The sequence below is a fragment of the Hordeum vulgare genome, chromosome 4H (assembly GCF_904849725.1).
Source record: "Hordeum vulgare subsp. vulgare chromosome 4H, MorexV3_pseudomolecules_assembly, whole genome shotgun sequence".
NCBI lineage: Eukaryota > Viridiplantae > Streptophyta > Magnoliopsida > Poales > Poaceae > Hordeum > Hordeum vulgare.
Window position 1 is genome coordinate 148,666,725 of NC_058521.1, and position 72,089 is coordinate 148,738,813.

Consider the following 72,089-nt stretch of genomic DNA (forward strand, 5'->3'; position numbering starts at 1 on the left):
AGCGAACTAGCAAGGGCGCAACTTGAGTGAGCCCCGGCGGGCCCCCACCCCCAGAGTCTGGGGGCTCGTGCGACTTACAAACTCCTATTCCTCCGCAGGCAGAGGGACCTGGGGCCCAGACTGCAGGGTCGTGTCATGAGGTGCCCGGCCCTCCTGAGGCCCCGGCTCCTCCTCCGGATAACAAGATGACCCAACCTCCTGAAGCCACCAAGGAGCATGACGCAACGGGAGGACGCACCCTCGTCGAGCACACAGTGTACTTTGTCAGCACGGTACCGCAGGACGCGCGCTCGCGCTACCCCATGGAACAGAAACTCCTTCTAGCGCTCCTCATCACCTTGCGCAAGCTGCGTCACTACTTCGAGGGACAACCGATCAAGGTCGTCTCCGCCTACCCCTTAGATAAGATCCTGCACAACCCAAACGAAGCGGGAAGGGTCGCCGAATGGAACATCGAGCTTCAGGCCTTCAACATCGAATTCAGCATGACCAGGGTCATCAAGGGAGCGGCCCTGGCTGACTTCATGGCAGAATGGACGGACACACCGGACCGGGGGATGGAAGGGAGTCAATCCCTTGACCCTAGTGTGGAGGCACCCGAGGGATGGACCATGCACTTCGACGGAGCCTTCACGCAAAAAGGAGCAGGCGATGGTGTCCTGTTCACTTGCCCGATGGGAGACAAGCTTCGCTACGCCGTACAGCTCTGCTTTCAGCATGGGGAGAAGGTCTCCAACAACATAGCGGAGTACGAGGGCCTCATCGCCGGCCTCAAGGCGGCCGCGGCTTTGGGGGTCCAGTGCCTCACCGTGATGGGTGACTCACAACTTCTCGTCAACTTCTCCAACAAAGAGTACACGCCCAAGGACGAGCAGATGGAGGCGTATCTGCAAGAGGTATGTAAGATTGAGAAACGTTTTCAGGTCCTAGAGCTGCAGCACGTCCCGCGAGGCAAAAACAAGGAGGTGGACAGAATCACCAAAAGAGCTTCGCGTCACGAGGTTCAAGAGCCGGGTGTCTTTGAGGAGTGACTCTTCAAGCCTTCCGCCACGTGGAGAGGAGCTCCCCCCAGAACCACCCTCGGGAGCTCCGGACTGCGGCCATGCCTAGGGGGCTCGACTGCTCCTGGCCGTGGAGGCTCAGGATGATGATTGGATGCAGGAACATGGGGCATACCTGCTCCACGACATATTGCCGGAGAGGGAGAAGACGCAGAGCGCGTAGCACTACAAGCCTCAACCTACTGCGTACGAGACGATGCCTTGTACCGCACGCGCCCAAACGACGTCGCGCTACAGTGCATTTCCAGGGAGCAGGGGCGCGAACTACTTGTTGGGGATATTACCTGCGGTGTAACCCGCCCTAACTGGGCCGGGTCACTGAAGCGTCGACTCATCCTTTGGTAATACAAGCCTTGGCCCAGGGAGCCCAGGAGTGAATGGCGGTTCAGGAGCTATGCAGAGGATAGGCCGCCAAGGAGGTTTCCAGTCTTGGAAAGCACGGCGACTTAGAGATATGGAAAACCACGATCTGTAGCATGGCTAGGACTCTTGTAAACCCTAGGGCCTCAAACTTTATATAAAGGCAAGTCCCTTGGGGAGATAAGAGAAGTTAGAAATCATCTAGAGCTAGGTCAGGGGAGTTACGCCCTCCTTGTAATCGAAACCATCATCAATCTACATAAAGCAGGACGTAGGCTTTTACCTCCACGTACATGAGGGGCCGAATCTAGGTAAATCTGAGTCTCGCTTTCGCTCACCCCCTTTGAGTTGCCACCAAGGTGCGATGGCTCCTTCATTATGTCCTTTCACGAGGACATCTGCCGTGACGAAACCACGACAGTTGGCGCCCACCGTGGGGCTAGCGCATGGTGGAGTTTAGTTCTCAAAGGGAGCCCTACCAGGGTCAGAAAGCTATGCGGTCAGCATCATGATGAAGAGCCCCCACACAAGGTACTACATCAATAACCTGTTGTGGGGTCCTGAAGCTGATTCAATTGAATCTGGTTATAAAGTCCCCTTTGGCAAGGTCAACATCTTCATCGACATGATTGGAACACCCATGCCTAAGCTGGACACCTCCACCGACATCGTCGATCCGGCCACGTACGTCCTCCCCATCACACGTCAAGACAAGAGACACCATGTTTTCGTTGGTTTTACGCAGGGAGCCAGCGTACAGGACGAACCGACGGTCCAGGAGAACACCCTCGTCAACTCTGATGACGAATCATCCATAGGCGACACAGATTCAATTCGCCCTCTGTACGAAGGACAACTCGGAGATTTGCCATTGGCGATGTACCCCGAGGTCTTCGAAAGATCTCGTCGACAAATCACCATCTACATGGCGGGGGCGACACAACCTCTGCCAAACCCGGCCGGCAACAACGAGAATGGTGAGTCGTTGAAAACTCCGGCTCAAGCCATGGCGGACTTGACGGCGGAGGTCACCAGACTCATGACAACCGTTGTGACGACAGAGAATCAGGAAACGTTCAACGTCGAGCTGGCGAAGCTGCGGGAGGAGATGGCCAAATCCCAGCAGGACGTGGAAGAGGAAGCCACCAGGATGGCGGCACAGCAGGCCCGGATCACCGCGAAGACGGAACGGCTTAACACCAAAGGTTGGCGGCTCGAGAGACAACAGCGCGCGTTCGATGCTATTCATCAGAGGAGGCATGACGGGCGCCTCTCGGCCTATCTAAATCCAACTCGCCTCTTCGACACCCCACGCACTCCTTGGGTGGGACCAGATCGGCCCTTGCAGGCCGCTCCAGGGGGAGCTCCGGTTCAACCGCCTAACTCACCACCACCTCAATCAACGGATGCCCACGCACCTTGCTTCCAGACACCACGAGGCCACTTCTCAAATCCCGTGGATAACGTGATGGCGGCAACCCGCCACTTGGAGTCCCTCCCGATCTACGGAAACTCCCCAACCAAGGTGGAGGCGAGAAACGCCTTTGAGATGCTGAAGACAACAGTGGTCCAACACGCGCAATACTCACACAGCCTTGACCGGTTACACTCCACACGCCAGGCGAGTCACACCAGGAGTCGCATGAGGACCAACCCGCGGTGACCAGTGGGCAACGACGTTTGCCTGCAACCAACCCGCCCGGGGTGCATGATACTTGATCCCAAGACATTGTGGATGCAGCGCGCGCTACACGCCTGATGGAGACGGCGGCTGCGGCAGGTCAGGGCTATCCGGCTTATACCCAGACACCTCGAGCACCGCTCGATGCTGGAGGCAGGCACGTTGGGGTGCCATGTCTCATGCCCGCTCTACGCAATGAGTGAATTCCGAAGGATTTCAAAGGACCGAGGAAGGTACCCAATTACACACCAGATCTCGAGCCAAGGTCATGGATCGAGAGTTACGAACTTGCGATGGACATGCTCGACGTGAACGAGGCAGTTTGCGCCAAGTATTTCACTATGATGCTTGAAGGAACGGCGCGTACGTGGTTGAAAAACATACCACCTAACTCCATCAACACTTGGGCAGAGTTAAAGGAGCACTTCATCAAAAATTTCCGAGGGACTTGCAAACGCCCGATGACCATTGTCGACTTACAACACTGCGTTCAACAACCGGATGAGTTGGCCCATCATTGGACACGGCGAGCTGCAGAGGTCATTCATTCATCGGACGACATCTCGGTGGCTCAGGCAGTGCTTATTCTGGAGAAGAATTGCCATTACAAGCCTCTGGTACTGAAGGTGGGGCAACTTAAGTGTAAGGTGCAGGACATGGGCGAGTTGATGGACACCCTCACCAGACATGTCGAGTCAGATGACACCTAGGATCCTGGGGAGGACGATGACAAGGTTAGCACCGCCAGGAGGGGCGAGTCGTCAAAAGGTCACTCGCAGTTTCAAGGGTGGGGTAACCACAACCACGGCGGGCAAGGTAAGAGGAGACAACAGGAAGGTCCCACAGACTTTGTCGCCAATACCAATGCCGGCAACGGAAACCAACACCAGAAGAAGCGGGGTTTCATTGGGAAGAAGCCGCGCAACTATCATGAGATGATCAAAGGCCCCTGCCCATAGCACACTACGGCTGAGGGACCGTCAACCCACTACTGGGAGGATTTCTATGTGATGCATGAGTTCCGAGCTGAGGCGCTCAAGAAAGGCCAAGGAGGCGATCAGGGCCAGCGACAGGAGCAGTTCGGCTCGCTCGGGTCACGCCAAAGCCCGTTCGGCGGGTTTCCTAACCCGGGTCCGCAAGGAGGGTCACAACCTAATAGCGGACAGTACCAAGTTCACAACCAACAACGGTATAACTCGTAGGGAGTGTTTCAGCAACAACCCCCGCAAGGAGATCCCCAGCGACAGGATGATGATAGCGGTTTTCAGAATAACACTAAGCAGCTGAACAGTGGGCAATATCACGTGTTCACCACCACCACCTGCAAATGGGGCCAGAAGGTGAAACATAGAACTTCCAACGTGGCTGAGCCGGCGCTTCCTAGGTATCTCCATTGGTCCGAGCAGCCCATCACCTGGAGTAGGGAAGATCACCCGCCCCGAGTTGACAACCCTGGCGACTTGGCTTTGGTCGTGGCTCCCCAAGTCGGAGGATACACCCTTTCCAAAGTCCTTATGGATGGTAGCAGCAGCATAAACATCTTATACTTCGATACCTTTCGAAGGATGAACTTTTCAGAGAAAGACTTTATGCCATCATCCACGGTTTTTCACGGCATCGTTCCGGGTAAGTCAGCGTATCCAATTGGGCGGATTAAACTTAATGTGGCTTTTGGCATAGAGTCCAATTACAGGAGCGAGTCACTCATGTTTGAGGTGGTCAAAATCAAGAGCCCTTACCACACGTTGTTTGGAAGGCCGGCTTACGCTCGATTCATGGTCGCCCATGTTATGTTTATCTTAAGCTCAAGATGCCTGGTCCTAAGGGGCCTATTACGATCAACGGAGACAGGAAGATAGCCCAAGAGTGCGAAGAAGGAGATGCAGATTATGCCGAGACGGCTTGCGCGGCCGAGGAGCTGAAATTTCACCAAGCCAATGTTGACCTGGCGGATATGACGCCGCTCAAGAGGACAACAATTGACTCTGAGCCACCCCTCAAGTTTAAACCAAGGGATGACACCAAGGTGATAGACTTCACGCCAGGCGACTCAACCAAGCAGTTCACTATTGGGACGGGTCTGGATCTCAAATAGGAAAGCACGCTCATCGAATTCATGTGTGAGAATCGAGACATCCTTGCGTGGAAACCCTCTGACTTGCTAGGTGTACTAAGAGAATTCGCTGAGCACCGTCTTAATACTGACCCCAAAGTAAAGCAAGTTCGGCAGTATCTTCGCAGGTTCAATGAGGAACGACGTAAGGCAATTGGAGAGGAAGTTGCCCGGCTTTTGGCCGCCAGATTCATCATCGAGGTTTTTCATCCTGAATGGTTGGCTAACCCGGTCCTGGTGCTAAAAAAGAACTACACTTTCCGCATGTGCATCGACTACACCGACCTCAACAAAGCATGTCCAAAGGATCCCTTTGCCCTTCCCCGCATTGATCAAATCATTGACTCGACGGCAGGTTGCGAGCATTTCTGTTTTTTGGATGCTTACTCAGGATACCACCAAACCAAGATAGCTACGGCAGACCAGGAGAAAACGTCCTTCATAACCCCCTTCGGAGCCTTCTGTTACGTATCTATACTGTTCGGGCTCAAGAGTGCGGGGGCGACTTATCAGCGTTGCATCCAGAATTGTTTGCATAACCAGATCAGACGTAATGTCCATGCTTATGTTGACGACATTGTAGTTAGATCTTAGAAGAAAGAGTCGCTCTTGGAGGATCTCAAGAAGACTTTTGACAATTTACACGTATACCAGATGAGGATTAACCCCACCAAGTGTGTGTTTGGTGTTGCCGGAGGAAAGTTATTGGATTTTCTGGTGTCAGAACGCGGCATTGAAGCTAACCCAGACAAAATTGAAGCGATCACTTCATTAGGAAAACCGGCCAATATCAACCAATTCCAGCGCATGGCGGGTTGTATCGCGGCTCTAAGTCGCTTTATAAGTCCCCTTGGGGAGAAAGCCATCCCTCTTTATGAGTTGCTCTAGAAAATTGATCGTTTTGTTTGGACGGATGAAGCCAACGAAGATTTTGAAGCCTTGAAGCAACAACTAGCTAAGTCGCCGGTATTGGCCGCTCGGATGGACAAGGAGCATATGTTCTTGTACATCGCAGCCAATTCTAAGCCAGTGAGCGTGGCGGTGGTCGTCGAGTGGAAGGAAGAAGGGACAGAATATCCGGTTCAGCGACCAGTATATTTTATCACCGAAGTCCTGACCCTCTCAAAACAACGCTATCCACATTGGTAGAAGCTGGTCTTTGTGGTGTTTATGGCAAGTTGGAAGCTGAAGCACTACTTCCAAGAGCATCCCATCACGGTGGTCAGTTGTGCCCCCCTTGGCGACATTATACAAAATCGAGAAGCAACTGGACAGATTGCTAAGTGGGCCATCTAGTTAGGACCTCATCACGTGCGATATACTCCCCGTCCGACCATTAATTCTCAAGCACTAGTGGATTTCATCAATGACTGGACCGAGTTGCAGATTCCAGAAGATAGGCCCGATCACACATACTCGACCATCTGTTTCGATGGATCTAGGGAGTTGGAAGGCTCGGGGGCTGGGGTGGTGTTAACTTCGCCTCAAGGTGGCAAATTCTGCTATGTCCTCCGCCTCATGTTTCCATGTACCAACAATGCAGCAGAGTATGAAGCTCTGCCCCATGGGTTATGTGATGGGGAACGTCGCATGGGAAACAAAAAATTTCCTACGCGCACGAAGACCTATCATGGTGATGTCCATCTACGAGGGGGATTTCAGATCTATGCATCGTTGAAGATCGCACAGGAGAAGCGTTAATAAACGCGGTGGATGTAGTGGAACGTCCTCACATCCATCGATCCGCCCCGCGAACCGTTCCACGAACCGTCCCGCGATCCGTCCCCGATCCGCTCCGATCTAGTGCCGAACGGACGACACCTCCGCGTTCAGCACACATACAGCTCGACGATGATCTCGGCCTTCTAGATCCAGCAAGAGAGACGGAGAGGTAGATGAGTTCTCCGGCAGCGTGATGGCGCTCCGGAGGTTGGTGGTGATCTAATCTCAGCAGGGCTCCGCCCGAGCTCCGCAGAAATGCGATCTAGAGGAAAAACCGTGGAGGTTTGTGGTCGGGCTGCCGTGGAAAAGTTGTCTCAAATCAGCCCTAATACCTCCGTATATATAGGTGGGAGGGGAGGGGCCTTGCCTTGAGGCTTAAGGAGCCCCAAGGGGGTCGGCCGAATGTGGGAGGAGGAATCCTCCTCCAATCCTAGTCCAACTAGGATTGGAAGGTGGAGTCCTTCTCTTCCTTCCCACTTCCCCTTTTTTTTCTCTTTGATTTTTCCTTATCCTGCACAGGGGCCTTCTTGGGCTTGCCCACCAGCCCACTAAGGGCTGGTGGGGCACCCCTAAGGCCTATGGGCTTCCCCGGGGTGGGCTGCCCCCCCTGGTGAACATCCGGAACCCATTCGTCACTCCCGGTACATTCCCGGTAATTCAGAAAACTTTCCGGTAATCAAATAAGGTCATCCTATATATCAATCTTCATCTCTGGACCATTCCGGAAACCCTCGTGACATCCGTGATCTCATCCGGGACTCCGAACAACATTCTGTAACCAACCATATAACTCAAATACGCATAAAACAATGCCAAACCTTAAGTGTGCAGACCCTGCGGGTTTGAGAACTATCCAGACATGACCCAACGGACTCCTCGGTCAATATCCAATAGCGGGACCTAGATGCCCATATTGGATCCTACATATTCTACGAAGATCCTATCATTTGAACCTCAGTGCCAAGGATTCATATAATCCCGTATGTCATTCCCTTTGTCCTTCTGTATGTTACTTGCCCGAGATTCGATCGTCAGTATCCGCATACCTATTTCAATCTCATTTAGCCGCAAGTCTCTTTACTCATTCCGTAATACAACATCTCGTGACTTACAATAAGTCACATTTCTTGCAAGGCTTGTGTGTGATGTTGTATTACCGAGTGGGCCCCGAGATACCTCTCCATCACACGGAGTGACAAATCCCAGTCTTGATCCATACTAACTCATGGGACACCTTCGGAGATACCTGTAGAGCATCTTTATAGTCACCCACTTACGTTGCGACGTTCGATACACACAAAGCATTCCTCCGGTGTCAGTGAGTTATATGATCTCATGGTCATAGGAATAAATACTTTACACTCACAAAACAGTAGCAACAAAATGACACGATCAACATGCTACGTCTATTAATTTGGGTCTAGTCCATCACATGATTCACCTAATGATGTGATCCAGTTATCAAGCAACAACACCTTGTACATAGTCAGAAGACCCTGACTATCCTTGATCAACTGGCTAGCCAACTAGAGGCTTGCTAGGGATAGTGTTTTGTCTATGTATCCACACATGTATCTAAGTCTTCATTCAATACAATTGTAGCATGGATAATAAACGATTATCTTGATACAGGAATTATAATAACAACTTATTTATCATTGCCTCTAGGGCACAATTCCAACAGTCTCCCACTTGCACTAGAGTCGATAATCTAACCCTCACATCACCATGCGAATTACATTGTAATAAATCTAACACCCATACAGTTCTGGTGTTGATCATGCTTTTCCCGTGGAAGAGGTTTAGTCAGCGGGTCTGCCACATTTAGATCCGTGTGCACTTTGCATATATTTACATCCTCCCCTTCGACGTAGTCGCGGATGAGGTTGAAGCGTCGTTTGATGTGTCTGGTCTTCTTGTGAAACCGTGGTTCCTTTGCTAAGGAAATGGCAGCCGTGTTGTCACAAAACAGGGTTATTGGATTCAGTGCGCTCGGCACCACTCCAAGATCCGTCATGAACTGCTTCATCGAGACACCCTCCTTAGCTGCCTCCGAGGCAGCCATGTACTCCGCTTCACATGTAAAATCAGCTACGACGCTTTGCTTGGAACTGCACCAGCTTACCGCACCCCCATTAAGAATAAATACGTATATGGTTTGCGACTTGGAGTCGTCCGGATGTGTGTAAAATCTTGCATCGACGTAACCTTTTACGCGAGCTCTTTATCACCTCCATACACGAGAAACATCTCCTTAGTCCTTTTCAGGTACTTCAGGATATCCTTGACCGCCGTCCAATGATCCACTCCTGGATTACTCTGGAACCTGCCTGCCATACTTATGGCCAGGCTAACGTCCGGTCTAGTGCACAACATTGCATACATGATAGAACCTATGGCTGAAGCATAGGGGACGGTGCTCATATGATCTCTATCTTTATCAGTTGCTGGGCACTGAGTCTTACTCAATCTCGTACCTTGTAAAACTGGCAAGAACCCCTTCTTGGACTGTTCCATTTTGAACCTCTTCAAAACTTTATCAAGGTATGTACTTTGTGAAAGTCCTATGAGGAGTTTCGATCTATCCCTATAGATCTTAATGCCTAGAATGTAAGCAGCTTCTCCTAGGTCCTTCATAGAGAAACTTTTATTCAAGTAATCCTTTATGCTCTCTAAAAACTCCACGTTGTTTCCAATCAGTAATATGTCATCCACATATAATATTAGAAACGCCACAGAGCTCCCACTCACTTTCTTGTAAATACAAGATTCTCCAACCACTTGTATAAACCCAAATGATTTGATCACCTCATCAAAGCATTTATTCCAACTCCGAGATGCTTCCACCAGTCCATAAATGGATCGCTGGAGCTTGCACACTTTGTTAGCATTTTTAGGATCGACAAAACCTTCGGGTTGCATCATATACAACTCTTCCTTAAGGAAACCGTTAAGGAACACCGTTTTGACATCCATCTGCCAGATTTCATAATCGAAAAATGCAGCTATTGCTAACATGATTCAGACGGACTTAAGCATCGCTACGGGTGAGAATGTCTCATCGTAGTCAATCCCTTGAACTTGTTGAAAACCCTTTGCCACAAGTCGAGCTTTATAAACGGTCACATTACCGTTAGCGTCTGTCTTCTTCTTAAACATCCATTTGTTCTGCATAGCCTTGCGGCCTTCAGGTAATACTTCCAAAGTCCACACTTTGTTTTCATACATGGATCCTATCTCGGACTTCGTGGCCTCCAGCCATTTGTTGGAATCCAGGCCCACCATTGCTTCTTCATAATTCGTAGGCTCATTGTTGTCCAACAACATAATTGATAAGACGGGATTACCGTACCACTCTGGAGTAGTACGCGGTCTCGTCGACCTGCGAGGTTCGACAGGAACTTGATCCGGAGTTTCATGATCGTCATCATTAACTTCGTCCTCGACCGGTGTCGCAATGACAAGGGTTTCCCCTTGCCCTACGCCACCATCCAGAGGGATGAGAGGTTCGACAACCTCATCAAGTTCTACCTTCCTCCCACTCAATTCTCTCGAGAGAAACTCCTTCTCGAGAAAAGCTCCGTTCTTAGCAACAAACACTTTGCCCTCGGATTTGAGATAGAAGGTATACCCAACTGTCTCTTTTGGGTAACCTATGAAGACGCACTTTTCCACTTAGGGTTCCAGCTTTTCAGGCTGGAGCTTTTTGACATAAGCATCACATCCCCAAAATTTAAGAAAGGACAACTTTGGTCTTTTGCCATACTACAGTTCGTATGGTGTCGTCTCAACGGATTTTGATGGTGCCCTATTTAAAGTGAATGCAGTTGTTTCTAATGCATAACCCCAAAAAGATAACGGCAAATCGGTAAGAGACATCATAGATCGCACCATCTATAATAAAGTACGATTACGACGTTCGGACACACCATTACGCTCTGGTGTTCCATGTGGTGTCAACTGTGAAACAATTCCACATTATCTTAAGTGAGCACCAAACTCGAAACTCAGATATTCACCACCACGATCAGACCGTAGGAACTTGATCTTCTTGTTACGATGATTTTCAACTTCACTCTGAAATTGCTTGAACTTTTCAAATGTTTCAGACTTGTGCTTCATCAAGTAGACATAACCATATCTACTCAAATCGTCAGTGAAGGTGAGAAAATAACGATATCCGCCGCGTGCCTCCACACTCATCGGACCACACACATCGGTATGTATAATTTCCAACAAGTCACTAGCACGCTCCATTGTTCCGAAGAACGGAGTTTTTGTCATCTTGCCCATGATGCATGGTTTGCACGTGTCAAGTGAATCAAAGTCAAGTGACTCCAAAAGTCCATCGGTATGTATTTTCTTCATGCGCTTTACACCAATATGACCTAAGCGGCAGTGCCATAAAAACATGGCGCTATCATTGTTAACTCTAACTCTTTTGGTCTCAATGTTTTGTATATGTGTATTATCACTATCAAGATTCAATATGAACAATCCTCTCACATTGCGTGCATGACCATAAAAGATATTACTCACATAAATAGAAAAACCATTATTCTCTTACTAAACGAGTAACCGTCTCGCAATAAACAAGATCCTGATATAATGTTCATGCTTAATGCAGGCACTAAATAACAATTATTTAAGTTCATAACTAATCATGATGGTAACTGAAGTAAACTGTGCCGACGACGATTGCATCAACCTTGGAACCATTTCCCACGCGCATCATCACTTCATCCTTCGCCAGCCTTCGCTTATTCTGCAGTTCCTGTTTCGAGTTGCAAATACGAGCAACAGAACCGGTATCGAATACCCAGGCACTATTACGAGAGCTAGTTAAGTACACATCAATAACATGTATACCAAATATACCTGATTTTGCTTAGGCCGCCTTCTTATCAGCCAGATACTTGGGGCAGTTGCGCTTCCAGTGACCCATACCCTTGCAATAATAGCACTCCGTTTCAGGCTTAGGTCCAGCTTTGGGTTTCTTCGTCGGATTGGCAACAGGCTTGCCGCTCTTCTTTGAACTACCCTTCTTTCCTTTGCCATTTCTCTTGAAACTAGTGGTCTTATTCACCATCAACACTTGATGCTCTTTACGGAGTTCTGACTCTGCGACTTTCAGCATCGCGAACAACTCGCCGGTTGACTTGTTCATCCCTTGCATGTTGTAGTTCAACACAAAGCCCTTATAGCTTGGCGGCAGTGATTGAAGAATTATGTTGGTGATAGCCTCTTGGGGGGGTTCAATCCCCAGCTCACCTAGACGGTTTGAGTACCTAGACATTTTGAGCACATGTTCACTGCGAGACGAATTCTCCTCCATCTTGCAAGCATAGAATTTATCAGAGGTCTCATACCTCTCGATCCGGGCGTTCTTTTGAAAGATAAACTTCAACTCCTGGAACATCTCATATGCTCCATGACGCTCAAAGCAACGTTCAAGTCCCGGCTCTAAGCCATACAAGACTGCACGTTGAACTACTGAGTAGTCCTCCTTACGTGTTAACCAAGCGTTCTTAACATCTTGGTCAGCCATAGCGGGTGGTTCATCTCCTAGAGCAGCATTAAGGACATAATCCTTCTTCCCAGCTTGCAGGAGCAACTTAAGATTACGAGCCCAGTCTACAAAGTTGCTTCCATCATCTTTCAACTTAGCTTTCTCTAGGAACATATTAAAATTCAGGGTGACTGTCGCGTGAGCCATGATCTACAACACAACTATATTCAAAGTGGACTTAGACTATGTTCAAGATAATTAGAGTTTAACTTAATCAAATTGCTTGCTAAACTCCCACTCAAAAAGTACATCTCTCTAGTCATTTGAGTGGTTCATGATCCAATTCCACTAGCTCAAGTCCGATCATCACGTGAGTTGAGGATAGTTTCAGTGGTAAGCATCCCTATGCTAATCATATCAACTATATGATTCATGATCGACCTTTCGGTCTCATGTCTTCCGAGGCCATGTCTGCACATGCATGGCTCGTCAAGCTTAACCCGAGTGTTTCACGTGTGCAACTGTTTTGCACCCGTTGTATGTGAACGTTGAGTCTATCACACCCGATCATCACGTGGTGTCTCGAAACGATGAACTGTAGCAACGGTGCACGGTCGGGGAGAACACAATTTCGTCTTGAAATTTTAGTGAGAGATCACCTCATAATGCTACCGCGGTTCTAAGAAAAATAAGGTGCATAAAAGGATTAACATCACATGCAATTTATAAGTGACATCATATGGCCATCATCACGTGCTTCTTGATCTCCATCACCAAAGCACCGACACAATCTTCTTGTCATCAGCGCCACACCATGATCTCCATCAACGAGTCGCCATCGGGGTTGTCGTGCTACTCATGCTATTACTACCAAAGCTACATCCTAGCAATATAGTAAACGCATCTGCAAGCACAAACATTAGTTTAAAGACAACCCTATGGCTCGTGCGGTTGCCGTACCATCGGCGTGCAAGTCGATATTAACTATTACAACATGATCATCTCATACATCCAATATATCACATCACATCGTCGGCCATATTGCATCACAAGCATACCCTGCAAAAACAAGTTAGACGTCCTCTAATTGTTGTTGCATGTTTTATGTGGTGACCATGGGTATCTAGTAGGACAGCATCTTACTTACGCAAACACCACAACGGAGATATTTGAATTGCTATTTAACCTCATCCAAGGAACTCCCCGGTCAAATCCGATTCAACTAAAGTTGGAGAAACCGACACTCGCGAGCCATCTTTGAGCAACGGAGTTGCTCGTAGCGATGAAACCAGTCTCTCGTAAGCGTAAGAGTAATGTTGGTCCGAGCCGCTTCGATTAAACAATACCGCGGAATCAAGAAAATACTAAGGAGGGCAGCAAATCGCACATCACCGCCCACCAAATTTTTGTGTTCTACTCGAGATGACATCTATGCATGAACCTAGCTCATGATGGCACTGATGGGGAAAGTCACATGGGAAACAAAAATTTCCTACGCGCACGAAGACCTATCATGGTGATGTCCATCTATGAGGGGGATTTCAGATCTACGTACCCTTGTAGATCGCACAGCAGAAGCGTTAATAAACGCGGTTGATGTAGTGGAACATCCTCACGTCCCTCGATCTGCCCCGCGAACCGTCCCACGAACCGTCCCGCGATCCGTCCCACGATCCGTTCCGACCTAGTGCCGAACGGACGGCACCTCCGCGTTCAGCACACGTACAGCTCGACGATGATCTCGGCCTTCTTGATCCAGCAAGAGAGGCGGAGATGTAGATGAGTTCTCTGGCAGCATGACGGTGCTCCGGAGGTTGGTGGTGATCTAATCTCAGTAGGGCTCCGCCCGAGCTCCATAGAAACGCGATCTAGAGGAAAAACCGTGGAGGTATGTGGTCAGGCTGCCGTGGAAAAGTTGTCTCAAATCAGCCCTAATACCTCCGTATATATAGGTGGGAGGGGAGGGGCCTTGCCTTGAGGCTCAAGGAGCCCCCAGGGGGTCGGCCGAAGGGGGTGGAGGAGGAATCCTCCTCCAATCCTAGTCCAACTAGGATTGGAAGGTGGAGTCCTTCTCTTCCCTTTTTTTTCTCTTTGATTTTTCCTTATCCTGTGCAGGGGCCTTCTTGGGCTTGCCCATCAGCCCACTAAGGGCTGGTGCAGCACCCCTAAGGCCTATGGGCTTCCCCGGGGTGGGCTGCCCCCCCCCCCCCCCGGTGAACATCCGGAACCCATTCGTCACTCCCGGTACATTCCCGGTAATTTCGAAAACTTTCAGTAATCAAATGAGGTCATCCTATATATCAATCTTCGTCTCCGGACCATTTCGGAAACCCTCGTGACGTCCGTGATCTCATCCGGGACTCCTAACAACATTCGGTAACCAACCATATAACTCAAATACGCATAAAACAACGCCGAACCTTAAGGGTGTGTTTGGTTGCTGTCACCGGGTGGAACGGCACGGGGCAGACCCGTGCTAGAGGCGCGTCCCTGCGTTTGGTTTATAGGTGGAACCAGAACCAGGTCGTTCCCACGAAGCGAATATTCCTCCAATATGCGGAATGCGCTGAGACCTCCAAATCGGAGGAACCATGCGGAATCGCTCCTCCCCACTCGACCTCCGCCTCCCTCCTGCTCGACCCCACTCGACCTCCTCCTCCCTCCTGCGCACGTGCGCCGCCCCCTTCTACTGCGCCGCCAACCCTTTCCCTCACTCCCCTCCGTCCTTCTGCAACGCCGCCGGCCCCCTTCTGCTATGTCGTCGGCCCTTTCCCTCCCTCCCCTTCCTCCCTCTGCAGCGTCGCGGCCCCTCTTCTGCAGCGCGGGCGACCCCCTCCATATGTTGCGCCGCCGGACACAAGCGATGCGCCGCCGACCGCACCACATCAAGCGCTGCCGGCCCCCTTTTCTGCACCGCCGGCCGGCTCTCCTCTCCTCCTTCCCTCATTCGATCTGTGAAGAAGGGTCGATCCATCTCCTCCTCTTTCGATCTGCGTAGATCGAGGCTTGGGGAGTCCATTTCCAGCTACAAGAGCTTGATACGGCCACGGGGATTGCACGAGCTGCGAGCTCCCGATCCATGGCGGGGTGGTGCTGCACCTGCTGGTCACGAAAGGGATACAGAGAGCTGAGAGAGAGGGAGGAGAGAAAGGGAGGAGGAATGGAACCCAACCAAACACTAGAACGGAACCATCCCGTTCCACTTTTATTCTCGTACCAAACATAGGAACGGAACCGACCCGTTCATCTGGAATGGAACCATTCCATTCCATGACAGTTGGTTCTCCAACCAAACACACCCTAAGTGTGCAGACCCTGCGGGTTCGAGAATTATGCAGACATGACCCAAGGGACTCCTTGGTCAATATCCAATAGCGGGACCTGGATGCCCATATTGGATCCCACATATCCTAGGAATATCTTATCGTTTGAACCTCAGTGCCAAGGATTCATATAATCCCGTATGTCATTCCCTTTGTCCTTCGGTATGTTACTTGCCCGAGATTCGATCATCAGTATCCGCATACCTCTTTCAATCTCGTTTACCGGCAAGTCTCTTTACTCGTTCCGTAATACAAGATCCTGTGACTTACAATAAGTCACATTGCTTGCAAGGCTTGTGTGTGATGTTGTATTACCGAGTGGGCCCCGAGATACCTCTCCGTCACACGGAGTGACAAATCCCAGTCTTGATCCATACTAACTCAACGGACACCTTCGGAGATACCTGTAGAGCATCTTTATAGTCACCCAGTTACGTTTGATACACACAAAGCATTCCTCCGGTGTTAGTGAGTTATATGATCTCATGGTCATAGGAATAAATACTTGACACACAGAAAACAGTAGCAACAAAAAGACACGATCAACATGCTACGTCTATTAGTTTGGGTCTAGTCCATCACATGATTCACCTAATGATGTGATCCAGTTATCAAGCAACAACACCTTGTACATAGTCAGAAGACCCTGACTATCCTTGATCAACTGGCTAGCCAACTACAGGCTTGCTAGGGACAGTGTTCTGTCTATGCATCCACACATGTATCTAAGTCTTCATTCAATACAATTATAGCATGGATAATAAACGATTATCTTGATACAAGAATTATAATAACAACTTATTTATTATTGCCTCTAGGGCACAATTTGTCGGGACCCCGATCCTGAGTCATAAGAACCCAACCTGTAACACATCACGTCACTTTGCGGCCTCACGCACGGTAAACTCCACGGCTGCCACCTTACCTTGGCCGGGACCGTTTGCGTCTTTTGGCTCACATATATGAATATGTTGCTAGCGTTCAAACAACAAAGAACCCGGGTCGACATGACTAGTTATAAACCCAAGCGGTACATCCGTACAGGGACAGACATACATAACCTAGCAAAGCAGGTGTCGGTCAACAGCGTGTGTAGACGAGTCGTAGCAAGCTACAAGGACTCCATTACACTGCGTGACATTTCCCCAAGGGGACAGACACAGCAGCAAATAAGGATACACGCAGGTCAATCAATGTGTCTAGAGCATTAGCAAGCTACCAAGGCTCGATAGAATCACAAAGAGGCATTTCCCTGTAAAGAGTACTACTAAAGGCACACAACTAGGTGTCGAATCCCACACATATAATGCATTTCATAACATACACACAATATGCACGATATGTGTAGATACAACATGGCATCACAACATAACTCTATGACTCAAGCTTTTATTAAGGACTCATAAGAATCAACATAGTGTGTGATTACAAACAAGGGTCCCGTGACCCGACACTCAAGTCATACAAACAACAAGCGGAAGCAAATCATGTCTGGGTACAGACATCTACTAAAAATGGCTGGAAGAGCCTGAAAAGCTACTACGACCCTACCAAAGGAGCCAGACCTCTGTCCGGGATTGCCAAGCTATTCCGGTCAACATCGAACACATCGCGTAGAATCTTTTAATGAGTCTAAGTCTTCTCTACAAAAACATAAATAAAGCAACCGTGAGTACAAAGGTACTCAGCAAGTCTTACATCAGAACTATCTACATATGCATCATGTTTCAATGAAAGGATTGTGGGGTTTGATTGCAGCAAGTCAGCTTTGACTCTTGGCTAACATGTACTACGACTACAAGTTCTTTCTTTGAGGTGGGATATCGCACACGAGTCCACATATTCACCAATTCAATACACCACTATGGATCCACTCTCGTCTCCCTACGAGAAGGCCTTCCATAGCACTCACACTTATCTTGCATGTTTTAGAGTATCCATTTAAGTTGTCTATGTACTACGTAATGTTTCCAAGTAGTCCATATCCGAGGACGTGGCTATTCGAACAGATTGAATCACCCTGCAGGGGTATACTTCTTCACACATGCTCTCACCACTTAGCACCATATGCACGTCATGCATCTCGACAATCTTCAAGCGGAAGCACTGCCGTGGGTGTCGGCCACGAACGTTAACCACACAAGACCCTAGTCCAGGTTTATTGCCTATTTGAGACTGAACCCGCAAGGAAGTCCGACCGAGGTTTCCTCTACGGCCCCAAACGATGTGCGCAGGGTTCCCAAGCCCACCATTCGGGTGCCACTTGGTACACCGTGCCACTGTGTATCTACCACAGAGAAGCCTACCCCGTCGGGCAGAGCTAAACACGGCCGCCAACACTTTTCCTACAAACACCAGAATCTTATTGCAACTCCTGGACAGAGATCTAGGCAATTAATAAGCCGAGCGGGGTCATATTTCAGGGCCCAATGCATGGTAGTATCTAGGCAATTAATAACTCGGTTCATAAGGACGGTCCCAATGAGAGAACCCGCCATGTACTCCTACATGGCCTCTCATCGCTACCTTTACCAAATCAGATTCACATCTTTACTCTCACACTTTGGACATGAACACAACCATTCCGATTCATCATCCAGACGGATCAGACCCGACACGACTCTAAGCATAGCAGGCATTGTAAACAAGGATGGATGAGTAAGCATATCAAGGCTCAAGCAGTTGCTACTCATGCTAAATGGTTTCAACTATTTACTGTGACAAAATCAGGTCATGCAAAGGAATGGGTTCAACTACCGATAACATGTACAGTTGAATCGTGTTTGTCCTAATGCAGTAAAAGAGAGCAGGAGGGAGAGAGTGGGTTTATTTCAATATGCTCAAGGGGGTTTGCTTGCCTGACACGTCTGAAGATAGCAATGAGTCTTCATCAATGTCAACGATCATATCGTCGGAAACATTTTCTATAGGGAGGGAACAACACCGACAAACAAGAAAGAACAACAATTACTTCACGGAAATGCAACACTATTATGCATGCTCAAGACATGAAATGAAAGGTGGCAGGGGTAATGTGGCTATCATCTCTTAAGTTGAAGTTGGTTTGAATTAGGATCCAAGCATCACTTCAAGCCGGGTATCTTTCCAAGTACCCTTATAATTGATTCGACCTCATGCTCATAACAAATTGTTCCAACATGCATGGGGTTAGTATTTTGAGGTACTATTTGCATTGACCAATGTTTGGTCATAACAGTTGAAGTGGAAATCAAATAAGTATCAATTTCCAACTCCAAACTATTTATTAAATTTACCCTATTCATCATTTTTCCTATTTGGTGTTGTTAACTTTTTCAAACATACATGAAAATGCCATAATCAGATTCTTTGGATTTTTTTATCCTTTTTCATATATAAATTATTTCCATCCAAGTTATATTTTAATTTCTATGATTTTTACAAGTTTTAGCAATTTCATGGATTTATATTATAATTGAAAATCAATTACTGCGTCAGCACTGCATCAGCATTGCGTCAGCAGTCAACTGTCTTGGTCAAAGTCAAACCTGACGTGTGGGGTCCACACGTCAGTGACACAGGTTAATTGAGAGGGTTAGATTAGTTTTAATTCCTATTTAAGAATCGTAGGGCCCACTGTCAGTGAGTCATAGATTAACTAAAATGATATTAGGCGCTAATTAGACACCTCACCGGCTGGGCCCGCTTGTCAGCGACCCAGACCGGCAGAGCTCATCGCCGGTGGCCACAAAGCACGGAGGTGCTGACAGATTTCCTCCTCCGGCGACCAAATGGCCGGCGGAGGGCATCTACGCGGTCCTGGGACTTGGCCGGATCCATTTAGGGCGGTGGCTAGAGCAGGGAAGCACTGGAACGACGCCGGCGACGTGGTAAGCGGCGGCCGGAGCTCGGCCGTGGTGGAGCAGCGGCTACGGCGTGCAAGAGGAGAGGGGAACATGGGAATCAACGGAGAAGCTCACGGGGGGCTCGAATGGCGGTTCGGTGGGCTCGGGGCACTTTGGGCGGCGCGAATCGAAGCCGGCGGCCTTCGGTGGTCGGAGGCGAAGATGATGACGGTGGCAGCGCCACGGGGGCTCTGGCTTCGATTCCTAAGGCGGGGAGGGGCGGCGCATCATGGCGAAGGGAATGGGCTGCTCGGGTAGGCCTAGCAGGGGTCAGGGAGGTGCCAGTGAGCTCGAGCCGAGCTCGGCCATGGCGGAAGGAGAAGAGCAGAGGGGGAGAGATAAGGGAGAGAGACAGAGAGAGAGAGAGGCTCGGGGGAGGAAGAAAAACAAGGCACGGGGGTGAGGCACCGCGCTGGCTAGGAGGGACAGGCAGGCAGGGAGGAGGTGGCGCCCCTGGCCACGGCGACGTGCTCATCTTCACCCGTGCCTTTTGGCAGGAGGAGGGAGACGACAGGGGAAACCCCCTTGGTGGGCTGGGCCAGCACGTGAGCACAGGTTAGTTTATCTCTCTCTTTTCCTTTTTCTGTTTTTATTTTCTTTCTGGCATTTGTTTTTATTTGTTTTGGCTCCAACCCTAGGCCAAAATATTGAAATCATTTGTGGGGTTTTGTTTGGACTATTTCCAAGTTCCACAAAAAGATTTAGTATTTTTGAAATAACTAAATATTTATAGTTATTTGTTTTGGCAATTTCTAGTGCCTTTTGTGGATTAATTTAAATGTCAAAAGTTATTGAAAATAAAAGTCATCACTGAAATGTTGTTGCCAACATTTATCAGAAAAGATGAACATTTTTAAAAACCATTTTGGGTTCATTAAAAATCACACTTAGTAGAATTTACTTTAGTGAGGTGAGGTGCTAGGGTTTTGTTAGTCCAAATTTCAAAAACATTTGGGTTTAACATGATGCAAGATGATGATGCAACTAATTGCAACCAATTATTCTAGGGTGTCACAACTCACCCCCACTAAACAAGAATGTCGTCCCGAGATTCAAACGTAGTCGGGAAGAGGAAGAGGGAACACTAAACTATCACAATCTTCATGATCCATTTGCTCCTCTCGAGGATATTGAGTCATCGCATCATGTTGATCTTGACATCTTTGTATTTGAGGTCTTCATTTAGCTCGACGACAAAAGAACAGGAAGACTCTACAAGATTCAATCTCCTCAAAGATCGAGCAACTCAAGATCAACTCATAGAATGGGACATAGGAACGTCCCTTGAGCTGAGACACAACACACATAACACGGACGAAGAAATGTGACATATGACAGAGGTTCAATTGGTAGGCAACAAATCCAGGCTTAAAACAGATACTGGCGAGGTTTCAAAGTAGTGAGGATTAGGTTGCCCTTCATACCACAACGGGGCACCTTAGGAAGGTGACTCTTAGAGTTATTCCCCTCAAGTGGCAAAAAGAATTACTTTTGATCCTAAGATCATTGAAACTCTCCATACTAGGGTAAGGCAATTCACAAATGATTGTTGGAGGAATTTGAAAGAATGGCATACTCAATTGGAAAGAAACTAGGGTTATAGAACAACTCAGCGAACGGAAGGCGCATTCCAATTATTACTGAGGATATAACCTAGTGTGTGAGCGTGCTCTCAAGAACTTGAGCATTTCCATATTCATCAAAGTTTTACCAATATCTGTGCCAAGATCTTGGTGACACAACCTACTACTATGATGAACAGAGATGGAGGATGCAGATGCAAAGGAAGACAACACTTCCTCGGATTTCACCTTAGCTGTGCCAAGGAAACAAAATCTGGTTGATCGACCGAGAGACATTTAGCACTCCGCTTCTAATGTTCTCCTTGATGTACTAGCACAACCCAATTATAGGTCATGCTTTATATCTAGCACATCAAATATAGGTCGGACTTCGGGCTCAAACGGGATCCATGAGGAACAAATTATAAAATAGGTCATACAAAAACCACACGGAGGATGGCTAAGATTGCTCATACAAGATATTATAATATCAAGTCTTCCGGCTAGATGTGTTAGCCATTACATCACTTTACCGGGTTACATAGAGACCAATATTATAATTCTTGGGGAAAATTCCAACCATTATAACTGCGTGAGAATCAGCTCCGGTTGGTGACATGATGCTTCAGACTCAGCATGTCTGAAAAGAAATTTTGCAACACAAATCGACGATATAACGTTGCATGATTCTCAGGAAATGAACTACGGAAGACAACTCCAAAACATGAGCTGGATCGCAAGACCCACGTGAACACACTGCCCAAGAGAACTGTGAACACATGAAAAGTCTTACAACAAAACACTACTGAGTACTGGATGGGGAACCATCATTGCGGATAACGAAGCCATGTGCAACTCCGCCTGGGCCCTTCGGGAATGACACCTAACTTCTTTTCCTTGAACAAATCAATCAGTGGCTTGGTGTGCTAGGAGATACATATGGAGTGAAGATGATCAGTCTATCAAACCATAGAATACTTCGCACTTGCATGACTGACTTGGGATGATTCCGAAGAAACAAATTAACTTTTCTCGAATTCACGGTGGCAACTTGCATCAGATGCACATGAATTAGAGGAAGGCACTTCTTACACCTAACATATACCTCATGAATAGACATGAAGACAATGGCTTAAAAGTTTCCAGCACTAGCTTAATATCCAACATAGATCATGGAACAAATGAGAATGTTGTCGATAGGCTCAACAACAATTCATCAAGATACCCATATAAATGGATTTCCACAACTATGTGAGCAAGATAATAGCATTGGTCAGATCAAACAATATAATAGTGTAGGCTCAAGGAAAACTCTGAGTAAGACACCTCTACGAAGATCTTTGGTTCTGAGTTTGATTTGACAATAGCCCATGCTCAGATCAAAATTGAACAAGATAATATATGCAACAATTGATCAGACGAATCAACCGATGAAAATATCATCTTTCTTCAGACTCACACAACAGGAAAAATATCCTTTTTAAATGAGCTAAGTTTAGTCGAAGCTTTTATCTTCCAACTCTCCAAGTTGTTGTTTAGCTTAACCAACTAGCTCGGGGTATCCAACACGGATTCTTGGAGAAGATGGCTTATAAAGAAAGCAACTTGATCACGAGCTCTATCATAACAGTCAAGAAACAACCTGGTAATACTTCCGAGAAGATATTCGGAAAATCACGAACCACCGATATTTGATTAAGCTCGGGAACAATCTCACTTTTCAGGGCAAGATGATGTGATCGATAGAGCGAGGGATTGACAAAATCCTAACTCATTGATCGAAAAGTGCACCATGAAACATGGACTAGGTAGCACGGTCAATCTTAGGATGACGATTCAATCATCATCACCATAAGAGTGAATTTATTGTCCATTAACTACCAAGCAATAACATAGCTAGGAGTATTCATTTCACACATCATGGTTCACTTGTCGATATTCCGGTTACAACCAACACGAAAACCGAGGAATGAACAATGATAGCGAAAAGTATCACTACATCAAGAGCTCATAAGAGATGGTGCAGTTCTCACGACATTCTTGACAACAAGAGGGTAATACCCCAAGATAGAACAGAACAAAAGCTGGGTTAACATTTCGATCTGCGGAATACAACTACTTTGTACCAATCCAAGAAATGAATGTGGTACTGGAGTTTGCTTCTCCCAGTCATTCGAGAACAGAACAACTTGACAGACCACAAAATAGAAGACATCGATGACATGAATGCACAACCACTCTTGACTATCCTTGCAATGATGAAGGTCAAAAATACAACTAGATAGGGCCAGCTCAAGAGCACATGATTTCTTGAATTATGGATGCATGGATTAGAATGTCGAACGAGTTCAACATAATTCTTCCAGATAACCCATGCAGAAGGGCGAAGTAGGCAGAATCACGATATGAAGTAGAGAACTCATCACGAGCACTCTTGTTATGATCTTTAATTCACGGAGAACTTCTGCCAAAGATGATTCATGGTGTTGGAAGAATGATATACCATGAACCTTGGGAACTACAACAAGGTTACTAATCATTCTAAAGGAACTAGCAACACTATCAACAGAGATGAGCAGAATGATCCTTGGATTCAAAGACCCAGAAATAAAAATACCTAAAAACTAAATAACATCACGAGATGTTTTTTTGAAAATGATGGCGAGAACTATCACACTGGAAGACATAGCACACATCTAGACTATTGGGTAGTTTTTGGAGTAACATGTTTTCCTAATACTTCAACAAAACATCGAGGTAATAAAGTAACTCAACACAATTATTAGTGTGCTTTGTCCGGGCAAAAGACATTGGGAAAAAGGAAGGAATTTGCAATCGCATCAGACTATTTGGAAACTTTGGAAAACTCGGACAGCATAACGGCTGTACAGGCATGAAATATGAGGCAACCTGCAAGAAAACTGACAACATAACAATTGAATTCTTATGGAGACACTGAACTAGGAAGACAACAACTTCTCTATAAGTCTCCAACATAGTAACTCGTCATCCTAATGAATAGATGAGAAAGCCTAATTCTTAAACCCCGTAGAATAAAGAAGAGGGTGACTCGGAATAAGAATGACACAAGGAAAGGAGTAAAAAGAGCCTTACGTTCCCTTCCACAAACAATTCCATTATATAACTAAAGAGTTGCTAGACTCAACATCGACCAGTTTGGCTTGGTTATCCTACACGCAGTCAAGCTCTGATACCAAAGCTGTCGGGACCCCGATCCTGAGTCATAAGAACCCAACCTGTAACACATCACATCACTTTGCGGCCTCACGCACGGTAAACTCCACGGCTGCCACCTTACCTTGGCCGGGACCGTTTGCGTCTTTTGGCTCACGTATATGAATATGTTGCTAGCGTTCAAACGACAAAGAACCCGGGTCGACATGACTAGTTATAAACCCAAGCGGTACATCCGTACAGGGACAGACATACATAACCCAGCAAAGAAGGTGTCGGTCAACAGCGTGTGTAGACGAGTCATAGCAAGCTACAAGGACTCCATTACACCGAGTGACATTTCCCCAAGGGGACAGACACAGCAGCAAAGAAGAATACACGCCGGTCAATCAATGTGTCTAGAGCAGTAGCAAGCTACCAAGGCTCGATAGAAGCACAAAGAGGCATTTCCCTGTAAAAAGTACTACTAAAGGCACACAACTAGGTGTCGAATCCCACACATATAATGCATTTCATAACATACACACAATATGCACGATATGTGTAGATACAACATGGCATCACAACATAACTCTATGACTCAAGCTTTTATTAAGGACTCATAAGAATCAACATAGTGTGTTATTACAAACAAGGGCCCCGTGACCCGACACTCAAGTCATACAAACAACAAGCGGAAGCAAATCATGTCTGGGTACAGACATCTACTAAAAATGGCTGGAAGAGCCTGAAAAGCTACTACGACCCTACCAAAGGAGCCAGACCTCTGTCTGGGATTCCCAAGCTATTCCGGTCAACATCGAACACATCGCGTAGAACCTTTTAATGAGTCTAAGTCTTCTCTGCAAAAACATAAATAAAGCAACCGTGAGTACAAAGGTACTCAGCAAGTCTTACATCAGAACTATCTACATATGCATCATATTTCAGTGAAAGGATTGTGGGGTTTGATTGCAGCAAGCCAGCTTTGACTCTTGGCTAACATGTACTATGACTACAAGTTCTTTCTTTGAGGTGTGATATCGCACACGAGTCCACATATTCACCAATTCAACACACCACTATGGATCCACTCTCGTCTCCCTACGAGAAGGCCTTCCATAGCACTCACACTTATCTTGCATGTTTTAGAGTATCCATTTAAGATGTCTATGTACTATGTAATGTTTCCAAGTAGTCCATATCCAAGGACGTGGCTATTCGAACAGATTGAATCACCCTGCAGGGGTATACTTCTTCACACATGCTCTCACCACTTAGCACCATATGCACGTCATGCATCTCGGCAACCTACAAGCGGAAGCACTGGCGTGGGTGTCGGCCACGACCGTTAACCACACAAGGCCCTAGTCCAGGTTTATTGCCTAGTTGAGACTGAACCCGCAAGGAAGTCCGGTCGAGGTTTCCTCTACGGCCCCAAGCGATGTGCGCAGGGTTCCTAAGCCCACCATTCGGGTGCCACTTGGTACACCGTGCCAATGTGTATCTACCGCAGAGAAGCCTACCCCGTCGGGCAGAGCTAAACACGGCCGCCAACACTTTTCCTACATACACCAGAAACTAATTGCAACTCCTGGACACAGATCTAGGCAATTAATAAGCCGAGCGGGTCATATTTCAGGGCTCAATGCATGGTAGTATCTTGTCTTGGATAACATACACAGAACTCAGTTCTTAAGGACGGTCCCAATGAGACAACCCGCCATGTACTCCTACATGGCCTCTCATCGCCACCTTTACCAAATCAGATTCACATCTTTACTCTCACACTGTAGGACATGAACACAACCATTCCGATTCATCATCCAGACGGATCAGACCCGACACGACTCTAAGCATAGCAGGCATTGTAAACAAGCATGGATGAGTAAGCACATCAAGGCTCAAGCAGTTGCTACTCATGCTAAATGGTTTCAACTATTTACTGTGACAAAATCAGGTCATGCAAAGGAATGGGTTCAACTACCGATAATATGTACAGTTGAATCGTGTTTGTCTTAATGCAGTAAAAGAGAGGAGGAGCGAGAGAGTGGGTTTATTTCAATATGCTCAAGGGGGTTTGCTTGCCTGACACGTCTGAAGATAGCAATGAGTCTTCATGAATGTCAACAATCATATCGTCGGAAACATTGTCTACAGGGAGGGAACAACACCGACAAACAAGAAAGAACAACAATTACTTCACGGAAATGCAACACTATGATGCATGCTCAAGACATGAAATGAAAGGTGGCAGGGCTAATGTGGCTATCATTTCTTAATTAGAAGTTGGTTTGAATTAGGATCCAAGCATCACTTCAAGACGGGTATCTTTCCAAGTACCCTTATAATTGATTCCACCTGATGCTCATAACAAATTGTTCCAACATGCATGGGGTTAGTATTTTGAGGTACTGTTTTGCATTGACCAATGTTTGGTCATAATAGTTGAAGTGGAAATCAAATAAGTATCAATTTCCAAGTCCAAACTATTTACTAAGTTTACCCTATTCATCATTTTTCCTATTTGGTATTGTTAACTTTTTCAAACATACATGAAAATGCCATAATCAGATTCTTTGGGATTTTCTGATCCTTTTTCATATATAAATTATTTCCATCCGAGTTATATTTTAATTTCTATGATTTTTACAAGTTTTAGCAATTTCATGGATTTATATTATAATTGAAAATCAATTACTGCGTCAGCACTGCATCAGCATTGCGTCAGCAGTCAACTGTCTTGGTCAAAGTCAAACCTGACGTGTGGGGTCCACACGTCAGGGACAGAGGTTAATTGAGAGGGTTAGATTAGTTTTAATTCCAGTTTTAGAATCGTAGGGCCCACTGTCAGTGAGTCATAGATTAAATAAAATGATATTAGGCGCTAATTAAACACCTCACCGGCTGGGCCCGCTTGTCAGCGACCCAGACCGGCGGAGCTCATCGCCGGTGGCCACAGAGCACGGAGGTGCTGACGGATTTCCTCCTCCGGCGACCAAATGGCCGGCGGAGGGCATCTACGCGGTCCTGGGACTTGGCCGGATCCATTTAGGGCGGTGGCTAGAGCAGGGAAGCACTGGAACGGCGCCGGCGACGTGGTAAGCGGCGGCCGGAGCTTGGCCGTGGTAGAGCAGCGGCTACAGCGTGCAAGAGGAGAGGGGAACATGGAAATCAGCAGAGAAGCTCACGGGGGGCTCGAATGGCGGTTCGGTGGGCTCGGGGCACTTTGGGCGGCGCGAATCGAAGCCGGCGGCCTTCGGTGGTCGGAGGCGAAGATGATGACGGTGGCAGCGCCACGGCGGCTCTGGCTTCGATTCCTAAGGCGGGGAGGGGCGGCGCATCATGGCGAAGGGAATGGGCTGCTCCGGTAGGCCTAGCAGGGGTCAGGGAGGCGCCAGTGAGCTCGAGCCAAGCTCGGCCATGGCGGAAGGAGAAGAGCAGAGGGGGAGAGATAAGGGAGAGAGAGAGAGAGAGAGAGGCTCGGGGGAGGAAGAAAAACAAGGCACGGGGGTGAGGCACCGCGCTGGCTAGGAGGGACAAGCAGGCAGGGAGGAGGTGGCGCCCCTGGCCACGGCGACGTGCTCATCTTCTCCCGTGCCTTTTGGCAGGAGGAGGGAGACGACAGGGGAAACCCCCTTGGTGGGCTGGGCCAGCAGGTGAGCACAGGTTAGTTTATCTCTCTCTTTTCCTTTTTCTGTTTTTATTTTCTTTCTGGCATTTGTTTTTATTTTTTTTGGCTCCAACCCTAGGCCAAAATATTGAAATCATTTGTGGGGTTTTGTTTGGACTATTTCCAAGTTCCACAAAAAGATTTAGTATTTTTGAAATAACTAAATATTTATAGTTATTTGTTTTGGCAATTTCCAGTGCCTTTTGTGGATTAATTTAAATGTCAAAAATTATTGAAAATAAAAGTCATCACTGAAATGTTGTTGCCAACATTTATCAGAAAAGATGAACATTTTTAAAAACCATTTTGGGTTCATTAAAAATCACACTTAGTAGAATTTCCTTTAGTGAGGTGAGGTGCTAGGGTTTTGTTAGTCCAAATTTCAAAAACATTTGGGTTTAACATGATGCAAGATGATGATGCAACTAATTGCAACCAATTATTCTAGGGCTGTCACACAATTCCAACATTATGACTCGCCAAAGAGATGAACCTCACCCTAGTCAGATGTTTGGGCGACTCAGATCTAGTGGCACTGCAAGTTTCAGGCACCTCGGATTCTAGAGATCCCTTGATGGCAGCTTACAGGCGAGCTGTGTCGGACGTGGCGGGTCACTTTCATGGTTATCAAGTGGATCACATCGATCGGCGACTCAATGAAGCATCAGATGCTCTTTCACGCCTCGGTTCACAGTGTAAGCCGGTTCCCCCCAATGTATTTTTGGATGAGTTACATAACCCCTCGGTGAGGCTACCTTCAGAGGAAGATTTGGCGGTGCCAAACCCTGAGTCTCAACTTGTGGCGGCTCTTCGTGCTACCCCGGATGGGGCAATTCCCTACATGGCTTATCTCACGTGAGGCGAGTTACCCACGGATGAGTTGTTGGCTCGCCAAATCGTCCGACGATGCAAATCCATGGTCATACATAACGACGAGTTGCATAAGAGAAGCACTTCAGGGGTATTTCAAAGGTGTGCCTCTTCTGAGGAAGGATGTATGATTGTCACATCCCTGAATCCCTAATAGAGTATAGCAAGTTTGTGTTCATGTCTTCTTCTTTGCATCCAAGTAAATGAAATGAAATAAAAAAGCAAACCCTAGCAACTCTATATTCAAAAGCAATTCAAATTTGGTGACAAATCAAAGAATCCAAAATGGCTATTAGAAAAGTTCATCATTTCTGATAAATGTTGAGAAAAAAATATGAGGGGTGAAATATATTTTCAAAATGATTTTGGCATTTTATTTTAAATTTAAAATCTATTGAAATCAACTACATAATTGATTTCAAATAATCCAGAGTTTTCAAAAATGCTGAAACTTTTATATATGTTTGGAAGTATTCCAAATAACACTTCAACATGTTTCAAACTATTTTAGGAATAGTTTTGAGCCAAAAATAGAACAAAACAAAGTCAGAAAGGATTTAACAGAAACTGAAAAAGAAAGAAAATAGGACATACCTTATCTGACGCTTACGTGGCCCAGGCCCAGCTTCTCCCTTGTCGTCTACCTTCTGCCAGTCGGCAGCAGGAGGTGGCCGCCGCTCCCTCCGGCGCGGCCATGCACCTGCGTGCCTGCCTAGCCGCCACTTCGCGCTGGCGAGGAAGGGATAAGCCTCCCGCGACCTCCTCCCGTTCTCTCCCCCTCCTCATTCGCCCCCCCTGTTTTCTCCTCTCTCGGCGGCCATTGCTGTGAGCTCGAGCTCGAGCTAGCCATCGCTCCGGCCGTCCTCCCTCGCCTCTGAGCGTGCCTTTCACTCCGCCTCATCGAGTTGGTCGTCCGTGGGAAAGGAGAAGAGCCCCCGAGCCCTACATCGCCCTCATCACCGTCGTCTTCCACCTTCGGCCGTCAGCAAGGCGTTGTCGATTCATCGTCCTCAGGCCGTCCTCGAGCCAGCTTTCGTCGCCTCTGTCCTCTCTGTGAGCTTAGGGATCCATTCCCATGCTTTTCTTCTTCGTTCCCGAGCTCTATGCCCCGATTCCACCGGAGCCGACGAGATCTACTGCTGTAGCTCGTCGTCGGTGACCCTTCGGTGACCAGTTGGTCCATCCGAGGCATGCAACAGCTCCAGCTCGTCGCGTAGGTCCTCTAGGAGCCCAGCCCCGTGCGTCTTGCCCCCGATTTCGATGACCTCGACGATGCCTGAGCTTCGGTCGCCGCCAAGCTTGTCGCCGGCGTAGATTCCGGCCACCCCAGCCCCTGGGGTTTGCTCCATCGTGCGCGCCATCGAGTGGTCGTTCTCCCTATGCCTTCTGTCGCTCGAATGGTCATTGGAGATGCGTTTCCGACGCCCTCCGCCGTCTCTGGTGCTGCCGGCGGCTCACCGCCAGCGAGATCGACCTCGTCATCGGTGGGTTTAACCCCCTAAGCCTATGACAAGTGGGGTGATGGCACTCTCTGGCAATGGCTAGACGAATGCTATTCTCGATTGCTCGACAATTAGAAATTGTCTTGCAATAACCCACCAGCACGTGGGATCGAGGCAGTTTTCGAGGCTGGAGCATTCAACCCAAATTTGTTGGTTCGCCAATAGGAAGTGAGAGGATACTCTCAAGTATTAGCAGCTGAATGTGTCAGATTCAACCACACCTGAAAGATTAATATCTGCAAGCAATGTATCAACAGCAAAGTAATATGATAACAACGGTGTTAGAAATGATCTGTTGACGGCAGACGATTCCTAACGATTGTATCAATGGCGCCAGCCGTTGCCCGTTGACGGAAATTGTCTTTTCCCGTCAACACCGAGTGAACCAGAATTGTAGCAGGTAGCAGCAGTGTAATGAGTAGCAGCAGTAGCAAGGAACAACAGTAGTGACAGTAGTAGCAAGTAGCAACAGTAGCAAGTAACAGCAGTAGCAAGTAGCAACAGTAGTAACAGCAGCAGAGCAAAACAAGTAACAGCAGTAGCAATAGTAGGACAAACTCGTAGGCAATGGGTCGGTGATTTGTTTGGATGATATTCATCATGCAACAGTTATAACACGGAGAGATATGCGGCTAGCTCCCGTTCGTCAATGTGATGTAGGCATGCATTCTGTGTGTCATCATACGTGCTTAGGGAGAAGAACATCCATGACATCTATTGTCCATCCTCCCGTGGCAGCGGGGTCCAAAAGGAAACTACGGGATATTAAGGTTCTCCTTTTAATAAAGAACCGGTCCAACGCATTAGCACTTGGTGAACACATGAACTCCTCAAACTATGGTCATCACCGTGAGTGGTTCCGGTTATTGTCACTCCGGGGTTGCCGGGTCATAACACATAGTAGGTAACTACAACTTGCAAGATCGGATCTAAAACACACATATATTGGTGACAACATAATAATTTCATATCTGAAATCATGGCACTCGGGCCCTAGTGACAATAATTAAGCATGGCAAAGTAGTAGCAACATCAGTCTCCGAACATAGTCGATACTAGGGATCAATCCCCGTCAAAACTAACTCGATTACATGATAGATGTCATCCTACTCATCACCACCCAACGAGCCTACGAATAGATTACTCACGAACGATGGAGAGCTTCATGGAATTGGAGAGGGAAGAAGGTTGATGATGACGATGGTGACGATTTCCCCTCTTCGGAGCCCAAAACGGAATCCAGATTTGCCCTCCAGATGACGAACAAGATGTGGCGGCGCCTCCGTATCGCAAACGCAACGAAATCTTCTCTCCTTATTTTTTCTGGGATGAAAGTGAATTTATAGAGGTGAGTTTGGAGGCGGGAGAGCCACGTGGGCCCCACAAGCTTGCTAGCCGCCACCAGGGGGTGGCTGCTACACGGCTTGTGGCCCACTGGCCCATCCCCTCCGGTGGATCTTTACGCAGGTATTTTTCATATTTTCCAGAAATATTCTCCGTAAATTTTCAGGACGTTGTGAGAACTTTCATTTCTGCACAAAAACAACACCAAGGCAATTCTGCTGAGAACAGCGTCAGTCCAGGTTAGTTCCATTCAAATCATGCAAATTAGAGTCCAAAACAAGGGCAAAAGAGTTTGGAAAAGTAGATACGATGGAGACGTATCAACTCCCCCAAGATTAAAACCTTGCTTGTCCTCAAGCAACTCAGTTGACAAACTGAGAGAGAAATAAAAACTTTGACAAACTCTGTTTGATCTTGTTGTTGCAACTATGTCTAACTCATAACAAGAATTTTAGCAAGATCACAAGTTAACCACATAAGCAAGTGACTCAAAGGTCCCACGATAAACTAATATCAATGGCATAATCAGCTAACGAGCAAATAATAATGAGTTTCAAATACCAAGACTTCAATCAAAACAAGCATGAAGCAATATGAGTAGGTGGTATCTCGCTAGCTCTTTCTGAGACCGCAAAACATAAATGCATAACACTTTCAAACATCAAGGGCTGACTAAACATTGTAATTCATAGCAACAAAGATACAGTCATAGTCATACTCAATATCAATCAAAAGCAAAGCATAAAAATGACAGAGGTGCTCTCTAATTGGTGCTTATAAAAGAAGAGGATGACTCAATAGGAAAATAAATAGACAGGCCCTTCGCAAAGGGAAGCATTGATTTGCAGAGGTGCCAGAGCTCAAGCTTTGAAATCAGAGATAATAATTTTGGGTGGCATGCTTTCACTGTCAACACAATGACCAAGAGTTCTCAATATCTTCCATGCTACTCATGCTATAGGCGGTTCCCAAAGAGAAAAGTAAAGTTTTAACTCCCCCACCACCAATCAATCACACTCCACGGCTAGCCGAATCCTCGGGTACCATCGATACTAACATCAATCCGAGGGGAGTCTTGTTTTACATTTATGTTTTCGATTTAAGCATGGAATTGGGCATTCCAATTACCGGCCCCTTTCTCGTGAATGACAGTGAATAAACACATGTCGAGAATAACACTCCTAGTATGGAAGATACCAATAGCCCCATGTCACCACATGAGCGGTTCGGGCAAGCAAAATAGATTATTTCTTGAAGGTTTAGAGTGTGGCACATGCAAATTTACTTCGAACGGCAGGTAGATACCGCAAATAGGTAGGTATGGTGGACTCTCATGGAAAAACTTTTGGGTTTATGGAAGTGGATGCACAAGCAATATTACTCTTAGTACAACTGAAGGCTAGCAAAAGACTGGGAAGCGACCAACTAGAGAGCGCCAACAATCATCAAGATGCAATGAGTTTGACTAACATTGAATGCAACCGTGAACGAGATACAAATCACCATGAACACAAACATCATAGAGGCTATGTTGATTTTGTTTCAACTACATGCATGAACATGCGCCAAGTCAAGCCACATGAATCATTCAAAGGAGAATACCATCCTATCATACTACATCATAGTCATCTCAAAATCTATGTTGGCATTCAACAAAAACCATTATAAGCTCTTGCATCAAAAACTATGATCTCTAAGTTGTCATTGCAAACATGGTTCTCTCACAACAAAGCTGAATCAGGCATGACAAGCTAGTCATATTTACAAAAACAAAATAGATAGAGTTCATACCAGCTTTTCTAGTCTGAGTCACTTCATCATATATCATCATTATTGCCTTTCACTTGCACGATCGAACGGTGTGAACAATAATAAGAGCACTCATCAATTGGACTAAGCTGAATCTGCAGGCAAACACAAAGGAGAAGACAAAGTAATATCGCTCTTTGAAAGCTAAATAGGTATGCATGCAAGAACCACTAAACATTGTAACCATTATCTTCTACCTTGACCCAAAGAAAAAGAAAACTATTTACATGGGAAAGCTCCCAACAAGCAAAAGAAGAAAGAAATATCTTTTTGGGTTTTCTCAAAAGAACACAAAACAAGAAAACAAAAATAAACTAGCATGGATAATACAGTGGCAAAGTGTAAACACCGGCTAACAAAGTGAAAGTATAAGCATGAATGTAAGGTCAGTGAGAACACGTACTCCCCCAAGCTTAGGCTTTTGGCCTAGCTTGTTCTACTCCGAAGGTGGGAAATAACCAGCTCCGGGATACTCCGGAGCAAACTGTGGGTGCCACTGCTGTGTGAGCTCCTCTGGCTCACACTGATAAACTCGCGTCTGGTACTCGACTGGCGGCTCGGGCACGGGCACCTATGGTTGGGCCAAACCCCAATATGCATAGATGTCCGAGGGCATAATAGTGTACCTGCCTCCATGAAGATCAAACAAAGAAGGACCTGGCAAAGTAATAGTCTCTCGAGTACCCTGACTAAATACCAAGTTATAAATCATCCGTCTACTAGCATCTCTATCCAGAAAGTCATGGTGAACCATGCTGTCATAATCCAGATATTTCTCAGGGAGAAGCATCTCTCCTTCCTCTTCCAGTCTAATGGGTATCTCAAAGTGTCTGGCAAGATGGGTAGCATAGATACCTCCATAGACGACACCCTTGGAACGGTTGGTGTACGTTCAACCGCTGGGCTACTATAGCACCTAGGCTATAAGTCTTATCGTTATAAAGGCCTTCGCGCAAAACCGCAAGTTCTGGAGAACTAAGTGATCCAGCCTCCCCACGGCCAATCAAACATTTTCCTACAAATAATGAGAAGTACCGAAGCACAGGAAAATGTATGCTAGCAATTCTAGCGCGAGACACTCCTCTCTCCTCTCCAACAGCAATAGTACCAATGAAATCCTCCAAGTCCCATGGACGAGGGTCACGGATATCCCCAACATAAGGTAATTTGCATACATTGCAAAAATCCTATAGCGTCATGCACTAGGGGACATCATATATCATGAACTCAACCATGGGAGGATTCTTCCTCGGATAAAAGTTGAAGCTTTGAACGAAAATATTGGTTAGGAGGAGGTATTGCGAGCACTTATCTTCAACGAACGCAGTAAGACATGCGTTCTCCACCAAATAATAGAAGTCTTCATAAAGCCCAGCGGCGCGCAAAAATTCATCACTTGGCCACTCGCACGCTCGAAGTTCTGTGACTCGAGGGACTACGTACTTGGGTTGGTTCTTCTCATCCTCCTTGGGGTTACGGCTTGAAGAGCCTCTCAAGAATCTCCTCATCTTTTCCATTTTCTAGCTCTGAAATATTCTGAAATTTTTAGAGACTTCGAAAGAAAAGTGAATAAAGATTAACCCAACTCGTAGCAACTACTCCTTCTAGTGCCTAGAGACCGTATCATGCACTAAAACTACTTGGGACCAGCTAAATCAACATTTCTAGCTCAAGAACAGGGTCACCAAGGTAGCAAGAATACGCGAAGGATAAATCACTATAGAAAAAACAAATTGGACCAATGGAGGAGTCACTTACCAAGGAGTAATTTCTCCAAAACGGTTCGGAGAATGGTGCTTTGAGCAAGGAGATCAAAAATCACACCCAAATGAGCAAGAACACGGGTTTGAGCTGCGAAACAATTTTTTCTGGAGGTGGAAGAAGAGGATGGGAGCTGGAATGAGTGGAGGGGGTCCCTGTGGGCCCCACAAGCTTGCTAGCCGCCACCAGGGGGCGGCGGCTGCAGAGCTTGTGGCCCATTGGTCTGGCCCCCAGGCCAGCTCTCAGGCCCAGTATTTTTCAAATATTCGAGAAAAAATCATACTACATTTTCAGGACCATCAGAGAACTTTTATTTTCGGGGTATTTTTTCTCTGGGGCGCTAAAACAGAAAACAGGAAAAGCTAAACTAAATCTATCATTTTTCTTCAAAGCAACAGCAAATGAAAGCTCAAAACAGAGGTATATGACTCTTTGATTCATCCATTTCATGGTCATCGAAAGAAATCCGTCAGTGGGGTTGATCAAGTCCTCATGACAAAACCTTCTCGAATCGCAAGAGAGAACGGAGAATTTTCAAATAGCCACTAAGTCACCTCAATGGGGATATGTGTCTCCCCAACAAGCAAATCATACTACATCTTGACATCACGAATAGGGCATTCAAAGCTCCCAATAAGAATCGATGAAGTCTTTTCGATAGCATTGATGCAATGTACTTGATATCGTTTCTTCGAAAAGTGCATTGTGTGCTCATTACCGTTGACATGGAAAGTGACATTGCCTTTGTTGCAATCTATAACAGCCCCTGCAGTGTTTAAAAAGGGTCTTCCGAGGATGACAGCCATGGCATCGTCCTAGGGAATATCCAAGATAACAAAGTCTGTTAAGATAGTGGTGTTAGCAACCACAACAGGCACATCCTCGCAAATGCCGATAGGGAAAGCAGTTGATTTGTCGGCCATTTGCAAAGAAATTTCAGTGGGTGTCAACTTATCCAATTCAAGTCTACGATAAAGAGAGAGCGGCATAACACTAACACCAGCTCCAAGGTCACATAAGGCAGTTCTTACGTAGTTTCCTTTAATGGAACAAGGTATAGTGGGCACTCCGGGATCACCAAGTTTCTTAGGAGTTCCACCTTTGGAAGTGTAATTGGCAAGCATGGTGGAGATCACAAGATCTGGTATCTTCTGTTTATTAGTCACGATATCTTTCATGTACTTGGCATACGGAGACATTTTGAGCATATCAGTTAACCGCATCTACAGGAAGATGGGTCTTATCATCTCAACGAAGCGCTCAAAATCCTCATCATCCTTTTTCTTCGATGGCTTAGGAGGGAAGGGCATAGATCTCTGAACTCATGGCTCCCTTTCTTTACCATGCTTCATAGTAGTGAAGTCATTCTTATTGTATCTCTTAGGTTGTGGGTTATCAGGAATAATCGTAGGTTCAATCTCCACATCCTCATCATTTCTAGGTTGAGCATTATTATGAACATCACTGTCCATATTGTCACCAGGTTCATGTTCATCACCAGATTGTGTTTCTGCATCAGACGTAGAAATATCATTAGGATCTTCAGTTGTGACAGTATTTGGTGAACTGGCATGTAGGTTTCTATCATCCTTCTTCTTCTCCTTAGGATGACTGGGTGTATCAGCATTAATTCCTTGAGAATCTTGATCAATTCTCTTAGGATGGCCTTCAGGATACAAAGGTTCCTGAGTCATTTTGCCTCCTCTAGTAATGACTCTGACAGAGTTGTCATTTAATTCATTGAGCAAGTCATTCTGAGCTTTAAGTACTTGTTCTACCTGAGTAGTAATCATAGAGGCATGTTTACTTAGAAGCTTCACATCATTGACATTTCTGTCTACACAAGCACTTAAATGGCTAAGCATATGAGTACTTTGTTCCAAATGTCTGCTAGCATAATCATTGAAACTCTGTTGTTTGGCAACAAAGTTGTCAAATTCATCAAAGCATAGGCTTGCAGGTTTGTCAAAAGGAATATCACTCTCATCAAACCTACGCAGAGAATTCACTTCTACTACTTGTACCGGGTTATCGAGACCATGGATCTCTTCGATAGGTGGTAGATTTTTGACATCTTCAGATCTACTGCCTTTCTCTTGCATAGATTTCTTGGCTTCTTGCATATCTTCGGGACTGAGGAAATCTTATGTTAGGAGTTGGCTTAGGAGGTGGTTCGGGAATAGTCCAAGCATTATCGTTGATCAAGATGTTATTCAGAAGGATCTTAGCTTGTTCGATAGTTCGTTCCCTAAAAACACAACCGGCACAACTATCTAGGTGGTCTCTAGAGGCATCGGTAAGTCCATTATAGAAGATATCAAGTATCTCGTTCTTCTTAAGAGGGTGATCAGGCAAAGCATTTTGTAGTTGGACGAGCCTCCCCCAAGCTTGTGGGAGACTCTCTTCTTGGAGTTGAGCAAAGTTGTATATTTCCTGCAAGGCAACTTGCTTCTTATGCGCAGAGAAATATTTCTCACAGAAGTAATAGACCATATCCTGGGGACTACTCACACATCCAGGAGCAAGAGAGGTGAACCAGGCTTTAGCGTCATCCTTTAAAGAGAAAGGAAACAACTTAAGGATGTAGTGGTGGCAGATCTTCTCCTCACTAGTGAAAAGGGTGGATATATCATGTAGTTTGGTAAGATGGGCTACGACCGTCTCAGACTCATAACCATGGAAAGGATCAGATTCGACTAGAGAGATTATCTCAGGATCGACAAAGAATTCATAATCCTTATCGGTGATAAAGATAGGTGAAGTGGCAAACTTCGGGTCGTATTTCATTCTAGCTTTCAGAGATTTTTCCTTCCACTTGAGAAGTAATTTCTCAGCGTCATAGGCATCCTTACACGCAAGAAAATCCTCAGCTATCTCTCCCTCCATAACATAACCCTCAGGTATATCGGGCAATTCATATCTAGGAGAGCTAGATCTAGCAGGAGCAAAAGCAGGTTCTATCTCAATAGTATCGGCAGTTTCAGAAGCATCACGAGCATTGCCAGTAACTCTAGCAATATGAGCATCAAGGAACACCCCTAGTGGCACATCAGGCAAAGTAGTATCTCTAGCAGTATCAAGCATAGCATCATCAGGCAAGGCAGTATCATGCATAGCATCTCTAGCAGTATCAGGCATAGCATCTCTAGCAGTATCAGGCAAAGCAGTATCAGGCATAGCATCTCTAGCAGTATTAGGCAAAGCAGTATCAGGAATAGCATCTCTAGTAGTATCAAAAGCATCATCAAGCACAGGCAACATATCAAGATTTCTAGCAGGAGGTGATGTCGCAAACTTACTCATAACTGAAGGTGAATCAAGTGCAGAGCTAGATGGCAGTTCCTTACCTCCCCTCGTAGTTGAGGGCAAGACTTTTGTTTTCGGATCTTTCAGATTCTTCATAGTGATCAGCAGATATAAATCCCAAGTGACTCAGAGAATATAGCAATCGCTTCCCCGGCAACGGCGCCAGAAAAATGTTGATGGCACTCTTTGGCAATGGCTAGCCGAATGCTATTCTCGATTGCTCAACAATTAGAAATTGTCTTGCAATAACCCACCAACGCGTGGGATCGAGACAGTTTTTGAGGGTAGAGTATTCAACCCAAATTTGTTGGTTCGCCAATAGGAAGTGAGAGGATACTCTCAAGTATTAGCAGCTGAATGTGTCAGATTCAACCACACCTGAAAGATTAATATCCGCAAGCAAAGTATCAACAACAAAGTAATATGTTAACAACGGTGTCAGAAATGATCTGTTGACGACAGACTATTCCTAACGATTGTATCATTGGCGCCAGCCGTTGCCCGTTGACGGAAATTGTCTTTTCCCGTCAACGCCGAGAGAACCAGAATTGTAGCAGGTGGCAGCAGTGTAACGAGTAGCAGCAGTGGCAAGGAACAACAGTAGTGACAGCAATAGCAAGTAGCAAGAATAGCAAGTAACAGCAGTAGCAAGTAGCAACGGTAGTAACAGCAGCAGAGCAAAACATGTAACAACAGTAGCAACAGTAGGACAAACTCGTAGGCAATGGGTCGGTGATTTGTTTGGATGATATTCATCATGCAACAGTTATAACATGGAGAGATATGTGGCTAGCTCACGTTCGTCAATGTGATGCAGGCATGCATTCCGTGTGTCGTCATACGTGCTTAGGGAAAAGAACTTGCATGACATCTATTGTCCATCCCTCCCGTGGTAGCGGGGTCCAAAAGGAAACTACAGGATAATAAGGTTCTCCTTTTAATAAAGAATCGGACCAACACATTAGCAATTGGTCAACATATGAACTCCTCAAACTATGGTCATCACCGGGAGTGGTTCCGATTATTGTCACTCCGGGGTTGCCGGGTCATAACACATAGTAGGTAACTACAACTTGCAAGATCGGATCTAAAACACACATATATTGGTGACAACATAATAATTTCAGATCTGAAATCATGGCACTCAGGCCCTAGTGACAAGCATTAAGCATGCCAAGTAGTAGCAACATCAATCTCAGAACATAGTGGATACTAGGGATCAATCCCCGCCAAAACTAACTCGATTACATGATAGATCTCATCCTACTCATCACCACCCAGCGAGCCTACGAATAGATTACTCACGAACGATGAAGAGCTTCATGGAATTAGAGAGGGAAGAAGGTTGATGATGACGATGGCGACGATTTCCCCTCTCCGGAGCCCAAAACGGACTCCAGATCTTCCCTCCAGATGAAGAACAAGATGTGGTGGCGCCTCCGTATCGCAAACGCGACGAAATCTTCTCTCCTTATTTTTTCTGGGACGAAAGTGAATTTATAGAGCTGAGTTTGGGGGCGGTAGAGCCACGTGGCCCCACAAGCTTGCTAGCCGCAACTAGGGGGTGGCGGCTACAGGGCTTGTGGCCCACTGGCCCATCCCCTCCGGTGGATCTTTGCGCAGGTATTTTTCAAATTTTCCAGAAATATTCTCCGTAAATTTTTAGGACGTTCTGAGAACTTTCATTTCTGCACAAAAACAACACAAAGGCAATTCTCCTAAAAACAGCATCAGTCGAGGTTAGTTCCATTCAAATCATGCAAATTAGAGTGCAAAACAGGGGCAAAAGAGTTTGCAAAAGTAGATACGATGGAGACGTATCATGGGGCCAGCTCGTGAGTAATTAAATTTAAGTTAATGAAAATAATTAATTAATTAAATCCCTAACCAGGCACTGACATGTGGGTCCAGTTCTGTTAAATAGCTATTTAAGTTTAAATTTAATCCAAAATTGGCCAGAGTCACTCACCAGTGGGTCCCACTAGTCAGGTTTGACTTGCAACGGCCAGCTGATCTGCTGATGTCATGCTCATGCAATAAATCTAATTCTGGTTTTAATATAATTCCATAATAATTGCAAAACTTTGGAAATTCATAGAAATTTAATTATAACTCCAAATCACACAAATAATATATGCAAATTGATCAGAAAAATTCAATGAACACAATGGTGCTACTTTCATGCATGAAAAACAAAGTTATGAAACAGAATCAGGTCAAATCAATTAAATGATTAAGATGAATATGCCATTTCAAATAATAATTGAATTTGGATTTCAAACCAGATGCAAACTAAGGTTTCACCAACCACATTGAAACATATCACCCTTTATGTCATGTTCATGCATCATGATTGTTGCATATGATTGTTATTTATCGTATGTCGTTATTCGGTAGGCCACGCCCCTCCGCATACGATTGAATATCCGACTAACGGATATCACCCCTCTGCTGAGCAACAAGGCAAGCAATAATGTTGAATATCCCGATAAATCCCATGTTCTCGCTCCTGCTCTTATTTATTGCATTAGGTCAAAATGCTTCAAATGCTTTTACCACATTAGTTGAACCCATTCCTTTGCATGACCTGTCTTTGTCACAGTAATTAGCTAAATCTTGCAACCTAGCATACCTGGTAGATGCTTGATCCATGATGTGTCTTATCCTGCTATGCATGCTATGCTTAGAGATGTGTCTGGTCTGTCATCTGGGTGATGAACAGGATCGTGGGAATGTGTTCATTTAATAAAGGTTGTGTGTTGAACCTGATTTGGTAAAGGTACTGGTAAAAGGCTATGTAGGTGTACATGGCGGGTTGTTTCATTGGAACCGTCCTTAGGAACTGAGTTCCGTGTATGTAATCCAAGACAAGATAATACCACATGTTGGGCCCTGAAATATGACCCCGCTCGACTTATTAATCGGCTAGTACTCGGTCCAGGAGTTGCAAGTAGTTTCTGGTGTTTATAGTCATGCTGGAGGCCGTGCATAGTGCTGACCTTAGAGGTGGGCTATGATGTGGTAGGCAGTGGCACGGTGTACCAAGTGGCACCCGGATGGTTGTCTTGGGAACCCTGCGCACATCATTTGGGGCTGTGGCGAAAACCTCGGCCGGACTTCCGTGCGGGTTAACCTCAGATAGGCGATAAACCTGGACTAGGTATTAGCATGGTTAAAGGTCGTGGCCGACTCCCTCGCTGGGCTTCCGCTTGAAGGTTGCCGAGGTGCATGACGTGCACATAGCGATAAGTGGCGAGAGCGTGTGTGAGGAAGTACACCCCTGCAGGGTTATGATCTATTCGAATAGTCACGTCCGCGGATATGGACTACTTGGAAACATATGTTGTTCATAGACAACTACAATGGCTACTCAGAAAAATGTCAAGATAAGTGTGAGTGTCGTGGATGGCATTTCTGTAGGGAGACGGAATGATTCCATGATGGTGTATTGTTGTGGAGTTAGTGGACTCGTGTGCGAGAAAACAAAGTTGTCAAAACTATTTAGAAATGTAGTTTTGTCTAGCCAAGAGTCAAAGTTGGCTTTCTGCATGAAACCCCACAACTCCTTGTTGATACATTGCATGAGTAGATAGATTATTCTAAAGTCTCGTTGAGTACTTTTGTACTCACGTTTGCTTAATAAATTGTTGCAGAGGTTGTTAATGACCCTAATGGTGGGTTCTATCTAGACGTTAACGACGACGAGTAGCTGGTGTCCCAGCTATGATCTGGCCCTAGGTTGGGTCTGTAGATAGTCAGGCCATGTGCCTTTTTACCTTTCCATCTGTCTATACTCAGACAGTTTTAATCTTCCGCTGGCTTGTAAGACTTGTTTGAATGACTTGTGATGATGGGTCGTGAGACCCATATCTGTGTAATATTATGTGTGAGGCTCTTTCGAGCCTTCTAAACAAGGTTTGTATGTTTATGGTTATGTTGTGATGCCATCAATGTATCTATGCATATCGGGTATGCCATGCGTACGTGTGTTGTACTTGATATGTATGGGTTTCGAACACCTAGTCGTATGCCTTACTAGCACTCCTTACGGGGAAATGCCCCTTTGTGTTTCCATCGAGCCATGGTAGTTCGCTACTGCTCCGGACACATTGGTTGACCGGCATGTGTCCTTCTTAGCTGTTGTGTCTGTCCCTTTGGGGAAATGTCACACGGTGTAATAGAGTCCTTGTAGCTTGCTACGACTCGTCTACACTAGCTGATGACCGACACCTGCTTTGCTGGGTCATGTATGCATGTCCCTATACGAAACTGCCACTTGAGTTTATGACTAGACATGTCGACCCGGGTTCTTTGACATCGGAATGCTAGCGAGACAATTGCATACGCGAGTCAAAAGGCGCAAACGGTCCCGGCTAAGGTAAGGCTGCAGCCGTGGGGATAACCGTCCGTGAGACTGCAAAGGGATGTGATGTGTTACAGGCTGGATTCCTATGGCTTAGGATCGGGGTCCCGACAGCCTTGGTATCAGAGCCTGACGGACTGTAGGATTACCAAGCCAAACTGGTCGAAGTTGAGTCTATAATTTCTTAGTTATATATAAGAATTGTTTGTGGAAGGGAACGTAAGATTCTTGCTTCTCTTCTCAAGTCATTCTATCCTGGTCATCCTCATCTTTTCTACGGGGATTAAGAACTAGGTTACTTATCTTTCTCTCAGGATCGTGTATTACTGATCGATAGATTATAGGACAATGAGTCGAGAGTTACTCCGGGTTCCTTTTATTCCAAGGGAAAGAAAGTAAGTTTTGATGACCATGGAATTGAACTTGATAGTTTAGTGGTTATGCTTTCCTATCTTTCGTGGGTTGTCTCAAAATTGTTTTTGAGCATTTACAGCCATTATGCTGCCCAATTTTGTCTTCAGAGCTCTAATGCTTGTGCATTACTCTCTATTTTTAGATGCCCAGCCGTCCTTCTCGTGAGGTGGTCCGTCTGACTAGGTGCATTGATGTGCCGGGTCACACGACAATGCTAGTAAGGACGATGTCAGTAGCCGGTTACCGCTGGTACCCAGAGTATACAGTGGAGGAGCAGTACCAGAATTTTAATTGAAGTCAGTATCTGTGCACTGTTAGGGTATTCCCAGATTACCCTGGAGCCGAGGAGCCGATCCATTGGTCTTATGGATTGGGGGTTACTGTTGACATGGCAGTACAAGATGCTGCCTATTCAATGTTCACCATTATGAGGGCTAGACATGCACTACTTCAAAATTCAGAGTTCTGCTATGTTCCCGCCTCTCAGCCAGGAGAAGAAGGATACCTTAGTTGGGTCTACTTTTATTCCTCTATGGAGGATCCGCTGCTGCAGTCCACCTCTGAGATGTTAGAGAATAGAGACAGGGATGATCGTGCCCTTCGTATGGAGCTCTATGCTACCCGGGCCCGTCTGTGGACGGCCTTGACACAGCTGGCACTTGTAGTCCAAACAGGGTATGGAGATATGGAGATGCTAAACCCTGTTAGGACCCATCTTCCGGCTCATGTTGACTGGCCTGCTATAGGAGGAGTCACCCCTCCTCGGGGACCTCTACTACCACCAGTTAGGGGACCAAGGCCACACCCGTGTCCTTACGGTTCCCAGGGGTCTGAGGCTCGAGTATTTCCTGATCCGCAGGTTGAGGTCCCAGGCCATGGAGGCAACCTTTATGAGATATTTTATCCGGATGCCTGAACCCGTGAATGGAAGAGTAGTATGGTAGTAGCTATACTTCAACAGTCCCGTGTCTTGTGGAGTATGCTTATGTCGTGAGATGAATTCCGGAGGCATAGATAAATAATGTATAGGAAGCTTGGAAAGCCTCTGATGAGTAGTATCATCCTTTCAGTAGTTTGCTCTTCAGTTAAGGTTGTACTGAACTATGTAATGGTGTGTATGAACCATGGTGTATATATAGCAGTTGCTTGTTACCATGTTGTTCAGATGTTCATTTCTGCATTCCATGTGTTCAGTGCATTCTTAATCCATAGCTGGTATTGACGTTAATATTGGTCTAAGCTGTGAGTTTGTTTGTCAGGATGGTGTTCACCAGGTTGAACTGTGCCCCTGCCCATGAGCATGGAGAGGGTAGTCAAGCATCGCAGGAGGACCTGCCTCACCTGCCTTCTCTGGTGGAAGTTATGCTTGAGGCGGAAAGAAACAAAAGAGAGACCAACCGTCTGCTAGAGCGTATTGAGAAAAATACGGCTTGACAACCGAGGAATGAGGCAGTGTCCCTCAATGACTTCGTGAAGCTGAATCCTCTGAAGTTCCATCACTCTGTCGATCCCCTCGAAGCTGATGACTGGTTGTGCAGTATATCGCGCAAAATTCGCTCTGCAAATGTTTCTGAGGCCGACAAGGTGACCTTTGCGCCGTACTTTCTGGAAGGTCCCGCCAATCTGTGATGGGAGAACTTTGAAGCTATGCGTCCTATTGGACCAGCAGCCACATGGGCGGACTTTAGTGGAGCCTTCCGTCTGCACCATATTCCAGAGGGTCTGATGGACTGTAATAGAGAGGAATTATGTGCCTTCACCCAGGGAAAATTGACCGTGGATGCTTATAGCCGCGAATTTGGTAACCTCGCCCGCTATGAAACTGAAGAGGTGTCAACTGATGCCAAGAAGCAAGTAAGATTCCGCAATGGTCTGAGCCCTGAACTTCGTCGTGACCTGCGCCTCCACGAATGTACAAGCTTTCAAGCTCTTGTCAACAAGGCGATCAGTGCCGAGACTGGTCATACCGACTATCAAGCTACGAAGAAGCACTCCCATGACTCTGGCTCCTCATCTGGCTTCGCGTTCCCAAAACACAGGCTGTGGGTTCCAAATAGCTCTCTGCCGCCAAGATATACCCCGAGGCCATCCTATGTGGCGCCTCAAACGAACCAGACCAACCCTCCAGCAAAAACCTATGGTGGTCCAGCTAGCAATGTTGCACCACGCGCCAATCAGGTGATGTGTTACAAGTAAGGAGAACCAGGGCATGATACGTCCATTTTGCATCATGTTTTCATGTTGATATTTATCGCTTCTTTGGTTGTTATTTCACTTCACGGTACTATTCTTATGCCTTTTCTCTCTTATTTTGCAAGGTTTACATGAAGAGGGAGAATGCCGAAAACTGGAATTCTGGCCTGAAAGTGGAGCAAAGGTGAGATACCTATTCTGTGCAACTCCAAACACCGTAAAAATCAACGAGGATTTTTCTGATTTATCAAAAATACTAGGCCGAAGAAGTGCTAGAGGGGGGCGTGCAGGTGGCCACAAGCCTGCACGGCGCGACCACCCCCCAGGCCGCGCCATGAGGGCTTGTGGGCACCCTGCAGGCCCACTTGCCTCCCTCTTGTGCTATATGAAGGGTTTCGTCCAAAAAAATCAATGAGGAGATTTTTCGTGGTTTCGCCGCCGCCACGAGGTGGAACTTGAGCAGAACCAATCTAGAGCTCCGGCAGGACGATCCTGCCAGGGAAACTTCCCTCCTAGAGGGGGAAATCGTTGCCATCGTCATCACCAACACTCCTCTCATCGGAGGGGACTCGTCACCATCAATATGTTCATCAGCACCATCTCATCTCCAAACCCTTGTTGATCACTTGTAACCAATCTCCGTCTCGCGACTCCGATTGGTACTTGTAAGGTTGCTAGTAGTGTTGATTACTCTTTGTAGTTGATGCTAGTAGGATTATTTGGTGGAAGAGTTTATGTTCAGATCCTTGATGTTACTCATTACCTCTCTGGTCATGAATATGATTATGCTTTGTGAGTAGTTACTTTTGTTCCTGAGGACATGGGATAAGTCATGCTAATAGTAGTCATGTGAATTTGGTATTTGTTCGATATTTTGATGTGTTGTATGTTGTTTTTCCTCTAGTGGTGTTATGTGAACGTCGACTACATAACACTTCACCATTATTTGGGCCTAGAGGAAGGCATTGGTAAGTAGTAAGTAGATGATGGGTTGCTAGAGTGACAGAAGCTTAAACCCTAGTTTATGCGTTACTTCGGAAGGGGCTGATTTCGATCCACTAGTTTAATGCTATGGTTAGACTTTGTCTTAATTCTTCTTTCATAGTTGCGGATGCTTGCGAGAGGGGTTAATCATAAGTGGGATGCTTGTTCAAGTAAGGTCAGTACCCAAGCGCCGGTCCACCCACATATCAAACTATCAAAGTAACGAACACGAATCATATGAACATGATGAAACTAGCATGATAGAATTTCCCGTGTGTCCTCGGGAGCGTTTTTCCTCCTATAAGACTTTGTCCAGGCTTGTCCCTTGCTACAAAAGGGATTGGGCCACTTTTCTGCACCGTTGCTACTTTTGTTACTTATTGCTTGCTACGAATCATCTCACCACACAATCACTTGTTACCGACAATTTCAGTGCCTGTAGATTTTACCTTGCTGAAAACCACTTGTCAGATCCTTCTGCTCCTCGTTGGGTTCGACACTATTACTTATCGAAAGGACTATGATTGATCCCCTATACTTGTGGGTCATCAAGACTCTTTTCTGGCGCCGTTGCCGGGGAGTGAAGCGCCTTTGGTAAGTGGAACTTGGTAAGGAAACATTCATATAGTGTGCTGAAATTTATTGTCACTTGTCACTATGGATACTAGTCCTTTGAGGGGCTTGTTCGGGGTATCTTCACCTCGAACGGAAGCAGGAAGAGTTTCTCCTCAACATGTTGCACCTACTGAAAATATTTTCTTTGAATGTCCTTCGGGTATGCTTGAGAAACTGCTGGCTAATCCTTTTACAGGAGATGGAACATCACATCCAGACTTGCATCTAATCTATGTAGATGAAGTTTGTGGTTTATTTAAGCTTGCAGGTTTTCCCGAGGATGAGATCAAGAAGAAGGTCTTTCCTTTATCTTTGAAGGATAAGGCGTTGACATGGTATAGGCTATGTGATGATACTGGATCATGGGACTACAATCGGTTGAAATTGGAATTTCATCAAAAGTTTTATCCTATGCATTTAGTACATCATGATCGGAATTATATTTTTAATTTTTGGCCTCGTGACTGAGAAAGCATCGCTCAAGCTTGGGGGAGGCTTAAATCAATGCTATATTGATGCCCCAATCATGAGCTCTCGAGAGAAATTATCATTGAGAACTTGTATGCTCGGCTTTCTCATGATGATCGCACCATGCTTGACACTTCTTGTACTGGTTATTTTATGAAGAGAGATATTGACTTCAAATGGAATTTATTTGAGAGAATTAAACGCAACTCTGAAGATTGGGAGCTTGAAGAAGGTAAGGAGTCAGGTATGAATTTCACGTTTGATTGCGTTAAATCCTTTGTTGAGACAAATACCTTTAGTGATTTTAGCACTAAGTATGGACTTGACTCTGAGATAGTAGCTTCCTTGTGTGAATCCTTTGCTGCTCATATTGATCTCCCCAATGAGAAGTGGTTTAAATATCATCCTCCTTTAGAAGTCAATGTAGTTAAATCCACTCCAGTTGAAGAGAAAGTCATTGCCTATAATGATCCTGTTGTTCCCAGTGCTTACATTGAGAAACCACCTTTCCATGTTAGGATAAAGGATCATTCTAAAGCTTCAACTGTGATACGTAGAGGCTATATTAGAACACCTACACCCCCTGAGAAAATTAGAGTTGAACCTAGCATCGCTATTATCAAAGATCTTCTGTCCAACGATGTTGAGGGACATAATATTCACTTATGTGAAGATGCTGCTGGAATTGCTAAACCTCATGTTAGAGACAAACATAGGCCTATTGTTGGCATGCCTGTGGTTTCTGTTAAGATAGGAAATCTGTGTTATCATGCTTTATATGATGTGGGTGCTAGTGTTAGTGCAATACCTCAACCCTTATACGATGAAATCAAAGATGAGATTGCACCTGTTGAGATAGAGCCTATTGATGTCACTATTCAGCTTGCCAATAGAGATAATTTCTGCCCTGTGGGAATTGTTAGCGATGTTGAAGTCTTGTGTGGTAAAACGAAGTATCCTACTGATTTCCTCATTCTTGCTACTGCACAAGATAGCTTTTGCCCCATCATATTTGGCAGACCCTTTCTCAATACCGTCAATGCTCATATTGACTGTGAGAAGCAAACTGTCACTGTTTGCTTTGAAGGTGTGTCACATGAGTTCAATTTCTCTAAGTTTGGTAGACAACCTCATGAAAAGGAGTTGCCTAGTAGGGATGAAACTATTGCCTTAGCCTCTATTGTCGGGCCTCCTACTAATCCCTTAGAGCAATACTTGCTTGAGCACGAAAATGATGTGCATATGGATGAAAGGGATGAGATAGATAGAGTTGTCTTAGAACAATATCCTATCCTTAAGAATAATTTGCCTGTTGAACTGCTTGGGGATCCACCCCCACCAAAGGGTGATCCTGTGTTCGAGCTTAAACAGTTGTCTGATACTCTTAAGTATGCCTATCTTGACGAAAAAGAGATATATCCTGTTATTATTAGTGCTAGCCTCTCAGCGCATGAAGAAAAGAAGTTACTAAAAACTCTGAGGAAGCACCGTGCTACTATTGGATATACTCTTGATGATCTTAAGGGCATTAGTCCTACTCTATGCTAGCACAAGATTAAAACTGATCCTGACTTTAAACCAGTTGCTGATCATCAAAGGAGATTGAATCCTAAGATGAAAGAAGTAGTAAGAAAAGAAATACTAAAGCTCCTGGAAGCAGGTATCATTTATCTTGTTGCTCTCAGCGATTGGGTGAGTCTGGTGCATTGCGTCCCTAAAAAGGGAGGCATAACCGTTGTCCCTAATGATAAGGATGAATTGATACCACAGAGGATTATTACTGGCTATAGGATGGTGATCGATTTTAGGAAACTGAATAAAGCCACTAGGAAAGATCATTACCCTTTGCCTTTTATCGACCAAATGCTAGAAAGGTTGTCCAAACACACACACTTCTGCTTTCTAGACGGATATTTTGGTTCCTCCCAAATACCAGTTGCACAATCTGATGAGGAGAAAACCACTTTCACCTGCCCTTTCGGTACCTTTGCTTACAGACGTATGCCTTTTGGCCTATGTAATGCACCTGCCACCTTTCAAAGATGTATGATGGCTATATTCTCTGACTTTTGTGAAAAGATTGTTGAGGTTTTCATGGATGACTTCTCCGTTTACGGGTCTTCCTTTAATGATTGCCTGAGCAACCTTGATTGAGTCTTACAAAGATGTAAAGACACCAGTCTTGTCTTGAATTGGGAGAAGTGCCACTTTATGGTTAATGAAGGCATCGTCTTAGGACATAAAATTTCTGAAAGAGGTATTGAAGTCGATAAGGCCAACGTTGATGCAATCGAGAAAATGCCATACCCCAGAGATATCAAAGGTATAAGAAGTTTCCTTGGTCATGTTGGTTTCTATAGAAGGTTCATTAAATACTTCTCTAAGATTTCTAGGCCCCTTACCAATCTCTTGCAAAAGGATATTCCTTTTGTATTTTACGATGATTGTGAGGAAGACTTCGAAATACTTAAGAGAGCTTTGATAACTGCACCTATTGTTCAACCACCTGATTGGAACTTACCTTTTGAGATCATGTGTGACGCTAGTAATTATGTTGTTGGTGCTGTTCTAGGGCAAAGAGTCGATAAGAAGTTGAATGGTATTCACTATGCTAGTAAAACTCTAGACAGTGCCCAAAGAAACTATGCCACTACAGAGAAGGAATTTTTAGCAGTCGTGTTTGCATGTGAAAAGTTCAGGTCCTACATAGTTGATTTCAAAGTCACTATTCACACTGATCATGCTGCTATTAAGTACCTCATGGAGAAGAAGGACGCTAAACCTAGACTTATCAGATGGGTTCTCTTGATACAAGAATTTGATTTGCACGTTGTCGACAGAAAGAGTGCTGATAACCCCGTAGCAGATAACTTGTCTAGGTTGGAGAACATTCTTGATGACCCACAACCTATTGATGATAGCTTTCCCGATGAGCAATCGAATGTCACCAATGCTTCACGTAGTGCACCGTGGTATGCTAATTATGCAAACTATATCGTTGCCAAATATATACCACCTAGTTTCACGTACCAGCAAAAGAAGAAATTCTTCTTTGACTTAATACATTACTTTTGGGATGATCCTCACCTTTATAAGGAAGGAGTAGATGGTGTTATTAGACGTTGTGTACCTGAACATGGACAGGGACGGATCCTACAATAGTGTCACTCCGAGGCCTACGGAGGACACCATGCGGGAGATAGAATTGCACACAAGGTATTGCAATCAGGTTTCTATTGGCCCACTCTCTTCAAGGGTGCCGGTAAGTTTGTATTGTCTTGTGACGAATGTCAAAGAATAGATAATATTAGCAAACGTCAGGAAATGCCTATGAACTATTCACTTGTCATTGAACCATTTGATGTTTGGGGCTTTGATTATATGGGACCTTTTCCAAAATCCAATGGGTATACTCACATCTCAGTTGTTGTTGATTACGTCACTAAGTGGGTAGAAGCTATCCCCGCTAGTAGCGCTGATCACAACACTTCTATCAGGATGCTTAAAGAAGTTATCTTCCCTAGACTTGGAGTCCCTAGATATCTAATGACCGACGGTGGTTCACACTTCATTCATGGTGCTTTCCGTAAAACGCTTGCTAAGTACGATGTCAACCATAGAATTGCGTCTCCCTATCACCCTCAGTCCAGTGGTCAAGTAGAGCTAAGTAATAGAGAGATTAAACTGATTCTGCAAAACACTGTCAACAGGTCTAGAAAGAATTTGTCTAAGAAGCTCGATGATGCACTGTGGGCTTATAGGACTGCCTATAAGAATCTCATGGGCATGTCTCCGTACAAAATGGTGTACGGTAAAGCATGTCATTTACCTCTTGAGCTAGAGCATAAAGCTTATTGGGAAATCAAACAGCTCAACTTTGATTTCAAACTTGCCGGTGAAAAGAGGTTATTTGATATTAGCTCGCTTGATGAGTGGAGAACTCAGGCATATGACAATGCCAAGCTGTTCAAAGAGAAGGTTAAGAGGTGGCATGATAAGAGGATACAAAAGCGTGAGTTCAATGTTGGTGATTATGTCTTGCTATATAACTCTCGTTTAAGATTCTTTGTAGGCAAGCTTCTCTCTAAATGGGAAGGTCCCTATGTTGTTGAGGAAGTATATCGTTCCGGTGCTATCAAGATCAACAACACGGAAGGTAATTGTCCGAGAGTTGTAAATGGGCAGAGAATCAAGCATTATATCTCAGGTACTCCCATAAATGTTGAAAGCAATATCATCAATACCATAACTCCGGAAGAATACCTAAGGGACATTTATCAGCCTGTTTCAGACTCCGAAAACGAAGAGGTATGTGATTCGGTAAGAAAACAGAGTACAAAAATTTTCCAGTAGGAAATTTTCTCTGTTTTAGAATATTTGAAAAAATACAAAAAATGGAAGTAGTCTCGAAAGTGCGCGAGGAGGCGACAAGCCTGCCCGGCGCGGGCCCACCCCCTCGCCGCGCCATGAGGGCTTGTGGCCACCTCTTGCGCCTCCCGGACTCTGTTTCCGTGTGGGGTACTCCTTCTGGTCTGGAAAAAATCATTATAAATACTTCCTTTTCGTCTGACCCCTGCATCACGCAGATTTCCTCTGTTTTTCGTTTCGAGCCTGTTTTTGCCGCAGATCTAGGTCAAGATGTCTTCTCAAGATTCAGAGGGGGGAGCTATGTGGCTAATTACCTTGCTAACCCCAAGGTCTATGGGGACTTGGATCCTTATGGCTGGACAACTGATGAGGAAGAAGATTATGATCCGAAGGGGAAGGAACAAAGAAGTTCTGATGAAGAGGAGGCTCCTCTACCTCAACCTGGACACACTCATGTGGAGTTCAGAAAGTCGAGCCTCCCTGACTCAAGGAAAAAGCCTAAGACCTTGTTTATCCCTTCTCGTTTCTTGTAGGAGAGTAAGCAGGAATTATGCCAAAGGGTGTTGAAGCTTGAAGAGGAAAATGATGATCTGAGGGAGCAGAATTTTATGCTCAAGTGGAAATTAAACAAACTCAAGACCTCTACAACAACTCCTCCACCTTCACCACCAAAGGAAGGAAACTGAGCATTGGTATGGGCAATCCCCTTGGCTTGTGCCAATCTTGGGGGAGTTGCCCCGGTATCATATCACCATCACATATTTTACCTTTAACTTTGTTTTAGTTTTCCTTTTTAGTTTTCTCTTTCTCTAGTAGTTTAAAAGTCTTAGTGTTTTAGACATGAGTTTTGCTTTGTGTCACCCCCGATGTATTCGAGCTCGTGAGCCATATAATAAAGAGTGTCTTAGTTGAAGGGCTTTGCCTCTTGCCATGATCAAAAGAGTGAGAATAGAACAAAAGCATGAAAGATCATGTAATGATCTTATGGGAAGTGATGGCTTCACATATAAAAAGGATGATGATTGAAACTTGTTGAGGGTAGGCAAACGTAGACCTTGGTCATTGTTGCAATTAATAGGAAGTGATAAAGAAGGAGAGGTTCACATATAAATATATCATCTCTGACACCATCTATGATTGTGAACACTCACTAAACTATTACATTCCTAGAAGTAGATGTTGGACAAGGAAGACAACGTAATGAATTGTGTTTGCTTGGCTCTGAACAATGTTATATGATTAGAGATCCCTTAGCATGTGACGATTGCTTCCACCTCATATTAGCCAAAACACCAGCACCAAGTAGAGATACCACTTGTGCATCCATAAACCTTCAAACCAGTTTTGCCATGTGAGTCCACCATTCCTACCTATTGATTGAATAAGATCCCTCAAGTAAGTTGTCATCGATGCAAGCAATAAAAAATTGCTCTCTAATATGTATTATCTATTAGTGTGTGGAAAATAATATTTATACGAACCTGTGATGAGGAAGACATAAAAGCGACACACTGCATAATAAAGTTCTTTATCACAGGAGGCAATATAAAGTGACGTTCCTCCGCACTAAGAGGACACACATCCAAACCTCAAAAGCGCATGACAACCTCTGCTTCCCTCTGCGAAGGGCCTATCTTGTACCTTTACTTTTTTCCCTTCAAAGAGTCATGGTGATCTTCACCAATTCCCTATTTCGCCTTTGTCTTGGATATCGTCATATGCTTGGGAAAGATCTATATTCATATGTCAACTTGGAGGTAAGTATTCATGAATTTTTATTGTTGACATTACCCTTGAGGTAAATGGTTGGGAGGCAAAACTATAAGCCCCTATCTTTCTTTGTGTCCAACTGAAACTTTGATCTCATGAGTACCACGTGAGTTGTAGCAATTGTAGAGAATTAAAGAATGATTGAGTATGTGGATTTGCTTTACAAGCTCTTATTTGGCTCTTTCTGATGTTGTGATAAATTGCAATTGCTTCAATGACTAAAGGCTATCAGTTGTTACTTCTCGGAAGGTTGTTGATCCATGCTTTACTTTGTGAAGGAATTATCACTTTAGCATGAGAGACTATATGTTAGTATTGCTGTTCTGATCTTGATCATGATGCATGCATGTTCGTATCTTGTTTTGTCGACACCTCTCTCCCTAAACATGTGGACATATTTATTGAGCTAGGCTTTCGCTTGAGGACAAACGAGGTCTAAGCTTGGGGGAGTTGATACGTCCATTTTGCATCATGTTTTCATGTTGATATTTATCGCTTCTTTGGCTGTTATTTCACTTCACGGTACTATTCTTCTGCCTTTTCTCTCTTATTTTGCAAGGTTTACATGAAGAGGGAGAATGCCGGCAACTGGAATTCTGGCCTGAAAGTGGAGCAAAGTTGAGATACCTATTCTACGCAACTCCAAACGCCATAAAAATCAACGAGGATTTTTTTTCTGATTTATCAAAAATACTGGGCCAAAGAAGTGCCAGAGGGGGGCGTGCAGGTGGCCACAACCCTGCACGGTGCAGCCACCCCCCAGGTCGCGCCATAAGGGCTTTGTGGGCACCCTGCAGGTCTACTTGCCCCCCTCTTTTGCTATATGAAGGGTTTCGTTCAGAAAAAATTCAAGGAGGAGCTTTTTCGTGGTTTCGCCGCCGCCACGAGGCGGAACTTGAGCAGAACCAATCTAGAGCTCTGGCAGGACGATCCTGCCAGGGAAACTTCCCTCCCGGAGGGGAAAATCGTCGCCATCGTCATCACCAACACTCCTCTCATCAGAGGGGACTCGTCACCATCAACATCTTCATCAGCACCATCTCATCTCCAAACCCTAGTTCATCACTTGTAACCAATCTCCATCTCGCGACTCCGATTGGTACTTGTAAGGTTGCTAGTAGTGTTGATTACTCTTTGTAGTTGATGCTAGTTGGATTATTTGGTGGAAGAGTTTATGTTCAGATCCTTGATGCTACTCATTACCTCTCTGGTCATGAATATGATTATGCTTTGTTAGTAGTTACTTTTGTTCTTGAGGACATGGGATAAGTCATGCTAATAGTAGTCATGTGAATTTGGTATTTGTTTGATATTTTGATGTGTTGTATGTTCTTTTTCCTCTAGTGGTGTTATGTGAACGTCTAACACTTCATCATTATTTGGGCCTAGAGGAAGGCATTGGGAAGTAGTAACTAGATGATGGGTTGCTAGAGTGACAGAAGCTTAAACCCTAGTTTATGCGTTACTTCGTAAGGGGCTAATTTGGATCCACTAGTTTAATGCTATGGTTATACTTTGTCTTCATTTTTCTTTCGTAGCTGCGGATGCTTGTGAGAGGGGTTAATAATAAGTGGGATTCATGTCCAAGTAAGGCAAGTACCTAAGCGCCGGTCCACCCACATATCAAACTATCAAAGTAACGAACGCGAATCATATGAACATGATGAAACTAGCATGACAGAAATTACCGTGTGTCCTCGGGAGCGTTTTTCCTCCTATAAGACTTTGTCCAGGCTTGTCCCTTACTACAAAAGGGATTGGGACACTTTTCTGCACCATTGCTACTTTTGTTACTTGTTGCTTGCAACGAATCATCTCACCACACAATCACTTGTTACCGACAATTTCAGTGCCTGTAGATTTTACCTTGCTGAAAACTACTTGTCAGATCCATCTGCTCCTCGTTGGGTTCGACACTCTTACTTATCGAAAGGACTATGATTGATCCCCTATACTTGTGAGTCATCAGGGCACTACTCACAAGAGTGTCCTCAGAATATGGGTGCCAAGCAACCTCGAAAGTCCGTTGGGCAAGGCAAGTCGGGCAAAGCTTACTATGTGAAGCCAACTCCTCCACTTGGCCGCGTGAACTATGTTTCAGCAGAAGAAGTTGCAGAGGATCCCGACGTCATATTGGGTATGCTCCTTGTCAATCATCACCCGACGTCCGTTCTTTTTGACATTGGGTCATCTCATTCCTTCATTTCACAAAGTTATGCACAGTTGCATGATACGTCTCAAACGTATCTATAATTTTTGATGGTTTCATGATTATATCTTGTCAACTTTGGATCTTTTATATACCTTTTATATGTTTTTTGGGACTAACGTATTAATTCAGTTCCAAGTGTCAGTTCCTGTTTTTTTTGTGTTTTTGACTCTTTTCAGATCTGATTTTGGAACGGAGTCCAAAAGGAATAAAATCCCCAAAATAATTTTTTCCAAAACAGAAGAAGATCGAGGGACTTGAGGGCCAAGGCAGGGGGCCCACAAGCCCAGTTGCCGCGGCCAGGGGGCACGCGGAAACCAGGCTTGGGGCCTCCTTGGCGCTCCCTTGCCCCACCTCTTTGGCGTATAAATTCCCTAAAATCCCAAAAAAATCAGGGCATCCATGAAAACACTTTTCCGCCGCCGCAAGCTTCAGTTTCCGCGAGATCTCATCTGGAGACCCTTCCCGGTGCACTACCGGAGGGAACTTTGGAGTTGGAGGGCTTCTACATCAACATCATCGCCTCTCCAATGACTCTTGAGTAGTCCACTTCAGACCTACGGGTCCGTAGTTATTACCTAGATGGCTTCTTCTCTCTCTTGGATCTTCAATACAACGTTCTCCATGATCTTCATGGAGATATATCTGATGTAATCCTCTTTGGCGGAGTGTTTGTCGAGATCCAATGAATTGTGGATTTGTGATCAGATTATCTATGAATTATATTTGAGTCTTTGCTGATTTCTAATATGCATTATTTGATATCCTTGTAAGTCTCTCCGAGTCTTGGGTTTTGTTTGGCCAACTAGATCTATGATTCTTGCAATGGGAGAAGTGCTTGGTGTTGGGTTCATACCATGTGGTGACCTTTCCAAGTGACAGAAGGGTCAGCAAGGCACGCATCATGTTGTTGCCATCAAGGGTACCAAGATGGGCTTTCATCATAGATTTGAGATTGTCCACCTACATCATGTCATCTTGCTTAAGGCGTTACTCTGTTCTTTTGAACTTAATACACTAGATGCATGCTGGATAGCGGTCGACGTGTGGAGTAATAGTAGTAGATGCAAAAAGTATCGGTCTACTTGTTTTGGACGTGATGCCTATAGATATAATCATTGCCATAGATAAAGTCACGACTTTGCGCGGTTCTATCAATTGCTCGACAGTAATTCGTTCACCCACCGTCTACTTTCTTTCATGAGAGAAGCCACTAGTGAACACTACGGCCCCCGGGTCTATTCATAACTATCATCTCCACTTTCACTTTTACCTGCTTTGTTTACTTTTTGCTTTCAGTTCTCACTCTGCAAACAATCTATAAGGGGTTGACAACCCCTTCATAGCGTTGGGTGCGAGCTCTTTGTGTTTGTGCAGGTACTTGTGACTTGACGCAATCCTCCCACTGGATCAATACCTTGGTTCTCAAACTGAGGGAAATACTTACCTCCGCTGTGCTACATCACCCTTTCCTATTCAAGGGAACACCAACGCAAGGCTCCAAGGCCGCGGGGAAATCCTTTGCATATTTGCCAAAGAAGTCCCTATAGGCGTAGCCAGTAGCAGCAGGATTCCTGGCGCCGTTGCCAGGGAAGGTCTGTTGTCGCAGTAGCAGAAGGATTTCTGGCGCCGTTGCCGGGGAGGAGAGTTCAAGTCAAGATCTATCCAAGTAGGTGTCACAAACTCATCTCTTGCATTTACCTTTTTTGCCAGTTGCCTCTCGTTTTCCTCTCCCCCGCTTCACATTTGCTGTTTTCATTTGCCTTTCTCCCTTGCCATTTTCTTTTGCCTTTCTGCCTTTCTCCTTTGCCATTTTCTTTTGCCTTTCTGTGTTCTTATTGGTTTGTTGAAGTCATCATGGCTGAAAACACCAAACTTTGCGACTTCTCGAGTACCAATAATAATGATTTTATTAGTACTCCGATTGCTCCCGCCACTAGTGCGGAATCATATGAAATCAACGCTGCCTCGCTGAATCTTGTTATGAAAGAGCAATTCTCTGGCCTTCCTAGTGAAGATGTCGCATCCCATCTCAATACCTTCACTGAGCTTTACGATATGCAAAAGAAAAGAGATGTGGATAATGATGTGATTAAGTTGAAGCTTTTTCCTTTCTCGTTGCGAGATCGCGCAAAAACTTGGTTTTCTTCTTTGCCTAAAAATAGTATCGATTCTTGGGATAGGTGCAAAGATGCTTACATATCCAAGTATTTTCCGTCGTCTAAGATTATCTCTCTACGTAACGATATGATGAATTTCAAGCAACTTGATCATGAACACGTTGCACAATCTTGGGAGAGGATGAAGTTAATGATTAGAAATTGTCCTGCTCATGGCTTGAGTTTGTGGATGATAATACAAATCTTTTACGCTCGTTTGAATTTTGCTTCTCGCAATATCTTGGACTCCGCCTCAGGTGGAACGTTCATGGAAATCACGTTAGGAGACACTACAAAACTCCTAGACAATATCATGACCAACTACTCTCAGTGGCACACTGAAAGGTCACCTGCTAGCAAAAAGGTACACGCTATAGAAGAAGTTAACTCCCTTAGTGCTAAGATGGACGAGTTGATGAATTTGGTTGCTAGTAGAAATGCTCATTTAGATCCTAATGACATGCCACTTTCTTCCTTGACTGGGAGTAGCAACGCTAGTTTGGACGTTAATTTTGTTGATAGGAACAATTTTGGCAACAACAATGCTTTTATGTTCTTAGGCCTTTTCCTAGTAAATCCTCTAACAATTATTGCAATTCCTACAACAACACTTATGGAAATCATAACAAATTACCCTGTGATTTAAAGAGTAATATCAAAGAGTTCATCAACTCTCAAAACTACTCAAAATAGACAATTTGGCTAAGAGTGTTGATAGGATGTCTTGTGATATTGATGCTTTGAAAGTTAGATGTGCTCCTCCCAAGGTCAACTTGGATGAAACTTTAAAATCTATGTGTGTCTCCATGAATGAGAGCAAAGAAAGAAGCACCCAAATTCGCGCTAAGCATGAATGGTTTAAAAGGGTGCGTTCTAGTGATGCAAATCACAAAGATCTTAAAGTGCTTGGTGTGACTCCTCTTGAATCTTTGTTTTCGTGTGTCAAACCTATTGATGAAGGGGCTGGATATGAATCCACTTTGGTTGAAAAACGCCCCAATGATTCGGAGCCCACCTATATTGATGATAAAGGTGTGGAGAGTGGAGTAGAAGAAATCAAAATTTTGGGTAGTAATGAAACTCCCACTTTGGATTTCAAGGAAATCAATTATGATAGTTGCTCCTTGTTTGAATACATTTCCTTGATGCAATCCATTGCAAACTATCCACATGCTTATAGCCAAAGCAAAGCCTTTATCGCTCATATCGTAGATGCTATGATGAAATATCTTGAAGTCACTATACCTAGAAACTTCATGATGAATGGGAACCTATTATCAAAATCAAAATCAAAAACTATGAATGCAATGCTTTGTGTGATTTGGGTGCTAGTGTTTCCGCGATTCCAAAGTCTTTATGTGATACTCTTGGTTTTCATGAGATTGAAGAGTGTTCTCTTAATTTGCATCTTGCGGATTCTACTGTCAAGAAACCCATGGGAAGGATCGATGATGTTCTTATTGTTGCAAATAAGAACTATGTACCCGTGGATTTCATTGTACTTGACATAGATTGCAATCCTTCATGTCCCATTATTCTTGGTAGACCTTTCCTAAGGACTATTGGTGCTATGATCGATATGAAGGAAGGGAATATTAGATTTCAATTTCCTTTAAAGAAGGGCATGGAGCATTTTCCTAGAAAGGAAATAATATTTCCTTATCAATCTATGATGAGGGCTACTTATGGTTTGAGCACCAAATATGACTATACGTGATTCCATTACCTTTTGCCTAGCTAAGGGCGTTAAACAATAGCGCTTGTTGGGAGGCAACCCAACGAATTTATCCTTTTTCTTTCCGTTTTGCATTTTCCACACTTCAATAATTCTGTTATGATTGTTTTTGTGTGTTTCTTTTGCGTTTGTGCCAAGCAAAACCGTTATGATTAGTCTTGGGGATGATCGTTTGGTCATGCTAGAAAAGACAGAATCTTTCTGCTCACGAAAAGAGTTTTCGTTTTTTTCTGTAAGAGATTTTGAGTTGATTCTTTTTGCTGCTGATTTATACAGAAATTATTCAGACTTCCGTAATTTTTCAGAACTTTTGAAGTACCAGAAGTATACAAAGTATAGAGATTGCTACAGACTGGTTTGCTGTTAACAGATTCTGTTTTTGTTGAGTTGGTTGCTTATTTTGATGAAACTATGGATAGTATCGGGAGGTATTAGCCATAGAAGATTGAAAATACAGTAACCCAACATCAACATAAGTAGAATTTAAGTTTTCTACAGTACCTAAGGAAGTGGTGGTTTGCTTTCTTATACTAATGTTATCACGAGTTTCTGTTTAAGTTTCGTGTTGTGAAGTTTTCAAGTTTTGGGTGAAGTTCTTATGGACAAAAAGATAAAGAGTGGAAAGAGCTCAAGCTTGGCAATGCCCAAGCCACCCCAAGTTTATTCAAGGATGTCGTAAAAGCCTAAGCTTGGGGATGCCCTGGGAAGGCATCCCATCTTTCGTCTTCAATCCATCGGTAACATTACTTGGGGCTATATTTTTATTCACCACATGTTATGTGTTTTGCTTGGAGCGTCTTGTATCGTATGAGTCTTTTATTTTTGTTGTGTCACAATATTCCTTGCCGTATACCTAGAGAGAGAGACATGCACTCACCGTGATTTTTTCGAGGTTCGCTTATATCCATTGGTTGGACAATTCAGCTCACATGTGCTTCACTTATATCTTTTGACCTAGTTGATTTTGTTGTATATGATTCACTTCTATCTTTTAGAGCACAGCGGTGCGTGGCTTGGTAGTTGATCTATTGTATGATAGTAGTCTCAAAAGGGGTAGTTATCCAAAGGGATATGAAAACTTCCACCTTCATGTGCAATGAATAGTAAGAGAAGTTTGATTCATCTCAATTAGTTTTGAGTTGTGGTTGTGGTAATGTTGAAGTTATATTAGTAAGGTGTTATGGATCTATAAATACTTGTGTTGAAGTTAGTGATTCCCGTAGCATGCACGTCTGGTGAACCGCTATGTGATGAAGTCTGAGCATGATTAGTCTACTGATTGTCATTCTTTGTGTGGCTGTCGGGATCGCGTGATGGTTTATACCTACCGACCCTTCCCCTAGGAGTATGCGTTGAATGCTTTGTTTCGATTACTACTAAAACTTTTGCAACAAGTATATGAGTTCTTCATGACTAATGTTGAGTCCATGGTTTAGATGCACTTTCACCTTCCACTATCACTATCTTCTTTAGTGTCGTGCAACTTTCACCGGTGCACAAAACCCACCATATAGCCTCCCTCAAAACAGCCACCATACCTACCTACTATTGGTTTTTCAAACCTATTCTAAGATATATTGCCATACAACTACCACCATGACATGTGCCACCACTTCTACATTCCCATTGCATGATCATAAGATAGCTAGCATGATGTTTCCATTGATATCTATGCCATGCTAGATCATTGTCACGGTACACTACCGAAGGCATTCCATATAGAGTCATCATTGCTCTAAGTTTTGAGTTGTAAGTGTGATGATCATCATTGATGGAGCATTGTCCCATGTGAGGAAAAAAAACAGACGCCAAAGATGCCCACCAAAAAAAAGAGGCCAAAGAGCCCACCAATAAAATGAGAGAAAAAGAGAGAAGGGACAATGCTACTATCTTTCCACACTTTTGCATATTAAGCACCATGATCTTCATGATTGAGAGTCTCTCGTATTGTCACCACAATATAGCTAGTGGGAATTTTTCATTATATAACTTGGCTTGTATATTCCAATGATAGGCTTCCTCAAAATTGCCTTAGGTCTTCGTGAGCAAGCAAGTTGGATGCACACCCACTAGTTTTCTTTAAGAGCTTCCACGTACTCTTAGCTCTAGTGCATTATTTGTATGGCAATCCCTACTCATTCACGTTGATATCTATTGATGAGCATCTCCACAGCTCTTTGATATGCCTAGTCAATGTGACCATCTTCTCCTTGTTTGCCTTGCAACCTCCACCACACTCCATTCCACTTATAGTGCTAAAACCATGGCTCACGCTCATGTATTGCATGAGAGTTGCAAAGGTTTGAAAAAGTAAAGGTGTGAAAACAATTACTAGGCCAATACCGAGGTTGTGCATGATTTAAATTCGTTGTGCAAGGATGATAGAGCATAGCCAGACTATATGATTTTGTAGGGGTAACTTTCTTTTGGCCTAGTTATTTGGAAAGTTCATGACTATCTTGCTAGTTCGCTTGAAGTATTATTGTCTCCACATCAATTGCAAACTATTGTTTTGAATCTAATGGATCTGAACATTCACATCACATAAGAGGAGTTACAAAGGACATCAATGCTAGGTAGCATGAAAGCATCAAAAATTCATTCTTTATCACTTCCCTACTCGAGGACGAGCAGGAGTTAAGCTTGGGGATGCTTGATACGTCTCAAACGTATCTATAATTTTTGATGGTTTCATGTTGTTATCTTGTCAACTTTGGATGTTTTATATACCTTTTATATCTTTTTTGGGACTAACTTATTAATTCAATGCCAAGTGCCAGTTCCTGTTTTTCTGTGTTTTTGACTCTTTTCAGATCTGATTTTGGAATGGAGTCCAAAGGGAATAAAATCCCCGAAATATTTTTTTCCAGAACAGAAGAAGATCGGGGGACTTGAGGGCCAAGGCAGAGGGACCACACGGAGCCCACAAGCCCTGTTGCCGCGGCGAGGGGGCGCGGCAACCAGGCTTGTGGCCTCCCTGGCGCTCCCCTGCCCCAACTCTTTGGCCAATAAATTCCCTAAAATCCCAGAAAAAATCAAGGCATGCACGAAAACACTTTTCCGCCGCCGCAAGCCTACGTTTCCGCGACATCTCATCTGGAGACCCTTCCAATGACTCATGAGTAGTTCACTTCAAACCTACGGGTCCGTAGTTAGTAGCTAGATGGCTTCTTCTCTCTCTTGGATCTTCAATAAAAAGTTCTCCATGATCTTCATGGAGATCTATCCGATGTAATCTTCTTTGGCGGTGTGTTTGTCGAGATCCGATGAATTGTGGATTTGTGATCATATTATTTATGATATATATTTGAGTCTTTGTAGATTTCTTATATGCATGATTTGATATCCTTGTAAGTCTCTCCGAGTCTTGGGTTTTGTTTGGCCAACTAGATCTATGATTCTTGCAATGGAGAAGTGCTTGATTTTGGGTTCATACCATGTGGTGACCTTTCCCAGTGGGAGAAGGGGCAGCAAGGCACGCATCATGTTGTTGCCATCAAGGGTAACAAGATGGGCTTTCATCATAGATTTGAGATTGTCCATCTACATCATGTCATCTTGCTTAAGGCGTTACTCTATTCTTTTGAACTTAATACACTAGATGCATGTTGGATAGCGGTCGACGTGTGGAGTAATAGTAGTAGATGCAGAAAGTATCGGTCTACTTGTTTTGGACATGATGCCTATAGATATAATCATTGCCATAGATAACGTCACGACTTTGCGCGGTTCTATCAATTGCTCAACAGTAATTCGTTCACCACTAGTGAACACTACGGCCCCCGGGTCTATTCACCACTATCGTCTCCACTTTCACTTTTACTCTGCTTTGTTTACTTTTTGCTTTCAGTTCTCACTTTGCAAACAATCTATAAGGGATTGACAACCCCTTCATAGCGTTGGGTGCAAGCTCTTTGTGTTCGTGCAGGTACTTGTGACTTGACGCGATCCTCCCACTGGATCGATACCTTGGTTCTCAAACTAAGGGAAATACTTACCGCCGCCATGCTACATCACCCTTTCCTCTTCAAGGGAACACCAATGCAAGGCTCCAAGGCCGCGGGGAAATCCTTATAATATGGCACCCCTGGAGCTAGCCGAACTTAAGAAGCAACTAGATGAGGCCTTGAATAAAGGTTTCATTCGTCCTAGCTCTTCTCCTTGGGCTTGCCCCATCCTCTTCATCAAGAAGAAAGACAGAACGGATCGGATGGTTGTAGATTATCGACCAGTTAACCTGGTCACCATAAAGAACAAGTATCCGCTCCCCAGGATCAACGACATGTATGATCAGCTCGCTGGATCCTCAATCTTCTCCAAAATGGATTTGAGATTGGGTTACTGTCAAATCAAGATCAAGAACGGGGACATTCCAAATACGTCTTTTGTCACTAGTTATGGCCAATACGAGTACACCATCATGTCCTTCGGTTTAACCAATGCCCCATCCACGTTCTCTCCCTTGATGAATTCGTCGTGGTATACCTCGATGATGTTCTCATCTACTAGAAGAACGAACAAGAACATGCCGAGCATCTAAGGCTGGTATTGATGAAACTATGAGAGCACCTCCTTTATGCCAAGTTCTCAAAATGTGAAGTTTGGTTACCAGAAGTGACCTATCTAGGCCGCGTAATCTCTGGTAAGGGTATTGTTGTCAATCCCAAGAGAGTACAAGCTGTCCTTGATTGGACTCAACCTGAATCGGTTAAGCAAGTTAGGAGTTTTCTTGGTCTAGCGAGCTATTGTCGCAGCTTTGTCGAGAATTTCTCTAAGGTTGCAAAGCCTCTAACTGAACTCCTCAAGAAAGATAAAAAGTTCGAGTGGACACCACAGTGTGAGCATAGTTTTCAGGAACTCAAAAGCCTCCTGACTTCCGCACCTGTGTTGCTACCACCAGATTTTTCTAAGGACTTTGTTATCTATTGCGACGCCTCACGACAAGGATTAGGTTGCATGCTCATGTAGGATCGTCATGTGATCGCATACGCATCTCGACAGTTGCATCCACATGAGGATAATTATCCCACACATGATCTTGAGCTTGCAGCTGTAGTCCATGCACTTAAAACCTGGCGACATTACCTTCTTGGTAATCGTTGCGAAATATTCACTGATCACCGAAGTCTGAAATATATCTTCATCCAGCCGGATTTGAATCTCAGGCAAAGACGATGGGTTGAGTTGATCACAGAGTACGACTTAGGGATAAGTTACACCCTGGGGAAGGCCAATGTTATGGCTGATGCACTAAGTCGTAAGTCTTATTGTAACAATCTGATGTTACAACGAGGTCAACCACATCTCTATGAGGAATTTCGGAAGTTAAATCTTCACATTGTTCCTCAAGGATTCCTTTCTAACCTGGTGGCGAAGCCTACTCTTAGGGATCAAATCATAGCTGGCCAGAAGCGTGATAAGGGTATATCACGGATCAAGGAGAATATTATTAGCGGAAACGCTAAGGAATTCTCCATGAATGATCAAGATGTTGTGTTCTTCCAGAATCGTCTAGTGGTTCCTAAGAATCCACATCTAAGGCAGTTGATCCTTAAGGAGGCTCATGATTCTCCTCTCACCATTCATCCTGGTAGTACTAAGATGTATCAGGACCTACGACAGAGGTTTTGGTAGACTAGGATAAAGAGAGAAATTGTTGAGTTCGTTGCTAACTGCGACGTTTGTCGTCGAGTTAAGGCAGAACATCAAAGGCCTGCTGGCACCCTTCAACCTTTAGCTATTCCTGAATGGAAATGGGATAAAGTCAGTATGGATTTCATCACTGGATTTCCCAAGACAAAGAAAGGAAATAATGCTATCTTTGTGGTCATTAACCGTCTTTCCAAAGTAGCTCATTTTCCTCAAGTTCGTGAGAGTATAACAGCTAGCCAGCTAGCAGAGTTATATATCTCTCGAATAGTGTCTCTTCATGGTGTTCCTCTGGAGATTAACTCAGACCGTGGAAGTATCTTTTAGCACTGCTTTCCATCCTCAATCAAGTGGTCAAGTAGAAAGAGTGAATCAAATCCTAGAAGATATGATCCGAGCTTGTGTGATATCATTCGGTATGAATTGGGAGAAGTGCCTTCCATTTGCCAAATTTGCTTATAACAATAGTTATCAATCAAGCTTGGGCAAAGCCCCTTTTGAAGATCTCTATGGACGAAGTTGTCGAACACCTCTTAATTGGTGAGAAACCGGAGAGAGGCAGCTCTTTGGTCCGGATATGATCCAGGAAGTAGAAGAGCAAGTTCGCATTATTCGTGAAAAGTTGAAAACATCCCAGTCTCGTCAAAAGAGCCAATATGATCGTCATCATAAGGTTGTGGCCTTTGAAGTTGATGAGAAGGCTTACCTTCGGGTTACACCTTTGAAGGGTACCCATCGTTTCGGTATCAAGGGCAAGTTGCCTCCTCGTTATATCGGTCCTTTTCGCATTCTTTTAAACAAGGAGAAGTTGCCTACCAATTGGAACTTCCTCCGCATCTTTCCAAGGTTCATGATGTATTCCACGTCTCGCAATTCAGGCGTTGCTTTTCTGATCCAATCCGTGAAGTGGACCACAAAACGCTTGATCTCCAAGATAACCTTTCATACCGAGAATACCCTGTTCGTATTCTTGATCAAGCTGAGCATACCACTCGACGTCGAAACCTCAAGTTTCTTAAAGTTCAATGGTCAAATCATTCTGAAAAAGAGGCAACATGGGCAAGAGAGGATCGTCTACGACTTGAGTATACCGCGCTATTCCCGACGACTTCCAAATCTCGGGACGAGATTCTTTTGAGTGGGGGTGAGTTGTCACATCCCTGAATTCCTAATAGAGTATAGCAAGTTTGTGTTCATGTCTTCTTCTTTGCATCCAAGTAAATGAAATGAAATCAAAAGCAAAGCAAAGAAGACAAAATCAAACCCTAGCAACTCTATATTCAAAAGCAATTCAAATTTGGTGGCAAATTAAAGAATCCAAAATGGCTATTAGAAAAGTTCATCATTTCTGATAAATGTTGAAAACAAAATATCAGGGGTGAAATATATTTTCAAAATGCTTTTGCCATTTTATTTTAAATTTAAAATCTACTGAAATCAACTATATAATTGATTTCAAATAATCCAAAGTTTTCAAAAATGCTGAAAATTTTATATATGTTTGGAAATATTCCAAATAACACTTCAGCATGTTTCAAACTATTTTAGGAATAGTTTGGAGCTAAAAATAAAACAAAACAAAGTCAGAAAGGATTTAACAGAAACTGAAAAAGAAAGAAAATAGGAAATACCTTATCTGACGCTTACCTCGCCCAGGCCCTAGCTTCTCCCCTGTTGTCTACCTTCTGCCAGTCAGCAGCAGGAGGTGGCCGCCACTCCCTCCGGCGCGGCCATTCACCTGCATGCTTGCCTGGCCGCCGCTTCGCACAGGCGAGGAAGGGATAAGCCTCCGGCGACCTCCTCCCGTGCTCTCCCCCTCCTCATTCGCCCCCCTGTTCTCTCCTCTCTCGGCCGCCATTGCTGCGAGCTCGAGCTCGAGCTAGCCATCGCTCCGGCCTTCCTCCCTCGCCTCTGACTGTGCCTTCCGCTCCACCTCATCGAGCTAGTCGTCCCAGCCAAAGGAGAAGAGCCCAAAAGCCCTGCATCGCCCTCGTCACCGTCGTCTTCCACCATCGGCCGCCGGCAAGCCGTCATCGATTCATCGTCCCCAGGTCGTCCCCAAGCCAGCTTCGGTCGCCTCTGCCCTCTCTGTGATCTTAGGGATCCATTCCCATGCTTTTCCCCTTCGTTCACGAGCTCTGAGCCCCGATTCCACCGGAGCCGACGAGATCCGCCGCTGTAGCTCATCGTCGGTGACCCTTCGGTGACCGGATGGTCCATCTGAGGCATGCAACAACTCCAGCTCATCGCGTAGGTGCTCTTAGAGCCCAACCCCGTGTGTTTAGCCCCATTTTCAATGACCTCGATGATGCCCGAGCTTCGGTTGCCGCCAAGCTCGTCGCTGGCGTAGATTCCAGCCACCCCAGCCCGTGGGGTTTGCTCCATCGTGCCCGCCATCGAGTGGTTGTTCTCCCTGTGCCTTCTGCTACTCGAATGGTCATCCGAGACGCGCTTCCGACGCCCTCCGCTGTCTCTGGTGCTGTTGGAGGCTCACCGCCGGCGGGATCGACCTCGTCGCTAGTGGGTTCAACCCCCCTGAGCCTATGATAGGTGGGGCCAGCCCCTGAGTAATTAGGTTTAAGTTAATGAAAATAATTAATTAATTAAATCCCTAACCAGCCACTGACATGTGGATCCAGTTCTGTTAAATAGCTATTTAAGTTTAAACTTAATCCAAAACTGGCCAGAGTCACTGACCAGTGGGTCCCACTGGTCATGTTTTCCTTGCAATGGCTAGCTGACCTGCTGATGTCATGCTGATGCAATAAATCTAATTCTTGTTTTAATATAATTCCAGAATAATTGCAAAACTTTGGAATTCATAGAAATTTAATTATAACTCCAAATCAGACAAATAATATATGCAAATTGATCAGAAAAATTCAATGAACACAATGGTGCTACTTTCATGCATTAAAAACAAAGTTATGAAACAGCATCAGGTTATCAATTAAATGATTAAGATGAATATGCCATTTCAAATAATAATTGAATTTGGATTTCAAATCAGATGCAAACTAATGTTTCACCAACCACATTAAAACATATCACCCTTCATTTCATGTCCTCTTCATGCATCACGATTGTTATTTATTGTATGTTGTTATTCGGTACGCCACGCCCCTCCGGATACGACTGATTATCCGACTGACGGATATCACCCCTCTGTTGAGCAACAAGGCAAGCAATAATTTTGATCATCCCGATAAATCCCATGTTCTCGCTCCTGCTCTTATTTATTGCATTAGGGAAAAATGCTTCAAATGATTTTACCACGTTAGTTGAACCCGTTCCTTTGCATGACCTATCTTTGTCACTGTAATTAGCTAAACCTTGCAAACTAGCATACCTGGTAGATTCTTGAGTCATGATGTATCTTATCCTGCTATGCATGCTATGCTTAGAGTTGTGTCTCGTCTGTCATCTGGGTGATGAATAGGATCACGAGAATGTGTTCAGTTAATAAAGCTTGTGTGTTGAACCTGATTTGGTAAAGGTACTGGTGAAAGGCTATGTAGGAGTACATGGCAGGTTGTTTCATTGGAACCTTCCTTAAGAACTAAATTCCGTGTATGTAATTCAAGTCAAGCTACTACCACATGATGGGCCCTGAAATATGACCCCGCTCGACTTATTAATCGCCTAGTACTTGGTCCAGGAGTTGCAAGCAGTTTCTGGTGTTTATGGTCATGCTGGAGGCCGTGCATAGTGCTGACCTTAGAGGTGGGCTATGATGCTGTAGGCAGTGGCACGGTGTACCAAGTGACACCCGTATGGTGGGCCTGGGAACCCTGTGCACATTGTTTCAGGCCGTAGCAGAAACCTCGGCCGGACTTCCATGCGGGTTACCCTCAGATAGGTGATAATCCTGGACTAGGCATTAGCATGGTTAACGGTCGTGGTCGACTCCCTCGCTGGGCTTCCGCTTGAAGGTTGCCGAGGTGCATGACGTGCACATAGCGATAAGTGGCGAGAGCGTGTGTGAGGAAGTACACCCCTGCAGGATTATGATCTATTCGAATAGCCGCATCCGTGGATATGGACTACTTGGAAACATATGTTGTTCATAGACAACTATAATGGCTACTCATAAAAATGTCAAGATAAGTATGAGTGTCGTGGATGGCATTTCCGTAGGGAGACGAATGATTCCATGATGGTGTATTGTTCTGGAGTTAGTGGACTCGTGTGCGAGAAAACAAAGTTGTCAAAACTATTTAGAAATGTAGTTTTGTCTAGCCAAGAGTCAAAGCTAGCTTTCTGCATGAAACCCCACAACTCCCTGTTGATACATTGCATGAGTAGATAGATTATTCTAAAGTCTTGCTGAGTATTTTTGTACTCACGTTTGCTTAATAAATTGTTTCAGATGTTGTTAATGACCCTAATGGTGGGTTCTATCTAGACGCTGACGACGACGAGTAGCTGGAGTCCCAGCTACGATCTGGCCCTAGGTTGGGTCTGTAGATAGTCAGGCCACGTGCCTTTTTACCTGTCCATCTGTCCGTACTCAGACAATTTTAATCTTCCGCTGGCTTATAAGACTTGTTTGAATGCCTTGTGATGATGGGTCGTGAGACCCCTATCTGTGTAATATTATGTGTGAGGCTCTTCCGAGCCTTCTAAATAAGGTTTGTATGTTTATGGTGATGTTGTGATGCCATCGATGTATCTATGCATATCGGGTATGCCATGCATACGTGCGTTGTACTTGATATGTATGGGGTTTGAACACCTAGTCGTATGCCTTAGTAGCACTCCTTACGGGGAAATGCCCCATTGTGTTTCCATCGAGCCATGGTAGTTCGCTACTGCTCCGTACACATTGGTTGACCGGCATGTGTCCTTCTTAGCTGGTGTGTCTGTCCCTTTGGGGAAATGTCACGCGGTGTAATAGAGTCCTTGTAGCTCGCTACGACTCGTCTACACTCGTTGATGACAGACACCTGCTTTGCTGGGTCATGTATGCATGTCCCTGTATGGAACTGCCACTTGAGTTTATGACTAGACATGTCGACCCGGGTTATTTGACATCGGAATGCTAGTGACACAATTGCATACGCGAGTCAAAAGGCGCAAACTGTCCCGGCTAAGGTAAGGCTGCAGCCGTGGGGATAATCGTGCATGAGACCGCAAAGGGACGTGATGTGTTATAGGCTGGATTCCTATGGCTTAGGGTCGGGTCCCGACAATGATTCTCAATGAAATTCATGCAGGCGACTGTGGTCATCATGCCGGGTCATGCTCCCTGGTTTCCAAAGCCTTTAGGCTTGGATTTTATTGGTTGACGGTTCATGCAGATGCGGAAGAGATAGTTCGCCGATGTGATGGTTGCCAGAAATTTGGACGCCAGATGCAGGTGTCGGCTCGGGAATTACGGATGATCCCAATTACTTAGACGTTTGTGGTCTGGGGGCTGGACATGGTTGGTCCTTTCAAAATGCCGTCCAATAAAAAGAGTCACCTATTGGTGGTGATTGACAAGTTCACTAAGTGGGTTGAAGCAGAAGCCGTTAGTAGTTGTGATGCAGACACGGCTGTCAAATTCTTGAAAAAGTTGATCTTCCGGTTCGGATACCCTCATAGTATCATTACTGACAATGGTACTAATCTATCAAAGGGCGCAATGCAAGAATTTTGCGGATGAGAGCATATCCGGCTTGACGTTTCTCTAGTTGCACACCCCCAGTCTAATGGACAGGCACAAAGGGTGAATCAGGAAATATTGCAAGAAATCAAGCCCCGGCTTATGGTACCTCTGGAGCGTACTCCATGATGTTGGGTGGAAGAATTGCCCTCAGTGTTATGGAGTATCAGGATCACCCCAAATCGCTCCATGGGTTTTACTCCTTTCTTTCTGGTCTACGGGGTAGAGGCAGTTTTGCCAAGTGAAATCAGACACGATTCACCGCGAGTCGCCGCCTATGTGGAACAGGACAAATAGTTGACATGACAAGATTCGTTGGATGCTTTGGAGGAAGAGTGAGACTTGGTTGCATTGCGATCGGCGATCTATCAACAGTACTTGCGACGCTATCACAGCCGCCGCGTCAAGAGCCGGACTTTTCAAGAGGGCGACTTGGTGCTCCGGTTGATTCAAGACCACACTGGTATGCATAAGTTATCACCTCCATGGGAAGGACCATTTGTCATCAGCAAGAATCTTCGGAACGGTTCATACTACTTGGTGGATCTTCGCCCTAATCGGCCAACTACATAGGTTGAGGCAACTCGCCCCTGGAATATAGCCCACCTACGGCCTTACTACACCTAGAGCCATGGGCTCCTTTCTTTTCTGCAAATCCCAGAACTTGTAATCTTTTATTTATAAAGCAATAAAGCCGGCACCCACGAACTTCGGGGTCCTTTCCCATTTCAGCTTCTGGAAAGCATGAGTCTCTATTGTTCTATAAGTCGTCCAAGCATGGACGCTACCAGTACCAAAGAGCATAAGTCGCCACGCTGCATTTGTTTCAAAACTGTGTACTGATAAGCCAAAGAGGACCGA